This window comes from Peromyscus leucopus, chromosome 7, assembly GCF_004664715.2.
Source record: "Peromyscus leucopus breed LL Stock chromosome 7, UCI_PerLeu_2.1, whole genome shotgun sequence".
NCBI lineage: Eukaryota > Metazoa > Chordata > Mammalia > Rodentia > Cricetidae > Peromyscus > Peromyscus leucopus.
This window is the reverse complement of record NC_051069.1, coordinates 66,872,759-66,944,847: the sequence shown is the minus strand read 5'-3', so window position 1 is coordinate 66,944,847 and position 72,089 is coordinate 66,872,759. Positions and strand designations below refer to the sequence as shown.

General features: G+C 43.6%; 1 protein-coding gene and 1 long non-coding RNA gene across 2 annotated transcripts; one reads left to right on the top strand and one right to left on the bottom strand.

Moving 5' to 3' along the window:
- Positions 1-18,749: 18,749 nt before the first annotated feature.
- On the bottom strand, positions 18,750-61,640 carry Gclc (glutamate-cysteine ligase catalytic subunit). The gene is made up of 17 exons (XM_028859832.2): positions 61,219-61,640; positions 39,127-39,239; positions 38,259-38,441; positions 34,318-34,431; positions 32,715-32,773; positions 32,482-32,615; positions 28,716-28,773; positions 28,507-28,520; positions 28,219-28,335; positions 27,309-27,447; positions 26,770-26,882; positions 26,248-26,340; positions 25,880-25,984; positions 21,329-21,410; positions 21,144-21,247; positions 20,955-21,075; positions 18,750-20,074 (listed from the first exon to the last, which is right to left on the bottom strand). The coding sequence occupies exons 1-17, from the start codon at positions 61,366-61,368 to the stop codon at positions 19,863-19,865; spliced, it is 1,911 nt and encodes a 636-aa protein (XP_028715665.1). The 5' UTR covers positions 61,369-61,640; the 3' UTR covers positions 18,750-19,862.
- Positions 61,641-61,978: 338 nt separating this feature from the next.
- LOC119088347 lies at positions 61,979-64,837 on the top strand. The gene is made up of 3 exons (XR_005092004.1): positions 61,979-62,363; positions 62,526-62,610; positions 64,024-64,837. It is a non-coding gene; the product is annotated as an uncharacterized LOC119088347 (long non-coding RNA).
- The last annotated feature ends 7,252 nt before the right edge of the window (positions 64,838-72,089 follow it).

The following is a 72,089-nucleotide window of genomic DNA, read 5'->3' as shown; positions in this document are numbered from 1 at the left end:
GCCTGATGCAAGGGAAACTTCCACGACTCTACAAGGATGGCCCCAGCTAAGACTCCTGGCAGCTGTGAACTGAACTGGCCACCCCCTGTGATTGGATTGGTGACCACCCCACCGTCATCAGAGAGCTTTCATCCAGTGACTGAGGGAGGCAGATTCACAGACCCACGGCCAAACACTGGGCTGTGTTCAGGGAGTCCTGCTGAGGAGAGGGAGCGGGGATTGCGGGAAACAGGGCGGTCAGGAACATTGCAAGAAAACCCCCCAGAAACCACTAGCCTGGCTCATGGGAACTCAGAGTCTGAGCCAACAACCAGGGAGCCTGCACGGGACCAACCTAGGCCCTCTGCATATATGTGACAGTTGAGTAGCTTGGTCTGTTTGTGGGACTCCCGGCAGTGGGAGCAGGGTTTTCTTCAGCGCTTTGCCCAGCTCTTAGGAACCCATTCCTCATGCTGGACCGCCTTGCCCTGCCCGAATACAGGGGGAGGGGCTCGGTCCTATGACAGCTTGATATGCCACGCTTTGCTAAAGCCCATGGGGTGGTTACAGAGGGAGGGGTGGATTGAGTGGGGGACAGAGGGGAGGACGGGAGAGGGAATGAGAGGACAGAAAGGAGGGGAAGCTGTGTTTGGAATGTAAAATAAATAAATGAATAAAAATTATTAATTCTTTGAAAATTTCAAAAAAAGAGTTTCATTTTACTTTCAGTTACATGTATACATGTGTGCAGTATTGTTGGAAGCCAGGAAAGGGTATTAGATCCCACAGAGCTGGAGTTCCAGGTGGTTGTCAGCCATGGGTGCTGGGAACGGAACTCTGGTCCTCTGCGAGAGCAGTACACGCTCTTGTACAGCGCCACCTCTCCAGCCCATCATTTCTTTCTTTACCTTATCTTTTTTTTTTATCTCTCCATGCCATTCAGTTCTTACTACCTCCATTATAATTCATGCTTATGTATTAAAGAATTCCAAAGCCAAAGAGCTGTGTCTGAACGATGCTTCTGCTCCCAAGAGGAGGAGTCCGAAGGCTTGGGGGACCTTGGCCTTGGCCGTGAAGCCTAAATGATCTCTGGGCATGTTACTTCATTAATGAGGTAAGTTTTGTAGATGCCACAAGCGTATCCCCAAACCCTGACATTTCTAGTAGCTTCTATTGATGACTTGGCCTGTTCATAAGTCATTTGAGTTAAATCTATGTGAGGCATGCATGGGTGGAGTCTTCTCATCATTCAGAGTTGTCTGAGGGCAATGGAACATCACATTGAAACAACCCGTGTTCAGCTACTGTTTATCAGGCTGGGCAGCATCTGGCCAGATGTTCTTTTACATGCTTACATTGTGGTGGTGAGCAAAAATTCTCCTATAGGCACAGGACTTACATACTACTGGGAGGTGGACTGGGAACATACACATACATATGCAACTTAAAATCAGCTTCTGGAGGAGCCGGGGCTCGAGACAATGTGAGCATGTGAGCATGGGAGCACACACACACACACACTGCAGTAGGAGAAGAGCATTCTGGGCCGAGGGGCAGAAACACAATGGCCATGGTGGGACATACTTGGAAACTCCAGGGTCAGCAAGAGTCCAGTGTGACCCAAGCACAGAGGCAAGAGTTCGAGAAGGATCAAGAGATATTGCCAGGGCCAAGTCTCTGTATTTTCAGGCCAAAGAAAGGAATTCAGAAGAGACATTGACCTTAGTTTTGAAAACTGAGAAGAATATGCAGGCGATTAGGAGATAAAATTCTGGGCAAAGGCATCGTCGCATGGAGTACAAACAGCAGATGCTGGCCTCACGTCGCATCTTTGGGAAAATCCCCTAAGGGGTGGTGATGCCAGGCCAAGGGTAAGGAGAGGTTAGCCTGCCAGGGAGGTCAGAGCCCAACCAACACTGGGGGAGTGGTGAACTGAGTGTACCAGTGGAGGGTATCCAGATCCTTGAGTCTGAGACAAAACTGTTAGCAATCCAGGCCCAGGAGGCATTCTGCAGCTGTTAGGTTCTTTCCTGAGTCCAAAGGAGAAGGTACAGGAAACTGCTCCTGCCTGAGAAGGAATCAGTTTCAACTAGAGGGATGTCTTGGGCCCCTCGAAGCAGGGAGCTTGAAGGAAGAGGAGGCCCCTGAGCAAAGGAGCAGTTCTGTAAGAAATATGGGCAGAAGTGAGAAAACACAGTAATATTCTTGGTTAGGAAACCAGGAGTGAAGTTAGCGTGCTTGGGCCATGTCTAAGTTAGGGTTTTTTATTGCTGTGAAGGGACTCCACGACCAGGGCAACTCTCATAAAGGAAAATTATCTAATTGGGTGACTTAGAGTTCAGAGGTTCAGTCCATTATCATCATGGTGGGACATGGCGGTGTGCAGGCAGACATGGTACTGGAGAAGGAGCTGAGGATTCTACATCTTTCTTTGATTCATTCATTGGAAGTGAACTGTCTCACTGGGCATGGCTTGAGCATATATGATACCTCAAAGCCCGCCTCCGCAGTGACACACTTCCTCCAACAAGACTATACCCACTCCAACAAGGCCACACCTCCTAATAGTGCCATGCCCTTTAGGGGTCCATTTTCTTTCAACCACCACAGGCCAGAATCAGATAATTGCCTTGTGTGTCCTCTCTGAGGAAGTCCTGGCCTTATAAGCCTGAAGCAACCTTCTTCTTGTGATGGTATTTGATTCTGCTTCCTCCACCCCCTACACCACTCTATAAATAACACTTCCCAGCAGTTGCCCTCATATGGAGCTAGGAATTGTCTATGTTCCATACTCAGGTGGCCTTTGACAAAGTTAGAACAGTCGAGGCTAATCCTCACTGCCTCTGTGGTCTTATGGAGCCAGAACATGGCTGTGATCTCAGAAGGATGTTAGCTGATGTGGCCTAATGTGTTGTTGCTGTTCAGGATATCCACGGTGCCTTGTTTTGAGCACCTTGGTACCTGTTTCTGCAGTAGAGTGATGCAGGCTAGAACAGGCAGAGATCTACCTTACTTCTGAGATAGGAAGTGGGAAAATTCCTCTCTTCTTTCTGTCCACAAAAATAAGAAAGTGTCTTAGTTGGGGTTTTCTACTGCTGTGAAGAGACACCATGACCACAGCAGCTCTTATAAAGAAAACATTTAACTGGGGTGGCATACTTAAAATTTGGAGGTTCAGTCCATTATCATCATGATTTGGAACATGGCAGCATGCAGGCAGATGTGATGCTGGCTACATCTTGATATGCAGGTTACAGGAAGTCTCACTGGGTAGTATCCTGAGCATAGGAAACCTCAAAGCCCACCCCCACAGTGACACACTTCCACCAACAAAGCCATACCCACTCCAACAAAGCTACACTTCCTAATAGTGCCACTCCCTATGAGATTATGGGGGCCAATTAAACAACCACAGAAAGTGACTTCAGAAGATTGTTTTGACTAAAGATTCTGTGGTCATGAGAAAGAGAGGTGCATGTTTACCCTACACTATGGCATTCATTGGTACTCATTCACTTCTTTGAGCGAATCTTTATTGGATTTTCTATATGCCAGGTGTTATTCAAGATGTCATAGCTGCAGCTGTCATTTCCTCTTTTAAATGTTATATGGCGTAGATAAAAGGCATTATGAGAAGTACTTCCCTCCTGTGGTGTATCTTGGAAGCAAGTCACTACTGAACTTTTTCTAGAACAGTGGGGCATGGAACTGGCAAGATCGTTCAAGGCATTCCAGAACCTGTCAAGTATTTCTGACTATTAATCAAAAAGGAATAGATGAGCAGCTGGTATCTACCGGTGTGTAAGTTTCAAAACAGAAAAAGAGCTGTTTGAGCCAGGGACCACTACCTTCAGCTTTTCTTGACTATGCCAGTTTCCTAGGTTTGCTGTAGCAAAATAGAAGAAGCAAGGTGACTTCAAACATCAGAAAGTTATTCTCTCAGTTTGGAGACTAGCAGTAGAAAATCAAAATGCTGTCAGGGCATATTCCCTTTGGAGGCTCAGGGAAGAATTCTCTGGCCTCTTCTAGTTTCTGGTGGTTCCTAGAGATATATACTCAGCTTTTAATATACATGGACTCCGATCTTTTCCTCCATGGCCTTCTTTTTTGTATGTCTGTATGGCTCAATCTTAAAAAAAAAAAAAAAAAAGACAGTAGTCATTGGTGGACAGCAGTCATTTATGGACAACAGACAGTCAATGGTGGACACCAGTCAAAGTCAAAGATAGATAGCAGACATTGATGGACATTGGAATTAGAGCTCACCTTAACTTAGTTATACCCTCCAAAAAAAAACCTGTTTCCAAATAAGGTCACGTTCATGGGACTGGTGGTGGTGGTGTGTGTGTATGTGTATGTGTGTGTGTGTGTGTGTGTGTGTGTGTGTGTGTGTATGAATGTTAGTATTAAGATTTCAACATGCCTTTTTTGGAAGACACACCTCAGTGTGCAACACTGATTTAAAGACATATCTCACCAAGACAGGAAGGAAAAGACTGGCCATTGCTGCGTAGACAGTAAGACAATGAATGCATTGTCTGTAGCTAACTTAAAAGCAACAATTAAACTGACTGAAAGTCGAGAGGAAGCTTTTATCACCACAGTCATTGGCTTCTAACACTCCCTTAGGCCCTTGCTACCCTGCAGGTCCAGTGGGGTGCAGGCTGATATACCACTAATATTATTGGTACTATTACTGACCTCCTACGTATGTCTCAATGCTGTCGTATCAACAAGAGTAACCATCATCCCCAGGAAGCAGTTCCACGGGATGTTAAAAGTTCCTATTCGATGAAAGAAGTCTGTTATCACATCAAGTCAGGGAACAGAGAGAGTAACAGGACTTAACAGTTTTCATGTATGCCTTTCATGTTGCTTTCCTCATCTACACTTTCAGAAAGTTGCTCTGTAGAACAAAGTTAAAAAAAAAAAAAAGAACTCCTGATTTATGGCAAATTCTTAGAATGTAAATGATGTAGTGGTCATACTAACTGTATGTGTGATCGTGTGTGTGTGTGTGTGTGTGTGTGTGTGTGTGTGATTACCATATAACCGCATGAACCTTGTAATGACAGTGATGGGATTATGTTCTGTAACTAGAGTTTAAGACAGGAGGAGATGGACTTGAGGACTGAAGGGGATGGATGGCATTGCTGTTAGCCACAGTGTCCACTAACAAGGAACTGTTGCCTAGCAACCCTGCTGGGACTGCAGAGGCCCTGGAGCAGTCTTAGACGGAACGGCCTACATTCATCCTGCTCGGTTTCAGTGTGCATCTTACATACGCATTAATAGATACTATACAGTATATATCACGTTCATAACTCTGTTCTGTGTACTAACATTACACCAACCGTTTTCTCATGCCATTAAAAGTTGTTTGGAAATATAGTTCCTAACAGCTGCAGAATGGCCTACAGGAAGTACATTCTATCAGGTAGCACCTGCAGCCATTTGTTTATTACTAAGCTTTGGGTTTTCTAGTTTCCTTTATTATAAATAACAGTGGGAGCCGAACAGTGGTGGCACACACCTTCAATTCCAGCACTCGGGAGGCAGAGGCAGGCAGATCTCTGTGAATTCGAGGTCAGCCTGGCCTACAAAGTGAGTTCCAGGACAGCCAAAGCTGTAACACGGAGAAACCCTGTCTTGAAAAACAAAACCAACCAACCAACAAGCAAACAAACAAAACAGTGGGGAGATCTTTGAACAGATATGAATATTCATGTAGTAGAGCCTGAATTTCTAATCACCTTTTCCAGACAGATCCCACAGTAGACGGTAAGAGCAAAGATGTGGGTATTTTAAACAGATTTTATTTATTTATTAAGGGTTTTAAATTTTGTATGCATTGATGTCTTCCCTGCCTGTGTGAGGGTGTCAGATCCCTTGGAACTAGAGCTACAGACAGTTGTGAGCTGCCATGTGGGTGCTGGGAATGGAACCTGGGTCCCCTGGAAGAGTAGCAGGTGCTCTTAGCCACCAAGCCATCGTTCCAACCCCTAGGGGTATTTTTTTTTTCATTTTTTAAAGATTTATTTATTTATTACAATATACAGTGTTCTGCCTGCATATGTCTTTGCAGGCCAGAAGAAGTCACCAGATCTCATTACAGATGGTTGTGAACCACCATGTGGTTGCTGGGAATTGAACTCAGGACCTCTGGAAGAGCAGTCAGTGCTCCTAACCTCTGAGCCATCTCTCTAGCCCCCAACATGGGTATTTCTAAGCAATTGGTGTAGTGCTTTAAAGGGGGACTTCGCCTTCTGCTTTATTAATTCCAGCATTGGCTGTTTTACTGGCAAACAGATTTGCTGTGAAAATCAATGCCGTTTCAGCCTTTGCTTTGCGTTGTGTGAATTCGTATTGTTCCATATGTCCATCAGCGTTCCTTTCTTTAAAATATTTTAATTATGTATTTTTATCTTTAACTGGCTAAATACTTATGTAACATAAGTTTATCACTTCAACCATTTTACTTCTTCACTGACAATGCCTAAGTGCACAGTTTTGTAGTAGAGTACATTCATAATTTTTGTTCAACCAATTTCCATACTGTTTTCCATCTTGCAAAACTGAAACCCTAGATTCGTTAAACAACTCCTCATTCTTTCTTCCTACAGTTCCTGGCAACTGCCATTCACTTTCTGTCTCTACGAATTTGACTACTCTTGTTACTTTATATAAGTAGGACAATACAGTATTTGTTCTTTTGTAACTGCATTTGTAACAGTTTAATGTCTTCAAGATTCATTCAGGTTGTAGAACCTATGGGAATTTCCTTCTTCTTAAAAGTTACCGAATTTTCCACTGTATGTGATATTCCATCTTTTCTTTTCCCATTGGTCTGTTGCTGGATATTTGTATTACCCCTGCCTCTGGCTAGTGTGAATGATGTTGCTCTATATAACTACATCTTGAGATCACCCTTCCAATTCTTTGGGATGTGTATGTACAGAGTTAGAATTGTTGGGCCGTGCAATAATCTTCCTTTTAATTTTTTAACAATTTCAGTGCCCCACTGTTTGAGACAGCCCTTCTACATTCTCCATAGATCTTGAACATGACTTTAGGGCAGCTAGACCATGAGAAAGTCTGTTATGGGCTCTATATGGACAGCTCCAGGGAAGTAACATTTTCCCTCCCTTCCCAAACGACCCATCTAATAAATCCTGGATTAATAAATGCTGGCCAGAGCAGACCTTCTACATAGCCTCGTGGCATTTTATCGACTCCTCCAGCCAGCCTGCAAAGATGGTTCCCGGGACCCCTACCCGAGCACAAGGCCCAGGGCTGCTGCAGCCGAAACCACCCTCCTCCGGTAGACCTGCTCTTCTGCACTGCAGTGCTGCGCAGCAGGAGCTTCCTGGGATAGTCTCCCAGTCTGTGTGGTTAGCAGGGCCGCCGCCCTCAAGTCAGCATCCTGCCCAGGATTGCTATAGCATGAACTTTCCTTCCTTCCTTCCTCCCTTCCTCCCTCCCTCCCTCCCTCCCTTCCTTCTTTCTTTCTTCCCTTCCCAGTCTGTATCTATTGCTGGAGGTTCCGATGCCTCTTCATCTCTAGGCACACCGGCAGCATGGCAGTGTCTACCCCTCTGAATGATGAAACAGGGAGTTAGCAATGTCATGTGATCAGGAGATGATGATTCTCCTTGTAGACTCCGCAGAAACCCACAAAGGCCAAGAGGAAGAAGCACAAGATCCCCACAGGTAAGAGGAGTTTCCCCAGAGGTTTTCTGTTTGCCGTCCTCACTGACTTCATAGAAAATGCCTAGTGAGGGGTCCACACATCAGACTCCATGTCTTCGAGATAACGAGTTGATGGGGTGAGCATTTTCTTGGAGTAGCAGTAGCAGAGGGGCTGTGGCTTAGTCAGGAAGGTTATCCTTGCTTTGTACCTGTGCTCTCCGACAGTGGTCCCAAGTCCCCTGGGACTGTCTCATCTGCACCACTGCCTTCAAACACGTGAGGCACATCTCTTCTCTGCACTTCTTGTACCTCTTGCTCAGAAGTAGACCCCATTGCTTGCTGCCAACCCCAGACTCCAGGGAGATCCTTTGCCTGGCTGTTTCTTTTTTCTTTATAGGAATGACGAAGGCATGGCTCTGGGCTCATTTGAAGTGGGCATCTTGTGCTGGGCACCTGGCCAGATGAGTACTTACTTCCTGCTTGAATGACTTCATCAGGCAGATGTTATCATGTTTGTGTGTGTGTGTGTGTGTGTGTGTGTGTGTGTGTGTGTTTATGGAGAACAAGGAAAAAAAATAAAATTTGGTGTCACAAAGCAGGATTGAATTCCAGAGAATCTGTTCATTTTGATAGCAACGAAGATTCTGTGGGTCCAAATCATAATATTTTTTTATATCCATTGAACTTTGCACAGAAAGATGGTATATTTGGCAGGAGACACATGTAGCAGAAACTCACTTGAAATAAATTTACACTGTTACAAATTTATGGGGTAGGATATTTGTTAGCCCTTCAGAATAACAGGAAAGTTGAACAACCAAAGCCTCAGCATCAGGGGTCTTTGGACTTTCTCTCCAAAGTCTATCCACTGCTGAAAGCACTAGTTTGTGACTGCGTTTTAATTGATATTCTTGAATTGATATACTGTGGCTCTGAGGTACGTTCTCCTGTATCAGGCATTTGCCTCTAGTCCAATCAGCCGTGACCAAGAGTCATGAAGTGAAAGCAAGAGCTGTGGGGGTTATTTCTGTTATCCACAGATGGTTCAGGTCCCTAAAGGACCAAACCGAACAATGACTATACCCGCAGAGACCCGATCTCATTCTAGCTGTCTATCAAACTTGGCCATAAGTCAGTGCATGCTGCTGGCCTGGTGTGTTTGGGAGGGTGGGTATATTTATTACTGTCCACAAAGCACTTTGAGAACCTTGACTGAATCACTTTTTTCCGCTGTTAGTGTACTTCCCCGGCAGGGCTTCATACGGCTTCGTGCAGCCAAGAAAAATATGTGACATTTCTATAGGCCAGTTGTCCCTTGTTTACAACCAGGGAGCCAACCAGGAAAGGAGAACTGAACTGTTTATTCTCAGATGCTTGCTTTCAGGGGGACAGAGGAAATAGGAAAAACATTTGTAGACAGGCCATTGTGTTTGCTGCTGGCTGCTGTCCAAGACTTATGAAAAGGCTGTTCTCACAGAGGAGACGCTTTGTTTTCCCTGTAAGAAATTGTTTTCTCTGTCTGGGAAATGTGTCACATTTCTTCTGTTTCTAAGGTTAACAACCTGGATGTTTGAGGAACGTTGTCTCCTCCCTTCAGAGCAACCTGATTCACACAATTCTGGAGGTTAGACGTTGCCTGCCGGTGGGTGAGTTTACTGAGGCGGCAGGCATGCTGACTAGTCTTATACTGCCATCATGGGGGCGCTGCTGGAATTTCAAGGTACTTAGAAAACGGTTCTAGTCTCAAAAGTCAATTTTCGGAAGTGAAAGTGAGCGAGTGAATTTTACATTATATTATTTAAGTAATATGATTAGGTTTAAACTTATAATTGATCAAAAACCATAAGGGCTTTGAAGGGGTGGAGAGCTTTGGCATGTGTGCTTGAATTACTTTAAATATGAAAAGATTCTCCAAAGATCCCTATGGTGAAGGCTTGACTCCCAAGTGTAGCAATGTTCAAAAATGGGGCTTGGAAAGGTCATTGGGTCAGGAGTGTCCTAAACCCATCTACTAAGTGGATCAATGTATTGGTGAGTTCATAGTTGAGTGGGTTACTAGCAATGGGACCCAGCTAGAGGATGTAGGTTACAGGAAGAGAGCCTTTAAGCCTATCTCTTCCCCCATCCCTGCTCATGTCCTCTGCCTTCTGCCTGCCCCAAGGTGAGGCCAGGGAATCATAAAAATACATACTGCACCCCCCCATCCCTCATGGAGTAACCAAGTAAGTGTTTAAGTCAATTTTAAACTAAAATGTGAATCACTGGAAATGCGACTGGGGCCTAAGATTTTTCACAAATCATCTAGTGCTCTTTATGTGGCATCAAAATATCACTGAAGATCACCAAATCAAGATCTCCTCCGACTGGACAAGTCACTAAGTTACTCCACCCGACCGTGTGTTACTCCCTCTACCAGCAATGGCGGGGGTGATGTCCTGTTGCAGAAGGCTGTGGGGGAGATCAAGGAGATGCTGCGTGTCAAGCGTGTAGAATCACGCATCACTTGTCACCAGTGTGAATGCCAGCAGAGATAATTACAGACTAATACACAGTTACAGGAAGTAATACTAAAACAAAACAAACAACCCCCCCATGCACCCTTGGTGAACACACATGTCTCCAATGTACGTGGCTGTCCAGGCTGTCCAGTGTCATCAGTTGTAGACTTGTCTAGTTTTTCCTCTACTGTGCTTCGTGTGTTATCATCGTACACAGTTCTGTCACTTTTGTAGGCTTGTGTATTCACAATCCTAGTCAAGACACTGAGCAGTTCCGCCATCCACAGCATCTCTTGCACTGGCCTACCTCTTCTAACCACACCAGTTCATCTCCTGCATCCTCACTGCCTGTCCTGAAGCCTCAATGGCCTAACTAACATAGGGCTGTGTTTACTTAGCGTGATTCACCGGGGATCCATGCAAACGGCGGCTCACATCAATAGTTCATCCCGTTTATTACCACCTGATCTTAGATGGTAGAGATGTACCCCTGTTTGCTGAACAGCCCTTGAAGGGTAGCTGGGTTGCTTCTTGTGTCTGGCTACCAGGAATAAAGCTGTTATAAACAGGCCTTGGTGCAAACAGGACTTTCCATGTCTCTGGGACAAATGCCCTGGAGTACAGCATCTGGGCCAAATGATGATTACATACTTAATATCAGAAGCTCTCACACTGTTTCCCAGAGTGACTGTTACCATTGTCCCCACCAGCAATGTAGCTACACTATTTTGTGTTTCAGTGTTTCTGGTAAGTGTGTAGTAACGTTCACTGGGCCACATCCTTTTGCCTCCCTCTAGCAGCTAGTAATGTTGAGCAGCTTTTCCAGTGTTCATGTTTCAACTCTTTCCTAACTAGTCCTTCAGATCTTTCTCCTGTTTTATAACGGCATTGCATGTCATTAATGAGTTTTTGTGAGCTATCACTATTGGTGTGTGTGTGTGTGTGTGTGTGTGTGTGTGTGTGTTTATGTATGTTATGTTAGAGACAAAGACTTTGGATGTTTAATTTTTAGTATAAAGTATCAATCAATAATGGATTGTGGGCAACATGATCACTTCAGTAAAATATACAGCAACCACCACTGAAAGAATGGTGACCAAAGAGTATCCCTATGTATGATGCTTAGATTACACATGAACTGTGACAGTGTAGATCCATGCTTAGCTGTGTTAGGAATATGCGTTATGTTCATTGAGACAATGTTAGAAATATGCATCATGTTTACTGAGAAACATGCGAAGATGAACCTTTAAAAGAAACCACTGTGATATAACTGAGTTAATAGAGATGAGACAATTACAGACCTAAAACTAGGAAGAAATGTCGATTAAAAGACTAGGAAACAGCAGAAATGAAAAGAAATATGGAATATTTTTTATGAAAGGGCAAATGTTGAGCTATTAAAAAAAGTTTTTAAAAATGTAAAGTACTAGAGTTATTCAGAATATTTTATGAACAAAGAAATTATGCTAGATATAAAGATAATAAAAAGATACCTAGACAAATGTGTGTGCAGGCTAGTGCATGCAAAATGAAAACAAAACAAGACAAAACAAAAACAAAAAAAACCAGCGTAACAAAACAACAGGTTCATGTAGCAGTAGTGAAAGTGAGCCCACGACTTACGGGCTTATGTTAGACTGAAAGGTCATTTATATCTAACTACAAGAACAGAATTAAAGTACATCTCAATATGGAGTTTCCCAGTCCCAGGGGATCCAAGTGCCCTCTTCTAGCTTCTGGGGTCACCAGGCACGAATGTGATGTACAGACATACATGCAAACAAAATTCCCATCCACATAAAAATAAAAACTCAATATGGAGTTTTACTTCATAACAAGTTGTTCAGAATAGGCCAGGGAGGTATTTGTAAACTAAAACAGACAAGACCAAAACTCGGAAGGAGTCTGCATAAAAAGGTACCAACTGAGTAGATGGTAACCCCTGGCTTCAAAAGGAGTAAGGTTTTCATGAGAAAGCAAGTTGGCTCTGGAGTAAATCCGAGAGAGTGGTGAGATTTTACACATTTTGAAAAGAAGAAAATCGAGGTTTAGAGGGAGCAAATGACAACCCTAGTATCAGACATCCTGGGAGGACTCAGACCAAGGGCCGGCTTTGGGAGTCTTCGCTAGTCACTCAGACGGGATTGTGCTGTGGACTCAGAGCTCATGAGACGTTGCTGGAGCTGCTGTGGTAAGGTGGAACTGTAGTCTGAGAAAGCACAGGCCAGCTGTGGCAGTCTAGGACTTGAGGACATAGTGTCACTCCTTGGACGTTTTACTATTCAAGGAGACGGGTTGTTTTATTTTGAATTCCAAGCTATTAGGCACCAGGCTTTTCTGCCGTCTACACCCAACTGCTCTAACCTCGCCCAGCACCTCCACCTCCTGAGAAGTCTGAGAGCATTGGAAACACATAATTCTATTTTGTCACAAAGCAAATCCAAACCCAAACCCAAGCCCAAAAGGACTCTAGGAAACTCACTGGGCCCCTGTTTGAGAGCTGACGAAAAAGAGAAAACTCTTGCATCGCCCTCCCCTTCCCCAGGAATCTCAGCTTTAGCTTTCAGCATGGCAGGGTTTTTGTTTTGTTTTTTCTTATTCTAATTTCTCATTGCATCACTGGAAATGTCTCCAATTTCAAAGAAGCTCTTAAGAAGATGCATTAGGCTGTTTAGAGTCCTGTGTGTGTGTGTTGGGGGGCTGTCATCTATAACAGAGGCGCATTCTCTGAGAGGGTAACAATGGGGTAAGGCTCCACAGAAGAAAGCTATGTTTCGTTTTTATCTCCTACCCACCCGTGTGACTCTTAGAAACAAAGATGTTAGGTTTCTTATTTATTTTCTCATCAAGCTAGTATATGAAAATATTAGAGTTTTGTTAGGAACATAGTCAGAACCATTTTTGTGTAAATTAAAACATCATTTTGTGTGACTTGGCACAATGTGACGTCTGAGCATGTCACCAGGCAGTTCTGATAAGTCCTAGGCAGGCCAGGCACAGCTCAGATACAGCCCAGGCCAGGACTTGCCTTGATATGCTAATGAGCTAACTCCAAGGTGGTGTTGGTGTGCTAGTGAACCAGCAGCCCAAGGCTGTGAGCCTGGAGAGCGCAAAGCTACCACATGATAAAATAATACAAAACCTGGAACTTTAGAAACAGTCTCTAGGATTGCACTGTCATGCTTTTGGGACACAGCTTCTCCAGCCTCTGTGTTGATACCCATCTGCAAGAGAGCTTGAGACACTGTGTGTGGCCCTGGCTTTAGTGACCCTTGAACTTCCAGCACTGTCGCTGGGTCACCTGTCAGCAGTCTTGAGGACCTCCTGGGACATCCACCAGGCCATCCTCCCAGCCTGTCACAGCTGGACTTCAAGAAGAACGTGGGTGGAGCCTGTGTGTCTCCATGGGATGGGCCAGAATGCCAACACCCTGTACTTTTCAGCACACCAACTCGTCACCCAGATTAGGGTAGAAACCCAGCCTAGCATCGCCGTTGATGGCTGGGTTCCAGTCAGTGTTCACTGTGGAGTAACTCCTAGGAATCCTTTATGTATTGATTACAAGCGGAGCCCACACAGGGCACATCGTATCTGGCGTCTCTCCCTTGGGACAGCCTGTGCTATGACAGCGCAGTCCACATTACACTGGTCTTTCCCAGTGCCTCTTCCATACTTCCCCACAATTCCTTCCCATGATGTTTAGAGTGAAAAGGAGTTCAGACTGTTTGGGCTTCTCCTTATCAGGCAGTCCAAGAATGCCCCTTTCCCAGGGAGGCTGGATCAAGGTCTCACTCCCAGTGCTGGTTTCCCTACTTCCTTCCTGCTGTAGACTGAGTGTGTCTCCCCTCAAACGCCTACCTCCCAATTGGATTTACAGGTGGGACCTTAAGGAAGTTGGTTCGGCTGGTGGTGGCAGCTTACGTGAACGGGACCAATGCCCTTATCAGAGGAGATCCGCACCATCCATCAGAAGAGTACTAAGTTAATCTGCAAGTCAGGAAGAGCCCTCACCAGGAGCCCCGCCTGCCAATGCGTGAGCCTGGACTTCCAGTCTCCAAAACTAAGAATGATGTCAAGCCACGGAGTCTGTGATGTTGGCCTGGTGTCTGCACCAAGACACCTTTCAGCTTCTCTATCATTTGGTGTGAACCCCGAAGTGTTCGTGGAGAAGGTAGAATGCTTACACAGCGGGCACAGTGCAACGGGAGAGCAGATGGTAGAGCGCAGGCACTTGTCTTCGGGGAAAGATGATGACCCGAGCTGACCTCGAGGGGAGCTCATGATGAGGACCTCCGAGAGCCCAGTGACCAGGCAGCTTCCTGGAAGCTGAGAAGGCCCCTAAGCTAAACTTTGAAAGACTCAGCCATCAGAGGCTCACCACTTCTGCCCATTAACCCTGAGGGGATACTTCACCTGTCCTCTGTAGGTTCCTAATACACTTCCTAGCACCCCAAGACTTGGGCCTGACCTTGCCAAACCCCAGACGCCTGTGACAGCCAATTTTTCAATTAGGCATTTGTAGCCTGAGTTTTCCGCCTTGCCCACAGTCAGGACAAATCTTTATCACCCGCCAGTCCCACAGCCGCTCAGACCCAACCAAGTAAACACAGAGACTTATATAGCTTACAAACTGTATGGCCGTGGCAGGCTTCTTGCTAACTGTGCTTATAGCTTAAATTAATCCATTTCCATAAATCTATACCTTGCCACGTGGCTGGTGGCATACCGGCATCTTCACATGCTGCTGGTCATGGCGGCGGCTGTAGTGTCTCTGGTCATGGCGGCGGCTGCAGCGTCTCCTTCTGCCTTTCTGTCCTTTTATTTCTCCTCTGTTAGTCCCGCCTATCCTTCCTGCCTAGCCACAGCCGATCAGGTTTTATTTATTAACCAATCAGAACAATTTGACATACAGACCATCCCCCAGCACAGCCAAGTGCAGACCATCTCAATCACCTGCACTCAGGCCCATGGTCCTAATCATCCTCTATACGGACCTGCTGGGTAACGCCACAAAGAACCCAAGAAGGGCTCCCACAAGACATACAGAACATCCCACAGCAGGCATTGGTTTAAGAGGGCAAGACATGCTCCATCTCTTGAGACGAAAGAGGCATCTTAGAAATACGGAGGATCTGCTCACCACAAGGGATATGCCCCTGTGACCAGCAGGTAAAAAAGGCCATGTCTAAATAAGAGAACAGAGTCCAGGCTTGACCATGGTTTAGGGTATTTTTTTAATGTTAATTTGAAAATTATGTATAGAATGTCTTGATTATAACTACCCTTCCCTCCAGCTCTCCCCAGAACCCCTCATGACATCTCCCTCCCAACTTCATAATTTTATAATTATGCATTTATTTTTAACTCAATTAATGCTGTCCCTATGTGCATGGCTGTGGGGTCATCCACCAGGCATGGGGAACCTACCAGTGGCCACACACCCCCAGCAGTCAGCAACTACAAATAGGCCCTCTGCTAGCGGAGGGGCCCAGAAGACCCTCCCTTCCTCTTCCCGGAATTTTTAAGTGTCTTGACTTGGGCAGTTAATTGACCGCCGCTGGGAGTTTATGGGTGCAACAGCCATGTTATGTCCAGAGGAGAGCACTTCTACCCATCCTCCAGCTTTTCTACTCCTTCCGGTCCTCCTCTGCGAACTCCTGAGCCAGTGTGTCGACGTACCTGTCCCATGTGCAGCCCAGCACTCTGTGGCTTATTCCCAGTACTCCGAACAGCGATGCATCTCTGTACTAACCACGGCCCACTGCGGGCACAAATCTACAGGTATAAATATAACCTAGAAGGCATTCTGACGCGATAATTTAGAATAACAGCAATAGGTTCTCCCCTGGGCTCATTAACTCCTCTAGCCGTGGGTTTTGAGCATGTTTACAGCACAGGCATGATTTCCTCCTGTGGAGCAGACCTCCAATCCAAGCAGGTCTCCCCACTATTGCTGCAGGGGGTCCATCTTGCCTGGCAGGTGGGGTTCATAGCAGGCAGAGTCTAGTCTACCATTGGGCAAGATGATTACTATCTTTTCTCCTCTAGCAGCCTACATAGCCCCTTTTGGCACTAAAAGCAAGCAAGCAGGTAGAGAACCTCCTGGTCAGCTGGAGTTCTGTGTCCTGCAATTAAGGCATGTGGATCTTCAACAACAGGATCTTACCACCTTGCTGGGTAACCAAGAGCGATGGCAATTATCTGCATCATTTTGGGTACCACTGGGCCTCTCTAACCATACAGAGAATCCTATGCCTGGCACTGAGATTTTCACTTAATAACTTGTCTTCTCAGCATTGTTCACTAATGTGGGGTACTTCTATCCAAACTCCTTCTTTGTTTTTAATTAGTTTACAAACCAGTGGGGGTCCAGAAGTCTTCATGTATTTTTACCAAAGACAAAGCATCATTCATTCTTGTGTTTATAATTTGGCTCACAACCCTGAACTGTTTGAATGGTACAGCTCATAAGCTGTGGGTCATACTTGCTCTGTCAGGAGTAGAGAAGAAGAGCATATATGACAGACTGAAGTGTGCCTGGTTTCAAATTTAGCAAGAGAACAGTCTAGGCATATCCTGAAGTCGTGTTAATGCTTTAAGTTGATGTATCTGTAACTTGCGTGTGAAGTGGTAATAAATCTTGTTATTCATGCGATCAGCACAGACCAGCATTACATCTGAGCTTGTTAGCAATGTAGAAATGTGGACTCCACTCCGGGTGATGCAGATCACAGTGCTAAGTGCTGCCAAGGAAGTCACAGCCCTAAGAGTATTTACTGGCCAGAGGAAGGCGAGCAAGGGAAAGCCCTTCAGGGCACACACTCCTTCACTAACACATGTACCTTCCATACGTTTTCCCCTTTATTTGCAGCTGAAATTCTGATGGAAACCCAGCACATCACATCAATAGGTGTTCTCTCCCATTTCAGCCTTTCAAAGCTGTGAAGCATGATCTCGAACTAAGCATTCCCATTTTCCTTCTTAAATTATCACCTTAAGTTGAGCATGCTTGGGAATGTCCCCAAAGTACTTTGCAGAATGAAGTCCCTGAACAAAATAAAATCCCTTTTTGTGCATAATTGCCTGATGATTTGGAAATAGCCCTCCTGCTATACATAACGTCTCTCCTTTACGTCTGCACTGCATCATTCTAGTTTTGTTCTCAAGCTGCGGAGCAATAAAAACATATTACCTGAGCTTAGTCTATGTGGGGGATGTGATGTGGACTCAGACAAGCTAAAAACAGCTCTGGAGGGCTTGTTAATTCCTCAGTCTAAGTGTCTCCAGCATAGACTACATTTTCCAGGTCATCACTGGCCCAGCAGCATGAGGGTAGCTGAGAGTGAAAGGAAAATTCTCTTCCTGAGGCATATATATGAGGGTATAAGTGTGTATAAGCCACAATTCAAGGTCGATGTCACTCTGCAGGTAGGTGTAAGGTAGGTGTGGGTGAAAGGTGAGGGAGATCCACCTGTGCTGTGGGATGTTCTGTATGCTGTGAATGTGTTGCTCCAATTGATTGATAAATGAAAAGCTGATTGGCCAGTAGGCAGGCAGGAAGTATAGGTGGGATAAACAGACAAGGAGAATGCTGGGGAGAAGAAGGCTAAGTCAGGATGCCAGCCCACTGTCCAGGGAGCAGCATGTAATGGCACACAGGTAAAGCCACGGAACAGGTGGCAACATATAAATTAACAGAAATGGGCTGAGTTTAAGTGTAAGAGCTAGTCAGTAGTTAGCCTGAGCTAATGGCCAAGTAGTTATAATTAATATAAGCCTCTGTGTGTGTTTTTTGGGTCTGAGCTGCTGTGGGCCTGGGTGGGATCGGAGAAAACTCCAGCTATTGGTTCTCTTAAAGGATTGGAGAGCTGCAATGATGAAATGACACCACACAAGCAGGCCTAATTAAAAAAATCTTCCCATGCCGGGCGGTGGTGGCGCACGCCTTTAATCCCAGCACTAGGGAGGCAGAAACAGGTGCATCTCTATGAGTTCAAGTCCAGCCTGGTCTACATAGTGAGTTCTAGGACAGCCAAGGCTACACAGAAAAACCTTGTCTCAAAAAACAAAAATCTCCCCAATCAAGACTAGGCATATGGGCACATGCTTTAAACAGAACTAAGGAGGTAGAGGCAGGTGGGTATCTGTGAGTTCAAGGCCAGCCTGAACCACAAAGTGGGTACAAACCAGAAGCCAGGCAACATAGTTAAAAACAAAACCCAAAACAACAACAACAAAAGGCCCCAAACACAAAATTAAAACCCTTAAAACCACTCATACATGCACAAACTTTTGAATATGAATTCCATTTTTTTTTGTATGAATGCTGTCTGCATGTACACCTGCACACCAGAAGAGGGCATCAGATCCCATTATAGATGGCTGTGAGCCACCATGTGGTTGCTGGAAACTCAGGACCTCTGGAAGAGCAGCAATCAGTGCTCTTAACTGCTGAGACATCTCTCCAGACCATGAATTCAATTCTTATATTTTCTTATACCACAAACATTTTATCCTTTTGAAACCTGATTTACATAACAAAACTGATCAAAATAGATGAAATATAGTCAATCCTAGTCCTTAAAGTTTTAAGCTGAAGCAGCTTTATTGTAATCTTTCAAAATTAGCATTACAGTAAATATTTATATTCATAAAGCTTGGCTTAATCTACAGTACAGTTATTTCAGAAGTAGTTAAGTTTAGTTAACAATGAAGAAGATAACATAAAGCTAAAGCAATCTATGAAACAAATTATTTACAATTAAACATTTAGGGTCCTGATTCACACAAATTAGTGCATTTCATGATTGATCTGTGAGTTTTAGAGAGAAAGCAAGCAGAATGCAGAACACTCCCCAGGGGAAATCTGGAATGAACGGCTGTTAGCAGACAGCCTGCCAATGTGCTGACTGCAAACTAGAGAAAGAAACAAAGCCTTGGCAGCTGCACTGATGTGACCGCTCACTAGCACAGCGGCCACACAACTGGAGGAAATGTAAGAGCAGACATCTTTGACAGAGCTCTTGGTGAGTGTAGAAGGGAATGATTTCCCTTTTCAGATAAAACAAAATCACCCCCAATATTCTCTGGGCATGAACCATGAGTCTGTATATTTAGACAAATCCCGAAGGAGTTTCTTTTCTAAGAGCCAGCAGAGTCCAGTTCAGTGGTAAGAGCACGAGACTGCTCTGGAAAAGAAACATCACGGGTAAGGTGTCTCACCCTCGGGCGTCAGTGCAGTCCAGTGATTTTATGTACACAGCAAAGGAGGCAACTCAAAAAACAGTTATGAGAAAGCATTTTTCAGTAAATTTCAGTGAATCAGGTCCCAGGTAGTATTAAAGGAAGATTTACAGTAAACATTGAAAACTCTGGAATGCAGGTATTATTGTACAATTACATTTACAAAACTGCCTTGACACAGTTGCTCCAGAGTAAGAATTCAAAAATGTACAAGCCAGTTCACTATGACTTTAGATACAATGTTATTAAAATACGCTGTTAATCATAAAAATACTTTAGTATATACATGTACAAACTCAGGTTTGCCTTCTGAAGGAAGCTTCTGGTCACTTGCTGGCCACTGGCACAGGAACACTGCAGGCCCCGTAGGTGTCACAGCATCCGCGTGGGCCAGGAGTCAGTGCTGCGTCTGTTACTAACTCAACAGCGACGCACCTTTCTACTGGATGTCTAGTTTGAAGAGTCGCTTTTATCTCCACTATACTTTGCTTTTCTAAATCCTGATCCAAGTAACTCTGGACATTCACATAATTCATTTGCAATTTGGTTACACTTCAAAACGAGGCTATAATTTATCTCATCAGTTATTATACTGTCTTGCTTGTAGTCAGGGTGGTTTGCAATAAACTCTCTCATCCATCTGGCAACTGTCATTAGTTCTCCTGAAAAAAAATGAGGTGCTTTAAGAAGTGGGTATTTAATGACTAGCAAACACATGACTTGGGAGTGCCACACGGTAAGAGCTGAGAGGCTAGCTTTCATCACATTCAAAAGGCTTACTAACGGGGATGAATGGAAGGTTGCTGGACATCAACCAGCATATACATACCCAGTTAGATGCCACCCATAGGCTGACACTACCAGTTCCTAAGGGACGGAGGGTCAGTACTGTTTATAAGAGTTATGTTGTCCTCCTCCTCGGCCAGAGGACTACATCTATAGATGATGCTGTTATGTGGCTACTTCAGTGGACTATAAGGTCCCTACAGTGATGAGCACACAGATAAAATGGGAAGCTGTAGATACGACATTCTGGAGGTGATGTGCTCTTGCAGATGACCTTTGCCAAGATGCTGTTAGCATTCACACTGAGGCTGCATGAGCCGCTCCCCTGTAAGTACTGGCAAGGCCAATGAGGCGCGGTAAATGAGCTAGCTCTGAAGGCTGACGAAGACAGGTCCTCAGGAGCCGCTGTACAGGAGCCGAGGGCTGCACACGTGCAGCAGTGCAGACTTTTGGAGCTGTGGCGAGTTAGCCTGACAAAAGTTCACCATGACATACAGCACACCAGAATGACACTACAGTCACCATACCTCATTGAAATGCCACATCTAAAAACGCATCACTATTTCATAAGCTAGTAAGGGGGGGGGGAAGCTTTCTCAATTTAAAACTGATCCCAAGATTTTACGGTGCATGCAACTGTACAATTAGCAACGTGTGGAAAACAATGAGCATGGCTAGAGTGTGATATACTGTTAAGCACGTCACAGAACCAAATATTGTAAGGAGTCAAAGAAAAGGAAAAAAAATCTACTATACCAGATGCTCTCTTCTTAATTAGCTTTAGGTAGTTCAGAATACTGCATCTGGTGTCCACATCTACTTCCATGTTTTCAAGATAGGAGTTCAGAATGGGGATGAGTCCAGGAAACACCCCTTCCTACGAGAAGAACACATTATAAACTCTGCCGGCTGGTGCTTCTAGCGCAAGCCCCGCTCAGGCCGTACCTTCCCGTTGATGATGGTGTCTATGCTCATGAGAGCGTACTCCTCTGCTGCTGGCTCAGCGCTGCTCTGGGCCTTGCTACATCCATCCACCACAGCATTGCCACCTGCCAACCAAGCGGAGCACAGAGGAGCCTCAGCGGCTTGTTCCGCATAAACTGGCCCTAATAAACCCGAACACGTAATACCTTTGCAAATGTCTTTCCTGAAATAAAACATCCCCTGCAAGACAGCATCTCGCTTCTGTGCCATTTTCATGTTTTCATCAACCTAACGGAGAAAAAGAATCAGGACGAAGTCAGAACATCTTGGATCAAACCAAAGCCTTCATCACTCCCCTTAGAATTCTGTCCCTTTCAATCCTTCACACTGGAGAAACAGACTGTACTCATCACACACTAGTTTGTGCAAAATAATGGGAAATTAAGAGAAGCTCATTTCACAAAACAAAGTCAAGTTGAAAATGTTCCTTCCTAAGGCTTACCAAGGTCTCGAGACATAGAAGGGCTAAAGATCCTGGTCTCAAGTCAGTGTTCTCCTCAGCCTTGCCTCACTCAAGTGAGCAAAGGGGCAGCAGGCCTCGGGTTTGCAGTACTGGATGGCTCACCAAGGGCGGGGTCACCAATGTATTTGCCTTCCTGGTAACTCAAGCACGCATTATCCATTCCTCTAATACTTTAACCTTTTAAAGTATTTTAGTAGCTGCATTTTCTGCAATGTTTATCTTTTTCCCCACTTTTTGTGTACAGGGTTTGTCTGCATGTATGTCTGACCACCATGTACGTGCAGTGCTCTTGGAGGGTAGAGGGCATCAGCTCTCACAGGGGCTGGAACTGAACCTGGGTTCTCTACAACTGAATGATCTCTCCAGTTCTCTATCATGTTACCTATGTGCAGCCTCAATATATAACACAGACTGAGGGTGGGGGGAGGCCAGAGCTGATGCTGGGGTGTCTTTCTCAATCACAGCCTCTCTCTGCACTTAGAACTCTCAGGTTCTTCTAGACTGGCTGACCACTGAACCTGGGATCCACTCGTCTCCACACACAGAACTGGGGTGGGTTACATTAGTAAGTTGCTTCACCCTGCTTGTAAGTGGATGGTGAGGATCTGTGCTTCGCCCAGCGAGCCATCTCTCCGGCCTGGTTACAAAGTCTTTTGTGATATTTAGCCTCCTTCCACATTCATTATGGAAAGAGAGCTATGGTTACTCCTGTGACGCTTAAAATGATACAGCAGGACCTTCTGGATATCTAGACACATCTACGAACACACTCAAATAATAGGCTAAGACTGTGGGCATCTCTAAGGTTTTCTGGTCTTGTAATATTTGGTTTTTATTAGTTTTGCTCCACCAACATTCACACCATCAATTTTCCTGCCTGTCAGTCATTCAAGTTTTAGCTTACTTCAAGATCTACTAGGAAAGACACTTTAAACTTCCAATAGTCAATTTTTTCTTGAGTATTATTTTGTTGAATTTTAGTGAGAATGCACTTCTGATAATGTATTTTTGAGAAGTGAAGATTTTTCTTGATTGACTTTTATAAATTTCAAGGCATGTAAACAAAAGATGCTCTTTGACATGACATATGTGATCTAGCCTATACATCTAAACTTGTTAATATATCATTTAATTGCTTATGGCTCCTCAGCCTGTGATTATATATAACAGGCTAAGTGGTTTGCCTCTTGGGAAGCTAGACAACCCTATCCTCTATGTGGAAGGAAGCACAGAGGCCATGAGCAGCCTGCCCAGGTTAAAAAACTGGTAAACAGGATAAACAGCTTACGCACTGAGTTTCAGATCTTATGCATCTCCTGCCCACCACACTAAATGCCTCTACGAATGTCCTCCACTTCGCTGTACAGACAGCCAGGGGCTGGTGCTCATCCTGGACAAGTAGTCAGCACTGATGTCACCAGCCCACGTGACCCTGTCTACCTCACCCTTTATTTTATGTGACACTTTGTCATTCCTCTCAACTTCTGAAAAGGTCAGTGTGTTTCTGATTTCCAGCATTTGTCCTTGTTTTGGGAATGTCTTACAAAAGCAAATCATACTGGAATGTTCAATTTGATGTTACCTGTTTCTTCTCAGAAACACTTTCCCATTTGTCTATCTCTGTGTGTGCCAGAAGACGGCTTGTGTGGAGTCCAATGCCCTTACTGTATGGCCATCTCCCCTCCAGTCCTTTTTTTGCCGTCATTTATCCCACTGCTTTCCCTCTGTGAGTTCCGGCTTCACACTCCCTTCCTAATGCTAAGACGTTTTCTTTCTTCTTTTTCTTGCTCCAGCCAGTCATTTGGAATTAACTTTAGTTTTAAACAAACGCTCTTTTCATATTGTTTATTTATGTTTGACACAGGTTCTTGCTTATGGAGCCTAGGTGGCCTTGAACTTGTAATCCTCCTGCCTCAGCTTCCCAAGTACTTGAGATCTTAGGTGCATTACCATATCCTGCCACTGAGGGTTAATAAATAGCTTTGTATGTTTTTCTTATTCTTTGTGGTGATAAGAATCACTCACATGTTAGGCAAGGGCTCTGTTGGTGAGCTACACTCCTAGATGCTTTATTTTTAATTAAAATTGTTTAGTTATTTAGTGTATGTGAGGGGGTGGGAGCAAAACGTGTGCCCCATGATATACATGTGGTAGTTAGAGGAGAACTTGCAGGGGTCAGTTTTAGTTTTCCACCATGTGGATTCTGGGGATTTGAACTCAGGTCACTGGGCCCAGTGGCATGCACCTTTACTCACGGAACCATCTTGGAGTCCTGGTTCCTATTTTTAAACGAGTCATTATTTTTGTGTTTGGCTGCATGTGTTTATGTGTACCATGTGTATATAGAGCCTACAGAGGTCATAAGAGGGTTCTGGATCCCCTACCCCAAATTAGAGTTACAGCTGGTTGTGACCATGTGGGTGCTGGGAACCAAACCTTGGTCCTCTGCAAGAGCAGTCAGTGCTAGTAACTGCTTAGTCCTCTTCCCAGGCCATTTTCTTTGTTTTTAAATAGCAGTTTTGAAAGTCTTATCCTCTCCATGTCCAGCATCAGAATGCACGAGTGTCTGTGTCACTCCAAAATCCACGCAATGACCCTGATCCCCAGTGCGACAGGATCAGGATCTGGGAGCCTTTGCCCTTCTGAATGGGAACAGAGCCTTTATTCAAGACCTCAGACTGCAATGGCGTGTAGCTGAGTTGATAAAGTACCTGCTTCCCATGCCTGAAGTCTTAGGTTCCTCTCTACCACTAAAGAAAACCAACACTGAATGGGAAAACACCATAAACAAAGGGGAGATCTCCCCAAAGCTAGCAAGGCCCCTCTGTCATCTGTGGACACAGGAAAAACTTATCATCTAAGAATGAGAAAGTGGCCCTTGCCACACAGCATCTGCTGGTTGGTTTTTAGGTCAAGTTGATACAAAGTAGGGTCATCTTGGAAGAGGCAACCTCAGCTGATCAACTGCCTCTGTTAGACTGGTCTGCAGCCAAGACTGGTATTTCCTTGATGCTGATTGATACAGAAGGGACAATCCCACCATAGTGGTGCCACCCCTGGACAGGTGATCCTGGGTTAGATAAGAAAACAGGCTGCTAAGCAAGAAACCCTTGAGCACCCACCCTGACTTCCCCCATGATCAATTAGGACCTCGAATCCTAAGACAAAATAAACCTGCTCTAAGTTGCTTTGGTCATGGTGTTCATCACAGTCACATAAACAAACTAGAACACACACACACTAAGTTATACAGAAGAGAGAAGAAACCATTTAGATGGGAAGCAACCTCAGACAGTGCTCTTTCCAACTCTCTGGCATTAAATTCAGTAAATAAGTACTATCACTTCCTTTTCTCCCCTCCTCACTGTCTCACCTGTCCAGGACGGTTCTGCTGAGATATAAAATTCCTAGATTTGGGTGCTGGAGTTCACTGCTTCACTGAGGACTGTCCAAGTGAGGAAGCTGGAACCCTCTCTTCGGGATTTTTTTTAGCCTTCTGTCAGCTTTGGGACATCTACTCATGTTCACAGAGGCCTGGATGAGTAGCCCACATGGCCTCTTCTTTGGGTGGATCTGACTTAACCAGCCCACACACCCATGGGCAATAAGCCTCTTAATCCCCCCAGGTTTGCTATGACAAGGAGGCTCTGACGCTTCGGTGGCCTGACTCCTTAGCAGCAGAGTCCTCACTCCATTTATCAGTCTTTCCCATCCACTAGGATGTCGAGAAGATACTGGCCCAAGAACACTGGCCTTGACCACCTTAAGGACTGCTCCAGATCATTAGCTTTGTGGCCTCTGAGCAAGGACATGCTCAAAAGCTCTGCTGGCCAACTTCCTCCAGGAAACCTCTTCTCTGGTCTTCCTGCGCTGGGATTTGTAACTCTTAATTTGGTAATCTAATGCCATCACATCCTCCACAAATATCCCAAGTTTGGTTGCACGGACACCTTTTCCTGAATTCTACAGGTAAGCCTCCAGTCATCCTAATTTTGACATTGTAGACCAAATGGACTATTAGGGAGATGGTACTAGCTTGTGGGACCACCTCCAGCCATCATCTTTAAACATCTTTAGGCTTATGGGGAAAACCAGAGTCAAAGTAGAGATGGTTTATCCTGACGGGTAAGAAAACTCTATGTAAAGATAGGTTGGAACTGGCCAGTGAATACAGTAAGTAATTAAACACATCTGCACTGTCTGTGTTCATGGCTGTAATCACACCCATCATTACCTTGGATAGTGGAATGAGGAAATCCAGTTTGTAGGAGAGGATCACCCTGGTGAGCAGAACCACAAACACCACATAGGCGGAGTTCTCAAAGTCTGTCAGCTGCACCTAGTGATGATGACCAGAAGGTTAGGGACCGACTGCCTGCCCCAGCTCCTCTCCCTAGCCCTTTAGGCTGCATTATCCTGAGCACCTTCATCTCCCATTTGAGACTGAGGCCCTATATCCAGGTCCACGCTCTGGTATCAGCTCCCAGTGGCTTTGGAGTTGCTATTCAGAGGCACATTTGGATAAACTCAGAGCCCTCTGAGAAGAACATCAGGAGGGTGGGGTGATCAAAGGGAGCTTCCAAGCCAAAGCATGTGTCTCACCTCCATGGGTCTGAACTCTACTCTCCATCCAATATCTGAGTTTGGAGGAGGAGGCTTAAATCTCATTGTCTGCCAGTTTGTGGACTGAATATTCTGTAACAACAACAACAAAAATAGGATAAAACCAACTTTCTATACATTTACAACAGTTAGATGACATGTATTTAGTGAGGGACAAAGACTATTTACTGTCCATCCATACCTAATACTCCCCAGTTTACAAATACATTAACATTACAACTTTAAGACTGTTGAGTGTGACTTGTTAGAACAAAGTGTAAGTGTTCCCTGAAGTCAGGACACGTCTTCAACACTTATTTTGTGCAGCTTGTACTTTAGTATCATAGAACTGAGAAATAACTAGAAAGAATCATACAGAGTACTTTAAATTAGCTTTTAGTTTTTCTTGGCTCTCTATTGCACTAGGCAATGAAGACAGATTTCTCCTGTCACTGACCCTCACAGGCACATAAACAATCCTGCCTCAGTTTGGGAAGTGAAATGCACTTGAACGGGAGATACCTCAAAATGGTCAGACTCGTTGGCATCATCCAGGTGTATTTTCTCTTCAAATAGGGTGAGTGGGTCTCTAATAAAGAGATGAGCAACGTGCTGTGCCAAAAGGTGATCAATGCCTGCAAAGACAGACCGCAGGGGACTAACTGCAAAGGGCAAGACACCGCGTACAATTTCTAAGTCCACAGACTGAAGAAAGGGTGTCTAGACGTAGGAAATGGCTGGGTGGTTCAGTGTTCTCACCTTGCCCAGGATTTTATCCTATGGACACTGGGGAAGAGTCGGAGTTTACTCACTCCTCACACAATGCCTGCTGGGCACTGGTGTGGACCTAGATACAGAGCTCCAAAAAGTTCCTTTTGCTAAAAGTCAAGAAGATCTCACAAGTATTTGGAACTTGAAACTTTAGGAACAAGCAGCCTCATAAGAAAAGTTAGAGACTTCACACTAAAAACAGAAACCAGACCAGGAGTCAGCAAAGTTGAAAGCGCTTTGAAGAACAAAAGGTGCACATATGATCAGCTTAGGAGTCGGGGGCTGCTCACCTTCCCGCAAGAGCTGCTCATAGATTTCGTTATCAATGGTCAGGTCGATGTCATTGTATTTCTCACCACACTTAGATAGGTAGCTATCTATTGAGTCATACCGAGATTTACTAATCCTAAATCGGTTGTTCTTCAGAGGCTAAAACAAAAGAAATGATCTGAAATTAACACCCAGGTAATTATATAGAAGCACATTTGCCTGGTGACCTGTGTTCCATCCTTAGAACTCATGGTGGAGAAAACTGACGTACAATGTTGTTCTCTTACTTCTATACATATGCTGAGGAACATCTGCCCCTTTCAACCTCTCTTTCACATGCAGTAATAAAATTGCACGTTTATTTCTATTTATAGAATAGGTTCAACAATTTGTGGATAATTATGAAAAGACCTGTCCTGGAGTCTCATCTAGGATGAAGCTGGGTGCCTGGCTCTCTGGAGTGCAGAGTTCAAAGCACTCACTGCTACAGCTCTACACCGACAAATGCTAACAGTGCTAACCAGACCTTACAGGGCAGAGCCTAAGCCTTCCAGTGAGACAACCATCTGACCACCAATTACACTTCCTAACAGAAACCACTGGACATACAGCACTCACACAGTGCCCAGTCTTTTGGTAAATCAGTTGTCAGTGTGACTTCTACAAGAGAAAATGGGCACTTTTTTTAAAAGCAGCTACAACTAATGGAAATTTCAAGCAAGGATAAAAAGCTGACTCCTCACCTAAACTAACCACCCTTCTCCTCACATATCCACTTAAAACAAAGCTAGTCTCACCACCTGTATTCTCTTCCCTTGTGTGAACACCCAGAGGGTAAACATCTAAGAGAGACTTCAAAATACAAGTGGGTACAATATGCATACATCATTGCTGGACGTAAAAGATCTGTTAAGGAGAAAGCATTCCTACCTCCAGTCCTCTCTCCTCCCGTGTTCTATCATCTACAGACGCGGAAATCACTCCCCAGCGACAGTCAATGTCTGACACGTAGCCTCGGTAAAACGGAGCTGCAGCACTCAAAGCCATCTGCAACCAACGTGAGCAAACGCAGTCAGTGCTGCAGACACAGGGAGGCCCCGACGTTCATCGGCCCACGCAGCCCGAGGCTCTGCTGAGCTGCGCCCAGCTGCTGTTTTATACACAGAGCGTGCAAGAAAGAACCCAGGTCTTTATTTATTATTGAATCACCCCTTCTACAACATGAGGACATACTTAGCAGAGGAGAAAGGATGGTCATATTCAAACTTAGTAATAGCAAAAGGAACTATAGCTTGGCTCCTCAGTTCTCCACCTATGTGTTATTAGTTCAATAAATAGCCACGTGGTCTTATTTTCTTCACAGATATATTTAAAGGAAGACATACTTTCTACTTTAACAAACAAATTGCGGCACGATATGAGTAGGCCAGTTGGCTGATCATAAAGGTATCTGGCCTCAGATATGCTGCAGGCTTGGAATGTCACCTGTTTAAGAATAAAAATGATTAAAATAATTATAAAAAGTCATTATCAGGCCCCATAAGAAGTAAGTCTGAGAAGAAAGATGGTGGGAATAGAAGGGGTCACCTTACAGATGAGAAGGCTTTAGGTGTTGAGCTTTGTTTACAAGTTGTCGTGGGACAGGTAGTAGTGGCGCACGCCTTTAATCCCAGTACTCAGGAGGCAGAGGTAGGCAGATCTCTGTGAGTTTGAGACCAGCCTAGTCTACAAAGTGAGTTTCAGGACAGCTGGGGCTGTTACATAGAGAAACCCTGTCTCGAAAAACAAAAATAAACAAAAAAAGTTTTTGTCTCAGGTGACCTTAACCATGTCCCACTGCATAGGAAATAGTTCTAAACATCAATGTAAATGGAAAAAAACTATCAAGTCTGGAAAATTACAAGAAAAAAAGAAATCACCCAAATTCTCTAAAGTAATTGCCCCAAAGTCTTGTGCTCCTTCGTGGGGAAGAGTGTTGGTGATGGTAAAATGGTCAAGGAATACACTTTGTATAACAGCCAAGTGTTATAACCACAAATGGGGAGTAATTCTAACTTCCTCCATTACGGCCATTCAATAATGATAGTTTTGATTTATGTGCTTAAACCTTGACATAACAGTGGCCGACAAGTGCACTGTTATGAATCTCAGTTCCAATGGTTTAACTGTCTACCTCAACTATCCCTTATGACATCCAAACAAGTTCCACGGGGACACACCAACTGAATTACATGGTTAACTGGCTACTGAAACAATTATTTAAACAGCTCAGTGTCCTGATATTCCTGTAGTTTCCATGCAAATGCTGAGTAGCACATTTCAATTCTAAATACTGACAATTCACTGGCCACCACAGATTAAGACAATGGGAAGCAATGCTGAAGCCATTAAGGAAAACGAGTCTCAAAGGCCACAGTAAAAACTGAGGAGGGCTGAAGATGAGGTCACTGATGAGCAAGGCAAGGTAGCTTCTCCAGCGACTTGGGACTTAGAAACCAACTTGTAAGGCCAGGGGCATAGGTCAGGAGGTGAAGTGTTTGCCTCATTAGCACTGGGACCTGAGTTTGATCCCTAGAACTCCCAAAAGTTGGGTGTGTGGTATGTGTCTAGTCTTGGAGTTGGGGAGACAAAGGCTGGCAGATTCTTAGGGCTTGCTGGCTCCAGGCCAATGAGTGACCCTTGTGGACAGTACTTGAGGAATGACCCCTGAGGCTGGTCTCTGGTCTATGCACACAGGACACAAGCAAACAAGCAAGCTCGAACATACTTTATGTGTAGTAAGGATTCAGTGTAGAATGGGAGACTGGTTAAGCAAAGCACTCATGTTGGCTGTGGTCCTTCCTTCCTATCACTTGGGGTGAGCTGTAGTACTCAGCCTGGCCATTCTGAATCCCAAGCCTGTGGGGCAGTTGTCTGCCACCCACTTACTACATTTACAGAGAGTCATGCAAGAAAGACAACGATAAAGACAGGAACATGGGGAAAAGGTATGTTGAGCTACTTTAAAAACCACTGGGATTTAAAAGATCCAGGTATTTCCGGGCCCTGTGATAGACAGAGTCTGTTGGGCTTGTGTTTCTTAGTTGGTCTAGCTCCTTCCTATGACTTCTGGGTTTGTTCCTGTGTGTTACTATCTTTGGCTTTGCAGATACGGTAATGAACATTTTTCCTGAATGGCTTTCACTGATTTCTCAGGTTGCCTGGGACACAGCAGAGGATTTGTAGGTACATCCTGGAAAACCAGCTTTAGAAAAATCTAAGAAAAGTAGCAACTAAAATTTGAAAGTTCATTTCTAACGACTTAGTTATTTTAAGTAAATTTCCTGACTACCTTCCTGGCTCTAGAACTGAACCAGTACGTCCATCAAGTCAAACAGGACATCACTGTGGACGGTGCCTCCTTTAGTGGAGAAAGCAAAACCAAGGAGTCTGGTACCTTAACAGAGGTGTAAACAGGAAGCCCTAGCTCTAGCTGTCCTCTTAAAGGATCATTAAGAGGAAGTGACACCAACAAGAGGCAAAGGAGGAACATACATATGATGTCAGAAACCAAATCTCAAGTTTACCAGTTTTGAGGCCACATAATTTTCCTAAGTGGAAAATAAACAAACAAACAAACAAACCCCTAGCAGGCCATGACCTTTTTGTTTATTAAATGATTCTCAAAAAGTCTAAAGATGAAGATTTCTTTTTCTTTGAGATGGTCTTGTTATGGAGCCCAGGAGGCCCCGAACTCACAACCCTTTTGCAGCACTGAGGTCACAGCAGCACTAGCACCTGGCAAGCTCACAAATTTGAAGGTGTTTTGTTAAATCTTCCATTGACTAAAACATTACTTTCCATCTTTTTTCAGGTAATTTTCTATAATGAACAGTTCCTTCTGTTCCAGTTAGGAACTTTTGTGGCTATTTGTGAATTCGTCTCATTTATCACACATTTTAAATATCTGTGGCTGTAACTTTTTAAAGTGGAATATTGTAACAGGGTATGTCAGGAGGAGCAAGCACTACACTCGTGCCTTAGAGAACTGTGTTTACCCTTATTTACATAAAGCAAGTGTCACAAGGGAGAGACTGTCCCTCTGGTATGGTGCTACATAACTGTGCTTCCCCGGTTCAGTATTAAACCAAGGGAAGGCTGGGTTCCAAGAGCACCCACAGAATACCGAAGCCAGGTATTTTAAATGCTAGAGCTTAATGGTCCATTTTAGCAATGTTTGTGTTTAAGATAGGACAGCAGATAATGCAGTTCAGTCAGCCTCTTTTTAAATGACTGTGACCATTTCTAAGGGAACAGACTGGCCTGTGTGTTTGGAGGCCACATATCTGATCCTACCCAAATATGTGGAAGAAACAAAATACCTTGTCCTTTATCATGTTATAGAAACAGACAGTATGGGAAAGTCTGACTTGGGTACTCAATTTGGATTATATCTGTAGTTTTAAAAACAACAGTTTGGAGACTTATGTGACACCTCCAGCCTCGAGAGAAGAATGCTGAGTTTTGTGGCCTCTTGTGCAGTGGCTACACCCCAGTTTAATAAAATGAGCCCTAAAAAGTATGGAGGAAGCCGAATGACTAAGCAGGGGGAGAATGTGGGAGAAGGAGCTCTGAGCTCTGCACCCCATTCTGGCCCTGGGCACAGTCACCGCCAGGGGCCATCAGTTATTTGATTAGACCCAACAAAAATGTCAATTAAGTCAACAGAGAAGTGCTATTGAATTTGCTGTGTAACTTAGCTTAGTCAAAAAGCTGTTAAATATTTATTCCTTTTAAACAATGAGGGAACTTTCCACAGACATAAAAATGTAAAAGCCAAAGAAATGTAAATGCTTTCCCTTGGATCACAAACTCATTGGATTCTCCCATCAGAGGTCATTTTCAGAAATAAATCAATCTAAGCCCTGTCTAACATCCTCAAAGGCTGTCACTAGATGGCAGTAAAAATCGGGCTTCTAGAAAGAATTCACAAACACTTTGCATTTAAGCTTAGTAACAACAATATATCTTTGTGGTGAACTCTAAATTCTTAGTCAAAAGATTACAAATGATGTTACTAAAACAATCTGGTTTCAGAAAAGCATTCTATCTTTGAATCTGATTAGAAGGTGGATTTTAAACAAGAAACATGCATGGAGTTAGTAAGAAGAAAGGAAGAGGACATTTAGCCTCTTCATGTAACAGAAGCAATACCTGAAGACAGCAGTTTCCCATCCCAAATCCCATGGCATCCATGTAAATATGGTCTGGCTTAGAAGCCTTTGCTGCCTCCTCATCTTCAGGAAATGTTTCTACAAATGGAGATGGTGTGTTCTTGTCCTTAAATACTGTATTGTTAATTAAAAGAAGAAGAAGAAGAAGAACAGTTGAGAATCAAGGAGAATCAACAGTTTACAGGCTCATCACCCCATGGCCCACTGACTTACTTGGAACATTGATAACGACCTTTTCCCCTCTCCTGTGCCGGATGTTTCTTGTTAGAGTTCTAAAACAAGCAAACAAAAGAAAAGGTCACCCAAGAACTGCCACGTTAGAGTTGGAGTACATCAAGAGGAACGGAACTGAATCCTACCTCAGACTAAAACACCAAGACAGCCTTGTGGCACATGTAACACGCTACTCTAAGGGTTTTCTAGAAGAAGCTTGGCATCCAGCAGTTCCTCAGCTCAGGGTGGCGCCATCTCTCCTCCTAGTGCTCACCGAGGTCCAGCTCGGTGTTCAAGGCCAGCCACAGTCATTTTAGTCAAATTTAAGAACTTGGGTTTTGCCAGCACTACCCTGACTCCCGGGACTAACCTGACTAACCTGACTATGGCCAATGAGCACATGACTAGTCCTAATTCAAACACAATTTTAACAGCACAAAGAAAGGAAAACATTTCCTCAGATTTCTGAAACTGATTACAAACTGCAGTAACACTTTACACGAATGAGGTACAGTAAGTTATGAAACTAGGCTTATTTCATTTCTCTGTTACTATGACTACTACAAGATTGGCACAGTGCTGTCACTGACTCAGCGTGAATGCTCCATCTGCTCTGAGGCTGCTTTCCTTCAGTTAGTCAGGACACGCTGCTATCTTCTCCATGGTGACCTCCCGTGCTTTCCTTGTCCACGAGGAATTCTGGTGCCAGCATTTGATAACTGTCATGGTCTGTCTTTTCTTGAAGCTCAATATTTTTCTCTTTAAACACATGAAAATGCTTCAGAGAAACTGTATTTATAAACTTTTTGTCTAGCTGGGCATGGTGGAGCATGCCTTTTATCCCAGCACTAGAGAAGCAGAGGCAGGAGGATCTCTATGAATTTGAGGCCAGCTTAGTTTATATAATGAGTTCCAGGATAGCCAAGGCTATGTAGACAGAATCCTCTCAAAACAAAACAAAATAAAACCCAGCAGAACAAATAAATAAATCTGTCTACCCTTACAAAGATTTAATGTGAAATACGTGGAGGCCTGTGAAAGCAAAGCCTTTGAATGTGACAGGTGTGAGGCCCTGTGAAAGGAATAAACTCAGAGTTCCCCTGCCACTGGGCCAGGAGGATAGGTGAGCCCACAGGTAAAGTCAAGATCCAGCTGATGCGGGACTTAAAGCCACTTCAAAGCTAAGAATTAAACTACCGGCTACAGACCTAGAAGACACAGGAGAATGCCTCTGCTCTAACAGGTGATGTACATATCTGACCTTGTCACTGCATACAGAGTAATACAGGGCGATCACAGATCCTGGTGGTAACTTAGACGGGAAAGGACCAGATAAAGGAAACCTCCCAATACACGTGCTTGCAGAATTAGAACTGAAAACTACCTGTAAATTAAAGCGGAGAAAAGGAGCCAAGAACTTGAAGGATGACTTGGAAATGGACAAAGCAAACCTGGATGCAGGAAGTAACAAGGGAATAGCTTTGGGCTCCTGTGGACATGAGCAGATGTGTGTCTGCTGTCTCCTCTGAACCCAGTACATGCACGAGAGGAATTCCCACACCAAATATTGTATCCCAGCAGGCAGAGTCTGAGCTATACTCACCCAAAGCGGGGGTGTTTGTTTATGGCTTCATCTGGAAAGAAGAGGGACTTGGATGCACCTCCTTCCTCTGGATTGGGTTTGTGCTCGGGCAATGTGAATCCAGGGCAGCCTAGTCTACAACCAATTGAGAAAGGAATAGGTGAGAAGTGGTTTTAGAACAAATTGACTATAGTATCACCAGAATTCACGATGGTTAAAAACATCTTACTTCCAGGGCTGGGGAGATGGCTCAGTGGTTAAGGCACTGGTTGCTATTCCAGAGGTCCCAAGTCAACTCCAAGCACCCACATGGCAGCTCACAACTCTCTGTAACTCTAGTTCCAGGGAACCTGACACTCTCTCACAGACACAGGTGCAGGCAAAACACCAATACACATAAAAATAAAACATCTAACTTCCATTACTCCTTACTCTGGAGGGTCTAGCAGTGTTTCCAAACCAATGTAAACACTGTGAATACCAGCTCCTTTATGGCCCCTTTCTGTACTCCAATTGCCTTGCATTAGGGTCTTATTTGTTTACTCCAGCTGACTTTGACTTTATCAGTCTCTACCAGCATCTAGAAACATTTACTCAGCTTCCTGAAGAAGAGAACGAATCCCTTGGTCACATGCTATTAGGAGGTATGTGTAATGGAAGTGCCTACATTGTTTTGGAAGTGTTCTTCACTAGCTACAAATGCTCAAATTACCTTTCGATCTTGTTTACTCCACTGTTCCAACCTTATGATGAATCTGGACCAGGTGTCCTGATTTTTGCCTCTGCACATCTCCTCAGGAATCCCTCGAGGTTAAAGAGTCTCTCATGTCCCCAGTTTATAGCAGAGTGCCCTCTGATAGCCAAGATCCAACCTTATTGTCTAGTTTAACCTCAAGAGCCCTCACTTGCACTAAGGCAGTCCTTCCAAATTAGTCAAAGCAAAACAAAGCAGGCTCTTGACAGGGTTTAGATCAGCAACGGGAACCACTACCCGGACTTTCTGTAAGTCAGTCCAGGCTGTGCAGCTGCCCACCACCTACAAACAACTGAAGCTGTCGCTCATCTGGAAAACAGTTCCTAGCCCCAAGGCCTCCTGGGCATCCATGTAGCAATTATGCATCTTTTCTGAGTCTTTTTAAAAAGTCCTTTAGGAGATGACAGACATTAACCTGTGGAAATCCTAGCTTCCTAGAACCAGGTGGGATGAACAGACACTAAACTCAGAATGTATATTCTGACATCACAGCACCACTTTTACCATTCACCTGTACTGTCCACCAGAACATTCCACAAATAATGGAAAAATGATCAACCATGCTGTCCAAACCAACTATGAGCACCTGAAGTGAGGCAAGTCTGACCAAGAAGCGTGATTTTTCACTGCATACAAAGTTAACTGAAATTCAGTTTTGCACTGTTCCAGACTACAGAGCTGTGCCTCTTTTTAGAGAAAAATCAGACTGTTTATACTTCAGCACAGCATTTCCTGCTCAATCCCAAGATACAGCAAAACTTCATCATTCAGAATAGCTGCACAGGGATTGGTTTTAAGATTTGTTTTTATTATTTTTAATTATGTGTGTGTATGTGGGTATGTGCATGTCTGTGCAGCTGCTCTTGGAGGCAGGAGGCATAGGATCTCTGGGAGCTGGAGTTACAGGCAGGTATGAGCACCCAATATGGGTGCTGGGAATTGAACTCAGGTCCTCTGCAAGAGCAGTCTGCACTTTCAACTACTGAGTCATTTTTCCAGCCCCTACAGGAAGGTTTTAAAGAACTAAATCAGTAGTAATTATTACTGTGTCATTTACAAGTCCCCAAATACCTCCCATTCTAGTACTAGGCTTTTTCTTAAAAACATAATTTTAAAGAATTACAGACTTTTTGATGGAACCTATTCCCATTTCAATTCTCTTTATTTACAGTGGAAGAAGCCACTATAAACCTTTTCTCCAGAGAACACCTATCCCATACAGAGCCATTAACTGAGGCAAGAGACACAGTAGAATTTAACCAAACACCTTTACTCTGTGGCCCAGAGAGAACACTCACTCCGTGCAATGCTGTACATTTCTCAACTGTCTGAAATGGTTCTGGTTTGTGCTGCCTCCCCCCCCACACACACACTTTAGTTTGCTAAAGCTAGATGTATAATTCTCTCGATGTTAAGGAGAAAAAATGTGGCATTTGCTAAAAGTTGTCAAGTAACACCCACAGCCTGATTCTTGGGTTGCTCCTCCGTTATCCTCAGGTTCCCCGGGATACCTATAGCACTACCCTTGGTATCTCTAGTCTCCTCCAGCAGGTTGGCCGATTCTGTCATTTTATGGTCCATCCACTTTCCATTGCCACCAAGACAGTGCCCTAGGGAGTTCCCTTTCCCCTCTCCTGGCATGCCCTGGCATTTGCTATACGTTCGCTCTCATGCCAACAGCCCAGATGAGGCTACAAAGCAAACTGATAATATCTACCCGGCCTAGATTCCCAAGGTCTCTACTGCTTTTAGAATAACAAAGTTCCCAACACCCACCCAGCCTCACCAATCATCTGCACCTCAGGTTCCTGGTCACAACAGCTAGCTAACTTGCTTTCTTCCACTTCCCACCAGGCTTGACTGTGGGACTCCTCTTCCCTAGAATATCCCTCTGCTCCCTCTCCTGTGGAGCTCCTCCTAGATGATGCTCCATCATCTTCCCTTGGAGAGACCTTCCTCCACCCCACAATCCATCACAGAGCCATAGCCACACCCCACGGCACTCCCTGATTTTATTACTAGACATTTCATATTTATATAATGGGTATTTGATTAATCTCTGCTGTGCCCTCAGCTCTGCAGATCAAAGCCTGCCTGGGTCTAGAACAGAACAGGCACTCAGTGTCTCTAAGATAATTGACTTTAAGGTTTTAACTCCTATATGTAGACATTACAATAGAGAGCTTAAAAACTACAATTCTTATTTAAAATAATGTCCTTCTAAGATCAATGGCATGATTCTGAATGTCTGTGCTCTCAGAAGAGAAAGCAACATCAGAACAGTGTAGTGTTTTAAGGTTATGGATACTCACCCCCATAGCTCTTCTGATGGAGAAGGCAGATGTCTAGCTTAGGTAAATGAGGTTTGTGAGCAGAACTCCGATCTCACATAGGGCACTATACTTACTATAGGACATCTGTGTGCCCCGTTCTAACCTTCTCTCTGTTTACTTACTGGTATTTATTGTCCTAACGAGACTGACGACAGACGCTAAGTTTCCAGTACATCACAAATGGGACTCGGCGTGTTCAGATGGTATCTGGCAAGAGTACACCAGGCCCAAGAGTGCCCAAGGTGCTCCGGCGCTGCCCACACCGAGCTCACCTTATCTGTGCTAGATGTCTGCCAGATTGTGAAAGTATGCTCCCTCCTCGGTGTTCAAAAGCACTCTGGGGGTTGGGAACCATGGCTCAGAACACCCCAGTGAGAGTGCCAGAGGGCAGATGCAGATGTGGGCAACTGCTAGAGCCCAGTGAGAGGAGCCCCAGGGGTGGGCCAGAGCCACACTCTCTGCACACTGCCAACCGATCACCAGTCCCAGGGTCTTTCCAACCCAGTCCACACGTGTGCTCTCTCACCAGTGTCCAGGCACCAGCCACCAGCTGAGGATGCTGTGCGACTGCTGTAGCAGCCTTCATGTAAGAGTCTATCAAATGTCAGAAGTAAGTCCAACCTCCAGCGCATGGGCCACACATGCCGCAGGTCAGCTGGGAAGGTGGCCGATATAAGACTGTAGATTGATTTAAAACATGAGACTTGTGTGTGTGCGTGTCTCACTTTAAGTCTCACAGTGAACTTTGAAGATGACGGGGCTGCACAGTCCAACGTACAAACCTCTGTAAGTGGGAGGACTGTAAAGGGAAATGCCAGGACTTCATCACCTCCAGTCTGACACTCCTGATCTAAGATGCTGATGCAGGAACTAACCTGGGAAAAGAAGTTATCGTGCAGAGAGCCCGGTTTTCCCCTAACACAGAAGTAGCCTCCTTCCGGCGTTTCCTCATGTTGTCCTCCACTGTGTTGAACTCGGACATCGTTCCTCCGTAGGGCTGGCCAGGTGTCCCTTCAATCATGTAACTTCCGTACTCTGGTCTCCAGAGGGTTGGGTGGCTACAGAGAAGCCATTTTAGTTTCAGTGTCCTTTTACTGGGGTCCACTCACTTTTTCAGAATGTTTTCAAGTTGCATTAAAAAATTTAAAGCTATTAGGTACAAATGAATAAAAGCCTCATTAAGAGATATAAATTTTTAGCCAGGCGGTGGGGTGGCACAGGCCTTTAATCCCAGCACTCGGGAGGCAGAGCCAGGCGGACCTCTGAGAGTTCGAGGCCAGCCTGGTCTACAGAGCGAGCTCTGGGACAGCTAGGGCTACACAGGGAGACCCTATCTCAAAAAACTTGAAGTTAAAAAAAAAAGAAGAAGAAATATTTAAACATCTTGCTGCCAAAACAAAACTGCCTCCAGCTGTCCGAACTTTGCTGTGGGTCTCAATTCTATTTCAGAACTGGGTCTTTAAGAACAAACACGCCCTTCCTTCCACATTGCTGCAGCTGACTGTGCTCACGTTCTGAGGCGCCCCGAGGCGACTATCATTATCTGCACTCTATAGAGATGAGGAGACTGAGGCACTGTGAGCAGAGGAACCAGAGTTGGAAACTGTAACTTGGGACCCAAGCCTACACTCTTAACCCCTGCCATCCTGCCTTCTACAAGTCTGAGGAAAAGATCCTAGCTATATCTTAGTTACTCTGAAGGTTCCAGAACCACTAGGTCGAGTCTCGGGTGCACCAGCTTACTTGGGGTTTGTCCTCTCCCCCTTCTCCTGCAGAGTTTCAAGAACATCTTCTCCAGACAGCACCAACTGGACTTTTTTATTTTCATGATCAAAGGACACCAACATGTATTCCACCTGTGGAAAGTAACAAAGACAAGACTAATGTTTTTCCAGACTTGAACTCAACATGACCTTCAGAAACAAATCAGGGGAAGCTGGGCAGTGGTGGCACAAGCCTTTAATCCCAGCACTCAGGAGGCAGAGGTAGGAGGATCTCTGAGTTCGAGGCCAGCCTGGTCTACAAGGTGAGTTCCAGGATAGCCATGGTGGTTACACAGAGAAACCCTGTCTCAGAAAAACAAACAAACAAACAAAAAACAAAAACAAATAAACCCAAGAAACAGAGCAGGGAACAGGGAAATATGAAGGTTGGAAAGAGTCACAGAAACTGGGGACGGTCATATCTCTTTCACTACAACTCCTGTGCATAACATAAAAACCTGCAGAGCATGGTCTGTAGTTCACTGTGGGAGGACAAGAACTCATTCTTCAATCTCTTTCCTCTGTTCTAATTCTTATCCCATAGAAAGGTCAAGATGTCCATTTTGACAAGTGCTACTTAAAGGAGATGCCTTCAGAGCTGAGATGCTGAGGCGCATTTGAAAAAAGAAGCATTCTAGTGCTCATTGCCTGAACTGTTTAACAAAAAGGCTCTCCAGAATCAGAGTCAAGATAGATTACAGTTCCAGGTAGATTCTTCTACAATCCTGTAATTTCCCATTCTTCTTCAAGGATTAAAATCAAAAACACACCAATGTAAAGACATTATTTTAGAGGCTCCAACAATTTAGTTTTGGTATGATACAAGTAATTGAAGACAACTTTCTGATCTGAAACACAATACCATTTATAATGCAGGACACACTAGTGCATTTATTATACCTGATAGAATTCTAACCAAAAAAACAAAAACAAAAACAAAAAACAAAACAACCCACAGGTCAAACACCAAAGACAGGCAGAAGCAATACATTTTAAGAGGCTCTTTTGTTTTTCAGTTAAAACATACAGAGAGATGAACATTTATCCACAGGAAATGTCATGGCAGTTTAAAATACAAAAGAAAACTAGCCAACGAACCAAGTAAAACATGTGCGATTAATATTACTAGTCATCTCATTGATGAATTTAGGTTCCTATCAAGAATTTTCCGTTTAAGAAATGAGTGATATATTTGGTTTAGGTATGTGAAACACAAATATGAGATGCGTCAATGTAGTGAAAATGAAAGACTGGAGAATGGGGAAGGGCTGCCCACCTGCCAGACTGCCAGACAGCATCCACAGTCCCAGGAATTCCTGACTAGCTCAACACTGTTGGACCATGGCGCTTTGTAAGACTCTGGAGGGGTACATGAAACTCACTACCTGAATCAGCACTGTGTCTGTACAGGTATGTTTAGTCTGCGAAGGAGCACAAGAGAAAGGGTGCCCGTGACATTTTCATACTGAGATCTTAACCTTAAAGCCTATTCTTACAGGTGAAATGTGAAACGCTCCCCACAACCTCATGTGCTTGAACACTCAGTCCCGAGCTGACAGCACTGTTTTGAGAGATTGTGGAGCCTTTGAGATTAGCGTTACAGCTGGCAAAGGTGGTCACTGCTGGGGGGAGGGGGAGACACACCTTGAGAGTTGTGTCTGCTTCTGGTTCTGTCTTGAGATCTCTGCTTCCCACCACCATGCTCCCTATACCAAAAGTTCGCACTCCCATGAACAGACCTCTCTTGTCACCATAGGTTCCCACTCCCAGACAGACCAGGACCGCTCTCCTCCCAAAGTTGCTTCTGAGAGCTACAGGGAATCTTCCTCCTTTACTCACTGGCCTGGCATCATCAGCTACACATGGATCTTAAGCAGATAATAAGTTTTCTAAAAGATAAAGTAAAAGATAACTCTTAGTTTACTGGGTCTGCATCATTTATCTGTGTCCAAAATAATCAAGAATATCTGTGGTCATTATACAGCTAAACTGAAATGACTTTGGTTAGTTTCCTAGTTTAAAATTGAAATCCTAAATTTCAGAAACCCTAGCCTCAAATTTAAAGCACCAAGAAGGGCAAAGGGGCAAAAATCTCAAACTCATTCTGTTTTAAATCAGCTAAGTGAATGACATTGAAGATGCTAATAAATCAGCTCTTAACTGGAAAATCATCCCGTGGTCTCATGAAGCAAACAGAATAGAAAATATCAGAATAATTATTACATGAGAAAAAAAAAACAAACCTGATTTTTTTTCTTTCTTCTTTTTTTTTTTTTTTTTTTTTTCGAGACAGGGTTTCTCTGGAACTCACTTGGTAGCCCAGGCTGGCCTCGAACTCACAGAGATCCGCCTGGCTCTGCCTCCCGAGTGCTGGGATTAAAGGCGTGCGCCACCACCGCCCGGCTAAACCTGACTTTTTTATAAGGCCTAAGTTTGAATGAACTCTTATAAAAGTTCCTGAGAACTTTTCAATTTTAACTAAATAAATATAAAACAAAACGAGCTTTTTTTCCTCTTGCCTTTCCATAGCAGTCTTCAGAATTGCTCATTTCGTGAGGCCGGCACAGCCCGTCACCTCAAGTGCTAATGGAATCTCTAACGACCAAAGCAGGGCTAAAGTGGGGCTTGGCTCAGTCACCTAAATTATGAAGGATAACAATGATACAGCGCGCCAAAGCTCCCCATACTTGATGCCTAAAGCTACAACCAATGGTTTGCATGACGAGCCTGGATGTCACCCCTTTCCTAACTGCTTCCTTGATAAAAGAGAGGAAGAAAGCTAAAGAGAGAATAAGTCAACAGTGTGGAAGCCTTCTACACCAAGGAATAACACAGTGTTTTCAGTCACTGCCCCCAAACTAGGTCCTTCTTACCCCTCAGAAATGTGGGACCTACAAGACTCAGTGCCACTGGAGAAGGGAAGATGTCCAGGAAGTGAAGTGTTAAATTATCAGGAAGATAAAGTTTGAAAAGGCTTAAGCCAGAAGTGCGGAACAATCCCACAAATCACCTTCTCAACACCTGGGGGTCAGGTTACAGAGAACAGGAGGGAGGGATGGGCTAAGAAGGGGACGAGGCCATGCCTTTCCTAGAAACAGGCAGAGATTATCTGGGAATTCACTTTTTACTTCTGTCATGGCAACTCTCTGGTATTGGGGCACTGAGGATGGATTACTGTGAGCTAGTCCACCCGAAAAGGGACTTCTGACCCACAGGTACCTGACCCTCCAAGAACACGTTAGAGCAGGGAAAATTCAGCGAGGCCACCTAGGCAGCACATGGGATAACTAGCCACAGGAGTCGCCCTTCCGTGAGGTTTTTCTTTCTCTGATTTCAGCTACACGCAGTGTAGCTTGCTATATCTTTACTTCTGACAAAGATCAGTCCCGTAACTCTTATTACAGTGTATTATAATTATTTGTTACTCTCTCACGTGAGCAGCAATTAAACTTGATTTAACTAACCCTAATGCTTAAGGAGTGAATATGCCAATTCTCTAACTCTGACTGGGCTGTACAGCCAGATTCCCCAGCAACATCTCATAAGCACCATTCTGAAAACATTATAAATGGGCTGCAGGGTGACCAATTCAATTTCATGTAATCAAAGCATATCCCAGAAGTAGCAGAGGAAGAAACAAAACACTCAGCACACACCAGCACCAAACGTCTATTATTCTCCATAATACACAGACAACTCCCTACACAGAATTTAAAACATGGCTGCCCAGGACCCATTAGTTATCCTTCCAAATGGAGAAAGGGAGCAGTAAAAACGCCTGCTCACTGTGCTGTTTAAATCTATACATTAACACTTATATCCCTGACATTTCTGTTGTTGACAGTAATTTTTATCCCATTAGATAAGTCACTACTATCTTTGTACATCTGAATCAAGACCAGACATACAAATCTAGTCTCAAATGTCTCTGAGTTGTTGAATCAGGACAAAGGCACACATAAAAGGCTATTGTGAGCTCTGCTTTATGGTTGCCAGAAACCAAACATGTAATTCTAAGTTATAATGCAGGTTTGAGCAAAGGTGAGCATCTTTATGTTCATGTAAAATTATACTAATAAAAATAAAGAACCTTAATTGAGAGTGACCTAAGTACTCTGTAATATACTGAATACAGAACAGACATACAGCAAATATTTGTAGTATTAAAGGTTAAAATAACCTTTGAGTAATACTACTCAAAATCTTAGGACTTACATAAAGCCTGTAAGTGGTACTTGCCAGTAGTATAAATTAAAATTTCAACCACTTCTTAGTTTTATAAGTTTTGAAGCCCTTAGAAAGGGAGCTAGATATTGAGGCATGCTGGGCATTTTACAAAGCACTGCCTTCTTGGTTTCTACTAGAGCAAAGAGGTAGTGATTCATTAGCCTAGGACTAACAGGAGGTTTCCCAGAGAAAGAGTATACTTTGAGAAAGCTCTTTTGTCAGCTTCCATACGAATGATAACTAAGCCATTTCCACACTCAAAGGTGTTTAACCCACCCAACATGCACGTGACCCCCGGAGAGAAGGAACCCAGTACCTGATGTGTAAGGAGTCACAGAGTACTCTATTTCCCCTACAGTGTGTATGGTGGGTACTCTCTATATCCTAGAAGGTATAGAGGGTCAGTGTAGGGCAGAAGCCAGGTTCAGGGTCAGTCCTCCTGCACCCCACTGTTAGTTCTCTTGACTCTACTGCTAGAAGCACCAGCACTCCCCAGAGACCCAGACCTCTCCTTACATCAACTCCTGGACAATCCACAGCCATTCTGTGAGAAAAGATGACTAATTAGCGGTGGCTGGAGTTCTTGCCCAAAATGCTCATTAATGTTTTGTTATGTGGGGAAACTGTCTTCTAGATCTAAGGCATGGTCCAGCTGCCCATTCTGCCTAACATTATCTCTTTTGTTCTTTCATTCTTCAACAAAATCCTGAGATGAGCAGGTATTGGGAACACTGAAGAGTCTGGGAGATGCAGCTTTTGCTCTTATCACACTATAGCTAGAAAGACAATCAAAACCACTAGAAAACTAAATTAACTGAATGGTGTAGAGTATGTATATATGTAGAGTAACAGGATCTAATTAAATCTCGGGATCCAGAGGGCTTTCCAGAGGATGCATCATTTAAACTTTAGCTAATACTTCGAAGAGACACTGGCCACACAAAGGTAAGTGTCTACAGAACATTCCTGCTACATAAGTACAAGTCCCTTCAGGATGCTCTATGTCCCTACCCACTCCTGGGGAGCTGCTGTCTTCCCAGTAGATGTGGCAGGAGCTCACACATTGGACATCATCTCACAATAGTTCTCTAAATCACAAACTCTTAACCCTGGGTTCATGCCTGGGGTCTCGGGAAAGATTCCTTACACAGAAAGTATTAGTAACTTATTTTGGGGGTACACTCTCAGCCATCAAGTTAGACAGCACCATTTCCACATCCAGCCTGACACCCAAACTTGAAGCCCCTGTAGGTGAGAGCCACAGTGATATTACTCAATTTGTAATCACCCCATAGTAGGGAGAATCTAAATGTCAAAACCAAGAACATTTATGCTGAGCATAGTGTAAGACTGAATGGGAAATTTGTACTGGTTAGAATAAGAACGGCCCCCAAAGACTCATGCATTTGAATGCTTAGTCACCAAGGAGTGGAGCTCTTTGAAAGGAATAGAAGGATTAAGAAAGAGGTGGCCTTGTTGGAGTAGATGTGGCTTTGTTGGAGGAAGTCTGTCACTGGGGGTGGGCTCTGAGATTTTGAAAGTCTAAGATTCTCTCTTCTTGTGGGTGGTGGATGAGGATGTAGCTCTCAGCTACTGCTCCAGGGCCATGCTGCCCACCATGATCGACAATGGACCTACCCGCAAACCCCCAGTTAAAGAGCTGCCATGGTCACAGTGTTCTTCAGGAAGCAACACAACAGTGACTAGGACAAAACCCTGACAGAAATTTTCACACCAAACTTTGAGATGGGTCAGATTTTGATTTAAGGTGGACTCTAGTGTTATCATAAATATCAAAACTACTATATTCTGGTCATGTTCAGCAGTTTTGGAGTACAAAGTGTACACTTCTATGGTTTTCTGCCTGTGATAATATGGTAGTACTGTAAACTGGTGAAATGAAACAAATTGTTCATGCCTCAAAAAGGTTTTTAATGGAATCTGAAAACATCTCATGTATCGTAAGACAATTGCTCCCCTTGCCCCTCACATACACTTCAATGTCAATTTATGCCACAGAATTATATAATACACTCTAGGGCAAATTTAGATATTTAGAAATCAAAATAAATTTGGCCTCACCCTGCTCTGATCTTTGGTCAGCATCTGGTATGCTTGATCAGGACAGTAGCTTCAGAGTTGTCTTTTTATTAATTATTAATCTCATATTAATTATTAACCTCAATTTTAACACTGCATAAGTGAACTTCTCTTGTAGGCAGACTTACCTCTCCGAGTCACTTTGGCCCACAGGAAATTTTTCCCATGCCTAGTTTAGTGAGAAGAGGCCCATGTGAAAAATCAAGACTTTAAGAAGAAAATATGATTGTGACACAAATAGATCACATTCTCCATATGGTTATTTAGACTTTCATTAACATAAAGTAAAATTTCAGTTATCTGGTGTCAACTAAATAGTACAGACTAGAACATTTCTATTACTGTACAAAGGACAGAAACTCAAGAGATACCAGAATTTTGACCTGGACACACTCACAGTGGCACAAAAGAGCCATGAGTGTGGATCTCCCTCATGTTCACAATCTCCCACATTTACTAATCTATGATTTGGGGCATGTCATGATGCTTATGTATATAGAGGTTAGGAGTTGACTTCCTCTGCCGACGATGTGGGTTCCAGGAGTCACACTTAGGCCGTCAGGGCTGCAGGACAAGCCTCCTTTATCCACTAAGCCCTATCTTGCCGCCCCTGCTCTTTCATGCTTTAAGGATGACATAAAACATCCATTTTCTGGGCCTCTTAATTTATGTTAGCTATTTTTTTTAAGTCATGCAATAATTCTTGGCATGTCATTTTAAATTTTCTGACATGTATGAAGCCCTACCTTGTCTATGAACCTAACTAGTCTTCTTGCTCAAACCTAGGAAGGAAATGTATCAGGTTACCAATGTGAAGAATGCTTTGGCCACCAATAACTTGCAGTACTGTAAATATAAGTAGGTATTTACCTCAAAACAATTCTGTCTCTAGACTTTGGCTTCTAGATTTCAAGGACAAATGAACTCCTATATTCCTGTCAGAGTTCTAGTCACATGTATGTGGAGGACAGGACACAGAGAACTCTGGTTCCCACTCCGAGGCTGTTTTCAATCAACAGCCTGGAAGCAGGCAGAGCTGGAGAGGGGGTGAGGTCGCCATCTCCAGAGTGAGAGGGCTGTGCCCTCTGCAGTGACTCTCCTAGGTGCAAGGGCCTTTAAGGCTTTAGCATGGAAGCATGCCTGTTACTGCAGAGAGAACTCAGAGGTGTTCTCACTTACTCAGAGAGGTGAGTAAACATATCCCCTTGTACTGTTTTTACCTAGTCCTAAATGCTGTGAGAAACAGGAGAAACTTGGGGGTTTAGTTCCTAGGAACCAAATCATGCATAAGCGACAGGGACTCGAAACAGGTTAACTCCAAAGCACCTGCTGTACTCAGAGACAGGATGACAGGAACACCCCCCACCCCTGCCCTCCCAAACACTGAATTGCCATTCCAAAATGTTAAGAATCTGAACACAGATACTCTTTGTTAATCACAGCTCACAAAGCAGTGTCAGGGTCCATTCCAAAGCTGTACCTGATGTCAGCAGACTGACCATCAGAGTCATCCCAGCCTGCTTTAGACATGACTTGGGACATTTAGACAAGCTGAATCACGCCTACAGATCAAGAGTCTCTGGTTCAGCACAGGCTGCCTACCTATAAAGCTAGCTCAGCCTCAGTTTCTTAGGAAGGGCTCGTCCTGTCTTTGCCTTTTCATAGGGCCAGCTTGTCAGCAGATTGGCTGGGAAGGTTGCAGTCATGCACTCAACTTGCAGCCTTTGTGCTCTGATTGAGGAATTTACTATGTACACAATGAACGGAGTCATTCTCTGAGGACAGGCATCTCACTGAGAATTACTGGCCATCTGACAATGAAATATGCTATGTTTAAGTTTGCCTCTGTTATGGTTCTGCCATGCATTCCCATCCTCACAAGGAGTGGTACTACTTGTCACTTGTCCCTTGCCCTACCCCTCTTCTCCTGATCTATAGTGAAGTCTGTACACACCATCATTGCTCCTGCATACTTGGACAATAACCTAGGGGGAGCAGTGATGAGTACAGACCGTCCTGCGAAACCTGGGAACCACATGCCTCGCTGTTCTGGTGTTTTGTTTTATTTTTTTTTTAAGTAATATGAAGATAATACCAACTCCACAGGCAGGCCCCAGAGAGAATGGCACCAAACACACTACCGCTGCAGGCCAGTGCTCATTGTTTCCTAGCTCTACAGCAGGGGCATAAAGCTTTTCAAATGTTGATTACAACATCTTGGTGGGATATCATTCTGTATGCTGTGAATATATGTTGCTTTGATTGGTTGATAAATAAAACGGTGATTGGCCAGTAGCCAGGCAGGAAGTATAGGCAGGCAAGCAGACAAGGAGAATTCTGGGAAGAGGAAGGCTGTTGCCAGCCACACACAGAGAAAGCAAGATGACAAGGCAGAACTAAGAAAAGGTACCAAGCCACATGGCTAAACATAGATAAGAATTATGGATTAATTTAAGTGTAAGAGCTAGTCAGTAATAAGCCTGAGCTAATGGCCATACAGTTTGTAATTAATATTAAGCCTTTGTGTGATTATTTTATAAAAGGCTACGGGACTGTGGGTGAGAGATTTGTGCTGACCGCAGGCCAGGTAGGACACAGGAAACCTTCCAACTACATTTGGTGTACCAACATGGGGCTCTCAAATTTCCATAAGACCTAAAAGAGTTTTAAAAGGACTTTCTTTTTTTTAAAGGCAATATCTGACTTTTTTTTAATTAATTAATTTATTATGTATACAGCATGTATGACTGCAGGCCAGAAGAGGGCACCAGATCTCATTACAGATGATTGTGAGCCACCATATGGTTGCTGGGAATTGAACTCAGGACCTCTGGAAGAGCAGTCAGTGCTCTTAACCTCTGAGCCATCTCTCCAGCCCTAAAAAGGACTTCTAAACACACAATAATGGAGCCAAAAACAGCTTTCTACTTCATGTCTCACGTGAGTCAAGATACAGAGATGCCAAGGTACACAGATGCTGTGGAGTGTGGATTTGAGCTACAGTATGGAGGGGTCATGGCATATAGGCTTGAGTGCAGCATGGTGGATTCCTGCCACTGTATACAGTGGTGTCTGCAAGCTACACAGCATAGTGCATGGTGGATACAGTTTTTGCTAGTACAGACCAAAAAAAAAAAAAAAAAGAAAAGAAAGAAAGAAAGAAAAGGCTTTTGGACTACACACTGCTGGATGGAAGTCATAGGCCCACTGCTTCACAGAGTCAGTGATGAGCATGGTTCCCACAGAGCTGGTGGTAAATGTAGTTCCGCCATGTTGGAAAGCTGAGGTGGGTGGAGCCAGCAGCCAAAGCTGCCATTTCAGTACTAGCTGCTGTAATTTAAAGCAACAGATTCACAATAAGACAGATTCAGATGAGATAAACTCTAAACAGTTTATAGTGTGTGTAAAAATGTACATAGGCTTGAAAGAAGAGACAGGAAAAGGAATATAGACAGTTACATAAAGAAATAGAAAGTTTTAAAAAAATAAAGTCTTTAAAGAGGTAGTAAAAGTAATATAAAAATAAGCCACAGAGAATCTGGATTGTGTTGTCTTTGGGATTTTTAACTGCAGAAAGACATTTGATTGTAAAGGCTACTGAGATAAATCAATATATATATTAAAGGTATTTTGACTTCAAAACTCGGATCTAAGAATATGTTGCTTTGGAAATGAGGCTCTGCTTTTGTTTCCACAGGAAGCAAAAGGCTATAGATTTGTTCCAGGTTAAGATGGGTCAGATTTGATCAAGCCAGACCTCCTGAACCTTAACAGATGGTATCTATCAACAAAGGATATAGCCAGTCTTCCCTGGATTTGAACATTGTCTGGAATTTTCTCAGGATCCCCCCCAAGATTGCCAGTGCCCTCAAACAGGAGGAAGTAGAGTAAAAAACTACGCCCACATTTCCAAAAAATGGATTATGGATATTTGTCTTTGTTAAAGATTGGTTACAAATTGTTATTGGTCATAGTTAATATCTTTCTAAAAGAAAAAAGAATAGGATATAGATATGATAGGATGAAAGGGTAGATTATTGAATCTACTTTTAAAGAGCAACTTGTTTAAAATGTTTTACATTGCTATAGATTTTAGTTTACTACAAATTCAAAGTTAATTTTGTTATACTGTATATATATATATATATATTTCTACTCTCATTTAAGATATTATGTTTATGTAACTCATTTAGATTGTAATAATTAAGAAATACAGATTATTAGTCTTCTACGATAGTCAAACTTATAGTCATGTTAGTTAAGTTTTCTAGGTATACATAGATATATTTCAGCTAGTTAGGTAATCTCCAAACACTTCAAAGACCTACAGAATATGGCATTTAAAACGTTTTAAAAACTTAGACTTTCTGTATAGTGAGACACATCTGCTCCTGGTAGCACTGATTTACTTCAAAGAGGAAGATGGGTGTTGAAGACACTCCACATGGAGTTTATCTTCTTGGCAAAAATAGCCATTTGGGCAAGAAACTGTTCTTGCCTGGACTGCTTGACAAAATATTATATTGACTGGACATGTAGGTCACATAGGAAGGTGACTACTGAACTTTGCAAGGCGAGATGGTCCTTCAGGTTCCTGCTTCACAGAAGAAACTGACAGATATTCTACAGGACACAGAGAGAAGCAACTGAGAGATCTAAGACTCTAGGCCTATAGGCTGAAAATGGATGCCCCAAAGTTACAGAAGAACTTTGGATGACTGTCCAGGCAGGCAGCTATCTATTATTTCCAAAATTTTAGAAGTTGCTTACAATGCATTTCCTGTTCACTTAGTAATATTATATCCTTCTGGGGTCTTTGATGTAGTTGTTGGTTATGATAAAAGATAAATTAGATATAAAACTTTAGACTCACAAATGTAGGATAGATAGAATGTTTTCTTTAATTTTGCCAAATACAAATAGACTAGATATTATAACTGTAATTCTTGCTTGATAACTGTTTTGTTATAAGTAATTTTACTATGTTAAAGTTAAAACCTTCCATTTTGATTAGACAGAAATGCTGTGGGATGTTGTTCTTTACTGCTGTGAATATGGTGTTGCTTTAATTGGCTGATAAATAAAATGTTGATTGGCCAGTAGTCTGGCAGGAAGTAGACAAAGAGAATTCTGGGAAGAGGAAGGGCTGAGTCAGGAGTCACCAGCCAGAAACAAAGGAAGCAGGATGGCAAGGCAGAACTGAGAAAAGGTACCAAGCCATGTGGCTAAACACAGATAAGAATTATGGGTTAATTTAAGTGTAAGAGCTAGTCAGTAATAAGCCTAAGCTAGTGGCCAAGCAGTTATAATTAATATAAGCCTCTGTGTGTTTACTTGGGGGATGTAAGTGGGAGAGATTTGTCCTGACGCTGGCAGGCCAGGACACAGGAAAACTTCCTACTATATATAGTAGATAGGATTAATACTAGATAATATGTATTTATTGCAACAGAGAAAAGAAATACAGGAATATCTCATTCAGATGACAAAAATACTGTTTTACTTGGAATTTTCTTTTAGGTCTGGTCTTATTTAACTGAAAGTTACAAAATGTGCAACTAGGCTGACCCAGCGCCCTTCACTGCACAGATCGATCATTCCCCTGTTCCAAACTATTCAAGGGCTCACAGCAAATTCCCCAACACCCTCCCAGGAGCATTAGGCCAACTGACATCCTCCATCCAACCCCTCCCACCACGTTGCAGGCACACTTGCCTTTCTGCTTCTCCAGTGACCACACCAGGTCTGCCAGAGCACTCCTGTGTCACTTCTTCAGGGGACCTTGGCAGGCCCCATACACTGACCCCTCCTAAAGTGGCCACCCACTGCAACAGATACACTGCCTTACCCACTCTGTTTTCCCAGAAGCACCCTTTACCTAAATGCAGTCTTGGTGCTCAAGGTTGCCTCTTTAGAATACAGGCTTACAAACTTCTCCATGCGTAAGTGGGACTCTGAAACCGACTTTGCTTTCTTCTGTTAGCAGGAAGACACTTTTTATTTGTTCTACAGACTTCTTTAGGCAATTTCATTTTTTAGTTATAATGAACCAAGTCACTTGAAGTTACAGGGGTGGCCAATTGACTTCTGCTCTTTGTTACCTCAATCCATTTTCCATAGTTTATTCTAAGCCAAGCAATTAGACAACCAAGCTCTTCAGAACAGAGTACAGAATAAGTCATCTCTTGGTAGGAGCTGGGAGTGAAGTGCATGAACTTAAGTATTTTCAGGACTATTTACTTCCTGGTTCTTATTCTACTTGACTAGAAGGGTTAACGGATCCTAAGCCCTAGATAGACATAGCAAACTTTTGGTCCACCAGCAATAAAGTAGCTTTTAATTCCCCTTTAGATGTCTGAGGCTTGCAGCTCTCAGAGAATAACCTCCATGAGGATTTATTTTTTAACTTTCTAAGCTCTACAGTCACTGCTATTTTAAGTATCTTCAACACTTAGAGAAGTGTGGCTGATTTCACAGATACATGGACCCTTGCCAGCTCCGTGATACTTTAACTCCTGTCATTAATTTCAACGAGATAAAAATCATATCCCAGTTTTGTTGTGTGCAACATGTGCATGTACAGGTGCACATTCATGTGTTGGTCCTTGTCTTCCAGTGTGTTTGAGACAGTCTGCCCTTTTTCTACTGTGTATATCAGGCTAACTGGCCCACGACGTTCCAGGGATTGTCCTGTCTTCACCTCCCACGTCTTTGTAAGAGCGCTGAGATTACAGATGCTTGAATTTCTACAGCTGGCTTTTACATGGGTCCTGGGATTCAAACTCAGGTCTTCACACTCTGTGGCAAGCACTTTATTAATGGAGCCATTTCCCCAATCTACACCTCAGATTTTTAATGGTTTCTAAGAGTTTCACAGAAAATATTCAGGGGTCCCTTATTTTATAGTTTCTGCTCAATCAGCATGCCTTTTAGAAACAAAGGACTTAACAATCCTAAAAGGATATTGCAGGACTACAAAGATGATGGTGGATGTGAATGGACATCTGTGTCTTCTGGAACATGTGTCTTCGGGGTACTTCTGTTAGGTTTTGTTGTTGTTGTTGTTGTTGTTATTATTATTGTTTGTTTTTTCAAGACAGGGTTTCTCTGTGTAGCTTTGGTGCCTGTCCTGGATCTCGCTCTGTAGACCAGGCTGGCCTCAAACTCACAGAGATCTGCCTCCCGAGTGCTGGAATTAAAGCCATGTGTACCACCGCTCAGCCTCAGGGTACTTTTTATAACCTTATTGTGGAAATTAGTTAAATTATAAAACCCTGACCACAACAGACATGCAATCTGAATACAGAGCACTATAAGGCAGTCCAACAGAGTAGGACCACAAACTCTCCTAGGACAGACCAGGACCACAGCCAGGTCTTCTGGTTACTTACTATGATGTATCAAAAAAAAAAAAAAACTCTTAGGGAAGAAGAGCTCTTGCTCACATGTGTGAGAACTCTGAGTTTGATACTCAGGTGCTACAAAACAAATGTTTAACAAAACCTAAAAGCATACAAACAGAAACCTCTGCTAACAAATACGACATGCTTGAGTGTGAGCCTGTCTTCTCTATGAACCCTTACTAACTCAGTTTTCAGGTTATTATCAGACAACCTAGAAGAATTAAATTTTGTTGTGTGCATTCCATGATTTTCAAAATTTATATGGCATTTAGAACATTCTAAAACAGTTAAAAGGTATTAAAAGCACTTGCCCAGAATGCACAAAGCCCTGACTGGAATCTCTGGCACCACAAAATAAACAAGAAAAACTCAGCTGAATCTTGGTTATTGAGTTCTTAGAACCAGGAAGCCAGCTGGCTTGGACAGAGTATAGACAAAGGAGAATGGAGCTGTAAGAATAACAAAGTGGGGAGGCTTCCATTTCCTACTCTTACTCAAACAAAAAGTAACATAAAACCCTAACAAACAAGAAAAGCCCTCAGAGGTCTGCAGAGCCTCCTCAAGAATTCACTAAGTCATGTTTTGTAGAAGTACCCAAAGTGACACAGGTATTTGGACTCTAACCAAATCCTAATTCAGAGGTACTAGGTTGAGGATGCATAAGTATGCAGATTTTTCTGGAGCTACTCATTAGCTATTAAAAACAACTCCTTTTAAAGATCCTCAGTTTAAATAATTATATTCCAGAAGTATAATGGATGCATATAGGAATATGTAAACACTAAGCACCTAACTAGGTAAAATTCACAAGCATGGAAGGCATTCAAAACATGGAAGCATATGCAAAATGAGGATTGGGGCTAACCTATGGCAGGTGACCTGAAACATCAAAAGCAATTGTCAGAACCACACTAATTATTATAATTCAATGTGTTCAAAAAGGTGAATTTAGTAAGGGTGCAGGATAAAAGACAAATTCAGAAACCAGTAAGTGTATCTGTTCTTTTTTGTGCAAAACCAATACATCAAAAACTATAAAACACCACTGAGAGAAACTGAAGATGTAGAGAAGAGGAGAGAAGTACGTCTTTGTGAGAAAGAAGATTCAATATTGCTTAGGTACCAACTCTCAAACTGGTATGTGTACTCAATAGAGTCCTAATGAGATCAAAATCTCATGAGGGTTTATTTATTTTTTATACAAACTGTCTACCTGGCTGTAAAACTCATAGAAAGTCAATGTATGTAGAACAATTTAAACTAAGAAACAAACAGATGGTATTTCTTGACTTCATTCTCTACAGAAATTAAAGGAAAATGTTATCAGCACAAACACAGATCAAGGGACATGTAACAAATACAAAACTAAAACGACATCTAACAGTGAGAAAGTACACCTCTGGAAGTGAAGGAAGGCTAGTCCTTCAACAAACACTGGAGCAACATTCAGCATAAACAAACACATAGGTATGCACACACACAATACACAAGCTGCCTTCCTTTTCTATGGAATCCCTCATTCCATATATATATGGAGTGAGGAAATGGAGTGAGAGAGAAAACCAGAATTTTTGTAATGCCTATTAAGAAATGAATTGGGGCTGGAGAGATGGCTCAGTGGTTAAGAGCACAGACTGTTCTTCCAAAGGTCCTGAGTTCAATTCCCAGCAACCACATGGTGGCTCACAAACAGCTGTAATGAGATCTGGTGCCCTCTTATGGCCTGCAGGGACACATGCAGACAGAACACTGTATAAATAATAAATAAATATTAAAAATAAAAAAAAAAAAGAAATGAGCTGTTTTCACTTCAGACAAGAACTTAATATTCAGAGTTTACAAAAATTGCAAAAATTAAATACCAAGGAAATAAAACTGTCATTCAGTAAATGGACAAATGAACTAAACAGACGGTGTTCAAAAATAAAACACAAATAGTCAATAACTATTTTAAAACTGTTCAATACCCCCAGCAATCAGGAAAATGCAAATTAAACCTACTCTGAGATACACCTCACCCCATTCAGAATAGCTATCATTAATAAATCACAACAAATGTTGGAGAGGATATGGAGAGAAAGGAAACCTTATTCACTGTTGGCAGGGGCTGAAAATTAATACAGCCATTATGGAAATCAGTTTGAAGATTTCTCAAAAAATTAAAAATTGAAATACCATGACCCAGGTATATCACTTGTGGGCGTTTACCCGTAGAACTCATACTCTACCCTAGAGATATTTGCACCCCCTGTTTATCATTGCCTTATCCATTACAGAAAGGAATTGGAATCAACCTAGTTGTCCATCAGCAGGTAAATGGATAATGAAAATTTGGCATCCATATAGTGTATGTGTACACACACACACACACACACACACACACACACGCACACACACAATTTAGCTCTAAAGAAAAATGTGATCACATAACTTGCAGGAAAACGGATGGACTCAGAATGTATAATATTAAGCGAGGTCACACAATCCCAGAAAGAAAAAAACCTCTCACAGTCTCTCTTATATTTGGAATCTAGCCAATATATGTAAACAAATGTACATGTGTGTACAGTATAATATATAGGAAAGAGAAGAAAAAAAGCTAAATAAACATTAAGAGATAAGGAGGGACAGAATGAAGGTAATGCACACAAATTATGAAAGGATATAAAACTAATCTCTTTTCTACTTCTATTCATTTTTGGTAGTGGATACATACACACACACACACACACACACACACACACACACTCATTCATTCATTCAAATGTCAAAGCACAAAATCCAACATGAAATTTCAGTTTGTTCTAGAAAGCTATTCTGTCAGAACATAGCCCAAGAATGGAGTTATGTGAGAGACTTCTGATTGCTTGTGAGAAAACTCTAAGGAAACAAGAGTCTTGTGACCTCAGTTTCTTCAAAACATGGAACTGTTCTTGGAATGTGTTTGCGTGCTCCTCCTATGTACATTGGACAGGAGTGAGTTGACTTCAGAGCGCTCGTTATTGCTTGCTAATGTTATTCAATTAACTGTTTAAACTATCCTTTCTATGTCTCTATGGAAAACATGTTTTGTTCTGGGTTTTGCCATGTGTGGCTTCTTCTTGTGATTGGACACTTTACTCTTGTGATTTCTTAACCCTCAGAGTATAAACTGTCTGAGGCTCTGAATAAAGTTGGCTATTGCATGAGACTTTTGTCCACCTCATTTATCAGCTCCATTATCCCAGGTCCTACCTTCTCTAGAGTGGTGACACTATTCTAACAGAAGCTTGTTGGGTCTTTGGGTCTGGTCTAATTTTGGTCTATGATTTTTCTTTTATATGCAACATTTTTTTAATGATAAAGTTTAAGATAAATAAAATTCAAAAACAGAAAAAAAATGAGTTGTGTTCAACAGTATATTTTAGTAAATCAATAAACATTGTTCTAAAATACTATTGAGTTCTGAAATAAATTGAGATTCTGAAAGCTATTTTATTATTATCATCCTATTTTGTGAATGTGTATGTATGTGTACCACATGAGTGTAGTACCCTCAGTGTTCTGAAGAGGATGCTGTATTCTCTGGGACTGGGGTTACAGATGGCTGTGAGAGGCCATGTGGGTACTGGTAATAGAATCTGGGTTCTCTGGTAAAGTAACAAGTGCTCTTAACTGTTAAGCCATTTTAAAATTTCAGCATAATACACTAAGCTAATGGAACAGATCTGGTTGCAAAAACAAAACAAAACAAAAAAAAAAAACATATGGAATGTCTCACTCACAATGACTATGGTTACTTAAATGAGATATAAAGTGAGGCTTGGTGGTACAAGCCTATAACCCTAGCTACCTGGAAGACTGAAACAAGAAGATCACAAGTTCAAGGCCTGCCTGTTTCAAAATTTTTAAAAGGGCTGGGGATATAAAGTTCAGGTAGTGTCCTTGAGATAAAGAAGAAAACTTGGAACAACCAGGTTTGGGGAAGACATATCTTTAAGAACTACTGTATTTGGTTAAAAATATGAAAATGATTGCTTTCTTTTTGCGCATTAAAACTTTTTACTGTTTAACATTTTTATTAATGCATATTATTTAAGAAAGGTCTCATCATTTGGGGCAGAGATGAAGAAAGGACAGACACACAGATACAAGTACAGAAAAGTTGAGGTCAGGTAGGCTGTGCTTGCTCTGATGGTGCAGCACCAACTAGAGCAACAACCAGGAACCTCCATGTGTTTCTTATGTACAGCGTGGGGGTGGGGATTAGCTACACTCATAGGAGGTTTCTGTAGGTGAGCATGGGTGTGTGCGTGTGTGTAGATTAGTTAGTCTTGTAGGAGGTCTCTGCAGGTGAGCACAAGTGTGAGTGTGTGTGTGAGTGTGTGTGTGTGTGTATGTGTGTGTGTGTGTAGATTAGCTAGTCTTGTAAGAGGTCTCTACAGGTGGGGGGATTAGCTAGTCTTGTAGGAGTTCTCTGTAGGTGAGCGGTCTCAGGATGTAAAAACACTCTACTTGCACACACCATCAGTGTTCACACTCAGACCAGAGGAAGGCTTTGCCAATTTCCCACTGAGTCTGAGGTCTTGGTCCTTGACATGACTCAAGTCAAACAATACGTGTTCACTCAGAACTTCACTTGCTCTCTGCACATCATGACATCTTTTATAGATCCTGATAGACAGCTCCATAACCTGCCTAGTTTGAGTGCTGTAAAAGGAGATTTGGTAACATGCCAAACTTTAGAATCAGGTTTCAATTCTGCTACTAAGTAACAGACAAGGCTGTACACACAGCTGACAGTAACATTAAAAAGAAGTTATTGCTTTATGCATTTTAGATTTCCCAGATCAATAAATTCCCATTATTTTCTGGGAATGGTGGAGATTGGAAACAAGGGCCCTGTGCATGCTAGGAAAGAACTTCCTGACTGAATTGTGTCCCTAGCCCTGCATTGGTATTTGTTACTTTCTATGAGACAGGGTCTCTCTATGCAGCCCTAGCTGTCTTGAAACTCACTACATAGACCAGGCTGACCTCACAGAGACCTGACTACCTAGGCCTCCTGAATGCTGGAGGTTGAAGGCATGTGCCACCACGCCCAGCTTCCTCCATCAACATACACGCACTGAGCTATAAACAAAACCTGTACCTGTTCTTCAAGTTTAAACTTCCATTTCCCAAAGAAACAGCATAACAAATGCTGGCGAGAACTAAGACTGGTCATATTAAAGGTGAAATAGTCATATGCAGGAAGAAAAACAAAATAGCAAAGCCAGCCATGCTTCCAAGGGCAACAGACTAAAAACAAACAACAAACCACCAAATATAAATATAAATATACACATATATATGTATATATATACATATATATGTATATATATATATATATATATTTATATATCTCCAAACTGTACGTACTTGAACTGTAAAAGCTTGAAGAAATGAGAGAAAGTAAAGCAAGCAGGTTCAAGATCCAACTCAGTTTGGCAAACACTAAATACAAGGTTCTTTCTCATGTGGAGATATAAACACTGTCCTCATACACAGAGCCACATATTTCTGAAGTGGCAGGCTCTCTTCCAAACACAACCATGACCAGTTCTAAGGTTTGGCTGCAGTTCTTTCTGGTTTTTTCCAACTAAGTCCAAGGCTGGACAGATGCAACATCAAACCTTGTAAAGCAGTGGTTCTCAACCCTCCTAATGCTGCAACCCTCCTCATTTTGTGGTGGCCCCCAACCATAAAATTATTTTGTTGCTACTTCATAACTGTAATTTTGCTACTGTTATGAAGCATAAATCTGATATGTATATCTGACATGTGATCACCAAAGGGGTCATGACCCACAGGTTGAAGACTGCGGTTGTAAAGTAGTATTTGGTATCACGCCTATCCAGTGCAACGTATCACATCTAAAACACTTCTATCCAGCAGGACTATCTCATCTCCAGGGCCCATAGCACTCAGCACCTTTCTCCACTTGTATCTGTAAGAAACTGACCAGCCTTCAGACAATTCTTCAGGGTGTGCAACAGGAAGTCCCCACTGTGCACAAGGACTTGTACAGACTTCTAGCTCTTGTACATAGGCTGAAATCAACAAAAACTTCAGCATGAGACTGCCAGAAGCAATGTGGAAGGGGAGGTTCAGTATCTGTACTCCAAAGGCAAAGGCAGGAGAGTGAACCTCCTGGAGGAGGAGACCAATGCTCCACTGAAGTGCCCTTTCAGGAGTGACAGCAGGGTAGGGACTTTTCCTGTTTATCATCTAGGAACTTTTCGCAGTTCTAATTCTTCCGGTGTCAGGCTATTTCCTAGTAAATTCTCAACACTGGAAGGCTGGAGAAAATTCGGCTTATCAGCTTATGTCACTTATGACAGGATATTTGCAAAAAGAAATTTGGGAATGTAGTTTCAGCAGCCACAACGTTTTCACAGAACATCCTTGACATCATTTAAAGTAGGAGCCATTTTAGCCAGGCAACTTATTAGAGGATTACACCTCTGAAGTCTAACGTCTCAACAGACCTGCCTAATATCCTCTTTTCAAGAAGTGTTCACTGGCTGGGTGGTGGCAGACCATGCCTTTAACCCCAGTACTCAGGAGGCAGAGCATGCCTTTAATCCCAGTACTCTGGAGGCAGAGGCAGGCAGATCTCCGAGTTCAAGGCCAGCTTGGTCTACAGAGTGAATTCCAGGACAGCCAGAGCTACACAGAAGAAATCTCTTTAAAAAGCCAAGTGTTAACTGGCTGGAATGCTGGGCCTAAACAGACAGAAGACAAGTGCACAGGATTGCCAGGCGTCTCTGCTCCTCTCTGTTGTTTGTGGGGAGGAAGGCAAACCTATGCCAACACAGAGCCACCAGAGCCTGTCACTTGAGGTCCTACTCTACAGCTCTTGACCCAGCAAGGGCAAGTCACTTGAAACACATAGTTGTACATGCGCTTCTTGCCAACAGGGGGAGCATTTTATTTATTTATTTATTTTTTAAAGAGAAAAGGATCCAGGTGGTTTCCTGGTTAGAGAAAAGGCAAGGAGGAGACTCTGGAGTGAACAGCTGTGCTTCAACCGCAGGGAACATGTCCTGTGGATGCAGTTCTCCCTGCAATAGTTACAAAGACATTAACGGCCTTCCTTTTCTTTTTATGGAGTATAGAGTCCCAGTTAAACGTCAAAGGATGCAAAAGTAAATTTTTGATTGCTCAAACACGGTTAAGTTCCAAGAAAACTTTAAAGGATGCCACAATGACCTGCTGCCAACCATACCAGGCACCATGGTTAAGCCCTAGGAAAAACAAGTGATTGAGAAGCATGTCCCTGCCCTGTAAATGACCCACAAAACACAAACGCATAACTAACTGTCAGACGTTGTAAATAGACAACAAACTTCAGACTAAAACTGGAGAACTGCCCAACATGTTGTGTGTCCCTTTCCTGGAAAGAATGATACACAATTTTTGTAGAAATGTGAATTATTAGTCCTTATATTTTCCTAGTCCCAGAACAATTCTTCACTTTACCACTGCCTCTCAAAAATAGCAGTCATCTACCAACGTTAGATACAGAAAAACTAACTTTTTGCAGGAAGATATTCCATGCTGGTGCAGTAACACTTTGAAACTTAGCCCAAAGGTGATAATACTATTATTATAGGAGTGGCACTCTATCTATGCCAAACCCACACAACAAAGGGACAGACTCCTCAAGGAGTCAGTTAGCTTTATTATCTTATATCAAGGTGTTTTTTAAAAGCAGGGAGTACATAAAACTAAGTAAACAACAGCTTTAGCGTTGCCAATTTCAGATGATTTCAACAAACAGGTCCCAGAGATCATGCCGATTTCATCCAGCACTGACTGGTAATGCTTAGCGGCAGGATCTAACCGGTCTCACCTAACCTTTGAGTTGTAAGCCTTCACTGTTAAACGGGAGGGATAGTTGGGTCTTCCGTGTAGGGAGGCAGCCCCAAGCCCTTAGATGTAGTAATGTATTTGTTTAAATTTCTAACTAAAGTTTGTGGACAGGGGTGAGATGTGACGGCCGCTTAAAAGAACCTAGATGATGGAGGGCCGAAGCAAACACCCTGGAGAATTGAAACGTGATAGCATGCCAACCAGGGCGAGTCAGTCCCGTTCACACTTATCTCCAAGGCGAATTGTGTGACGGGACGGCGGGAGGCAGGCAGGCACGCAGACAGACAGACAGACAGAGACACAGACACACACACTTCGCCGTGAGCCCTCCCAGCACCCGAGCCGCTTTCGTCCGGACGTGAATGAATGAGCCCGAGGCGCAGCGCCGAGCCCGGCCAGCGACGGGGCCGCGGGCGGCCTGGCCGAACAAAGGCGCGCGGGCTCACCTCGTCACCCCATTTGAGCACGTCCTTGTGCCGGTCCTTGACGGCGTGGTAGATGTGCAGGAACTGGAGGATGCCGTGCCGCCGCACGTGGTCGGCGTGCCGCTGGGTCTCTTCCCAGCTCAGCGGCGAGCCCTGGGACAGCAGCCCCATGGCCGAGTCCGAGTCCTCCTCCCGGCCGCAGCTCCGCCCTGGGGGCGCCCTCGGGCCGCGCGGCGGGCGTCCCGTCCGTTCCCGCTCCGGCTCGGACCCCGCCGCGCGGGTGACAGCCCGGGACGCGGTCTCTCGCCGCCGCCCGGCCTCGCGCTCCCACGCCGGCCCTGCGGCCCAGGCCGCCGCGGCAGCGCTCCACTCGGCGCCGCCGGTGTCGTGCACGGGCTTCCTACTTGCGACCCGAAGCTGCGCCAGCACCGAGCATGCCCAGTGACTCGCCTGCCGCTCCGCGCGCCGGGCTCCGGATTTTATAGGCTGCGACCGGGGAGGGGCGGGGACCGAAGCGGCGGGGCGGGGGCGGGGCCTGGACGCGGGGGCGGGGCTGAGGCCGTGGGCGTCCGCGGGTGGCCTGGCTAGCGGCGAATAAGGACAGGGAAGTCTTAGTCCCAAGAGATAAAATCCGGGTCAAGAAAAAAAAAAAAAAAAAAAAAGCACGATTGTTTGAATTAATGAAAAGCCGACCAGATTAGTTTTTAGGTGGGAAGGGCCTCATGCTTACAAAACGGTGAGAGACGGGGGAAAAAAAAATTAACTCGGGAGTCAACTGAAATGCCTGCTCAACTCTATGTATAAAGTTAGAGTAATACTTTTTAATGGGTGTTGTACGACTCCACATGGCATGGATGTACATGGAGTTGACTGCTGGTTATTTACATGAATTCATGTGTCTACAAAGGGGTTTGGCATATGTATGCAATCATTGCAAATCCTCTAAGTTAACTATTTGCCAACGGATCTGGTTGGCACAAACATCATTTATTATGCAGAAGAGTCTTGTGACTATGTCCAAGTGGGCAGTGTGGGGAGTTGTCTTCAGAAGTTCCCCCACCATCAGAACCTAAGATGCATCCAGCACCGGTCAGAATACTGCTCAGGAGAGCTCTACCATGCCTTCTATAGATAGGCACTAGGAACTGGATTTGGTGGGAATGAAGGTAAGGTGACACCTTGCACTGGAATAATTGTTCGATTAATGTTTTGCAACTGGATGAAAATATGCAGTAACTAGATGATCCATTCATGGATAGAGGGCAGAAAACATTTATTACACCCTTTCTCCTTGACTGTAGTTACATTTTTATTATGCACTTATTTAGAGACAAGATCTCACTATGTAACCTGACCTGGCTTTGACTGCCTGGAGTTCATCTTGGCTCAGCCTCCTGAGTTCTGGAATTATAGGTATGAATTTCTACACTTGTCTTAGAGTTAATATTTAATAAACACTAATCACATTAATAAACACTGATCAATGAAAGCATGATAAGAATATTTCTCACTGCCTTTATATTGAATGTGCCCATCAAAGAGCTTGAGGCCATGGATATTGGAAGTATGGCTGTGATTTCCACAGTGGGATGTATGTGAGTGGGCGTATGCATAGGTTAGATGAGATCTAAAACTGAGGAGACAGACAACGGTGTCTATCTCTAGCACATAGCTGAAATAATAATAATAAAAAAACCTCAGTCAAACTTTCCCCCACTCACTCAACCTCCGCTACTCACTAACCCCAACCATATTGTGCCCGCCCCACACCCTTCATGTGTATGGATAGTCCTTAACTACTATGCTCTGGTCCTCCGTTCATTCTTCCTTTTTGTCTGCATGACTGAGATTCTCCAACTGACACACTCCTTTGCGTCCGGGTTACTCTGTATTGTGCCTGAATTTGTAGACACCTCTGCTTATACACTATATATGTTAGGTAGCGGCTTTCTTTGGAGTAGACATGAAGTGTGTGTGTGTGTGTTGTACTTCTAGAAAAGTACTCGATATACGCCGGGCGGTGGTGGCGCACGCCTTTAATCCCAGCACTTGGGAGGCAGAGCCAGGCGAATCTCTGTGAGTTCGAGGCCAGCCTGGGCTACCAAGTGAGTTCCAGGGGAAAAAAAAGAAAAGAAAAAGAAAAAAAGAAAAGTACTCAATATAGACTGGTGCTTAATAAGTGTTAGTTTCTCTGGAATGAGCGGGTATGGGAGTGGGGGAGGGCTGTTTCACCTGCATGTAAACTATCCCAATGATCATTTGGTTATTCTCAAAGTCTCGCCCCACATTTTCATACACCTGCATGATTCAGCACAATAGCCACCAGCCTCGAGTGGCTATTAAGCATTGGGAGTGCCACTGACAGGACTCTAAAAAGTGGATTTTTAATTGTATTAAACTTAATTGTTCTCAATATGTTTCAAATGGGTTTCGGCTGGCAGTTGTGTCTCATGTCTGTAAACCTCCCCGTAGGAGGTTTTGATTGAACTACCACAGACTTGAGGCCAGCCTGGGATAGAGGAAGACAACTAACCCGCCAACATTTCATCTTTCACTTGGTAACAGGGACACTTACACATAAATCAGGAACAAGTTTGGAATGTGAACTTACTGAATTTTCAACTGTACATTTTTATGGAATCGAAATGCAAATTAAATCCTCCGATGAAAATTTAGTGACCCCCCCCAGGAGACTAGATTCGAAGACTTACTACAAAAATAAAAATATCTCGCTAAATATTAATTACATGTTGACCTAATAGATTTCAGATGTTTGGTTAAAACAAATAGCACATTATTTACGTTGCTCCCCCAGTTTCTTTTCAGATCTTTAAGGTGGCTTCTGAAAAGTTTGACATGCGGCCCGCACTCCACTTCGTTGAAAGAGCTGGTGTAGACTTGTTTACACATTAGAAAGTGCTTTCTCCACACACCTGCTGTTTTCTCACAGAGAGACCATGAAGTGGTCTCCTGGGAGAATGTCAACTCAAGTGTCAGGAGGAAGCAGATCTGCGCGGTTCAGTAACCGACAAGTTCTAGCATAGTCAAATTCCGACGCGATCCTGACCGTACTGGGGATTTACTCGGTGATCTGAGTTGGCCTGCACTGGAATGGGGTTCACCATCGCTTAGGGAAGCTCTCTAGCCCTATGTCTGAATTTTGATCATTCACCCCGCAAACGAGGGTCTCAGAGCTCCGGACCATAACTTAGGCACAGACACTGTGGCGCCACTGGAGAGACGTGCCAAATTTTAAGTCATTCTCCCCGGCAGCGCCTTTAGCTATGCTCAAAAAGAAAAAGAGGCACCACCGCGACATCAACGTTCGGCCAGCGGCTCCCTTCGGCCCGTGTGCATTTCTTTGCACCTGCACGTCTGCAGGCTTGCACCCTGCAGACGGCCGGCCCGCAGGGTTTCAGCTGGGGAGCGTCGTTTTCAGCCGGCCGCGAGTCCCGGGAGGAGAAGGAGGGTGGAGGGGGGATGCGAAAGGGAGAGAAAGCTCCCAGCTTGCAGAACCAGCTCTCCCCTCCCTCCGCCACGATCCCAGGCGCACCCGAACCTCTCTGGGTCTTGGGGACACCCAGCAGGCAGGGCGCGCAAATTCCGCGCGCCCACCGAGCCAGCGCGCGCGCGCCCAGGCCCCGCCCACCGGCCGCGGGAAAACCCGGCCGCGGAGCTGGCGCTGGGGGGGGGCGGTCCCGGCAGTGCCGGGGTGTCGTCGCTCGCCCGGTTCGCCGGCTCGCTCGCACGCCCGCCGTTGTTGTGGGAGCGCTGGCCACGTGACCGCCGGACCGCCCCCTCGGGCGCGCCGTGCCGCCTCACCGTGACTCAGCACTCTGCGCGGGCGGCTCGCCCGGTGGGGGTCTGGTCCCCGGCAAAGGCTGCGCCGCCGCCGTCGCTGGTCCCGCAGGAAGGTCGTTGTCGTGGCAGCCGTTTCAGACGACGCAGGTCCCGGCTGCGCGTCGTTCCTCGGGCGTCACGCGATTACGTCTCCCCGTTGGCGGCTTGGCTGAGAGCCTGGGAGGGAAGCGGAGGCGCGGTGTGCCCTGGGGACGCCACCTCCCTAGGCCTGAGATAGTGCCTGGTGGCCTCCAGTGGGTTTTAATAAGTTACCCTGGGCCGCATCGGCCACACACTTCAGTTTCCTGGGGAAGCCGGAGAACGGACCTAGTTACCGGTTTTTGTTTTTCCAAGGAGGTCACTGAGACCCAATAAAATGCCAACTACCCCTGTGGAGATCCGAACTGTGACTTCAGTCTGCTTGCTTTCTGCTACAGCACATAAGCACAGCCTAGGTGAGGTCCGTTGGCAGCCCTCTGTGGGATTCCAGGTGTGATACCGCCTGCTGTGCACACCTCCTTTGACACACCCTTTCTCCAAAGTCTTCAGGTTTACTAGGGAAGAACTTCAAGCTGTGTCTTAAATTTCGCAATTGGTGCAAAACAGCCATTCCTACAGTGTATATGGTAGCCAAGAACAAATGATGTGGAAGGGATTTGGTTTTTACCCTCCATTTGAATTGTACTTGGCATTTGTTCAGACACAAGGACGTGTCCAGGTTCCTGGGATGGAAGAGGCCCAAGGGACAGGATTTCATAGGTTTGCACGATGTGTGATGTCAAGGGACATCTCCCTTCTCACTTGGTATGAGTGAGTCTGGAGGTTAGGTTTCCCTTTCATCCTAAGCATTGTCTGATGCCAGTGCTGCTAAAAGAGTTGAGGACATGTAAATGTGTTTGCACTGTGTAGTGTTTGAACTCATGCTGTTGGGGTGTGCTCTTATTTTAATGAAAATGCAAAGCTCAGCTGTTTTGTTGTCTGAGACAGGGTTTCAAGTGGCTTGGGCTGGCCACAGATTTACTGATTAGCCAAAGATAGCCTTGAACTCCTGAGCCTCCTGCTCTCATGTGCTGACGTCACACACTGACTTCCTTTTTTTAGTTTATTTAGATTTTCGAAAAATAGAAATCTGCTTGTTTTCATGTAGTTAGGAAGACCAGCAAGTGATGAAGACCGGTAGGAAATTGTAGAAGATGTGGGAGCAAGACATAATGGCTTTAGAAGCAAGTTCTCCCAGAACATGAAGGCTGGGATGCTGAACACATCGGTAAACTCCCTATCCCCTGCAATATTTTCTTCCTAATGAGATGCTGGGGAAGAAGATACGGGTACCAAGGTGATGGGCTGGGACAGGAAGGGCTAAATCTGCACCTCGCAGACTTAACTCTTACAAACATGGTTAAAAAGTAGCCTTTTACTGTGAAAATTCCCAGCGCTGTGAAAGCAGATACAATGGAGTCCACATCCATTCTCTATTATTGGTGTCACTATGTGGCTAATCTTGTAGCTCTTAGTGTTGACATCTATCTGCTAGAGGGATGTAAAGGATGGTTTCCCTGTGAAGGATATAGATTTGCCGCCCAGGGAGTAGGAAAGAGTAAGAGTAGGTCAATTCCAGACAGAAATGGTTTCCTTTGTTCTGAAAGTGGGGCTTAGTCTACACATTTGTAATCCATGTGCTTTTCATTCCAAGTTACTAGACATTTTAAATCATGGAACTTTCCATTTAAAACCTAAAACTAGGAGGGGTTGGAGAGATGGCTCAGTGGTTAAGAGCATTGGCTGCTCTTCCAGAGGACTGGTTCAATTCCCAGTACCTACATGGCAGCTCACAACTGTCTGTAACTCCAGTTCCAGGGGATCTGGCACCCTCACACAGACATACATATAAGCAAAGCACCAATGCATGTGAAATAAATTTAAAAAACTAAAACTTAAAACGAAACTGTACTTATTTCGTGTTATGCAAACAGTTTCACAATGACTTGAATGGATAATGACAGTGTCAAGTAGGCCAGGTGCCAGATTTTAGCTTCTACTCTGTACCTCCCATCTCATGCCCTTGAGTTCATATAAATATATGTACATTTCATTCTAGATTAGATATCTTCAGATAACTGGGCCTGGAATACAACAACCTATTTTATATAGATGATGGTTTTAAAAGGTCAAATCATAATTACGTGTGTGTGTGTGTGTGTGTGTGTGTGTGTGTGTGTGTGTGTGTAGAGGCAAATGCAATAAACATTGAGCAACTGTGTTTAGATAAGACCAATTCCTAAAAGCCAGAAATAATAACATAACCATACATAAGTTATTTTCCCACATACTACGCCTTTGGCCACTTATTCTAAGCAGCGCTTAGACTTAAATGTCATAGATTCTTACAGAAAAAACTGAAGTCATCTAAAAGCAGTTTGTCCTACAAGACAGCCCCACAACAATAATCTCGTTTACAATAAGAGTAGTTCTGAGTGTCAGATTGAGAAATGTAGGTCAATATTACACACTTACACACTTACACACACACACACACACTTAAATGTCAATGGTACTTTTCCTTAAATATGCAAGACTTTCTAAGGTCATCAAAGTGATTAGTTGAGAAGAATATAAAATGATTGTATGCTGTGGATATTGCTCTATATAAATAAAACACTGATGGCCAGTGACCAGCCAGGAAGTAGGTTGCCAGGCAGGAAGTAGGTGGGACAAGGAGAGAGGAGAATTCTGGGAAGCGGGAGGCTGAGGAGGGAGACACTGCAGCCACCGCCAGGATAAGCAGCATGTAAAGACTCTGGTAAGCCACCAGCCACGTGGCAAGGTATAGATTTATAGAAATGGGTTAATTTAAGATAAAAGAACAGTTAGCAAGAAGCCTGCCACGGCCATACAGTTTATAAGTGATATAAGCATCTGAGTGATTATTTTATACGTGGATTGTGGGACTGTGGGGCTTGGGGAACCTGGAGAGAAGCCCTCCAGCAACAATTGTAGTTTTCTCTCTCTCTCTCTCTCTCTCTCTCTCTCTCTCTCTCTCTCTCTCTCTCTCTCTCACACACACACACACACACACACACACACACACACATACACACACACACACACACACCACTCTTTTAAGAAGTATTTGAACATGAAGATGGGCGCCAGGTGAGCAGCTTGTCTGTTTACCTTTGATCTGGACAAGGATGGGGAACTAAGACATTATTTGATAATTATGATTTGGATAGTTTTATATTCCCCCCTCCAAAACCAAATAAGTAAAATGCCAAAAGAGTGTGGCCTAAGTATCTCAGGGTACTCCTGTGCTGACTCCTCCATCCCAGGGATGGCAAAGCACACTGTCTTCCTGATCTGGTCACAGCTTGCTGTGGGCAGCAACAGCCTTTGAGGTGAATATACTCTGTGGCCTTACTGGAGCGCTACCTGTACCTGGAGCACTACCTGTACCTGGAGCACTACCTGTACCTGGAGCACTACAAAGGCTGAGTAAGGAGGATTCCAAGTTTAAAGTTAGGCTGGACTACACAGCAAGAACCTGCCTCAAAAGGATCAGGTGGGGTGTGGGGAAGGAAGGGAGAGGAGAGTTTCCAGGTGTATACAGTTAGGGAGGAGGTTAAGAAAGACTGTTTACTATAAGGTGTTACTCCATTCTGTGGAGCAGGGGGATGCTCAGTTGGGGAGCCTAACAACGCTCACTAGTAAACAGAATCAGGATTTGATCCAGTCTGTTTGCCTTCAAAGTCCAAGTCAAATCCACTCACCTCACACTGCTAAAAACAAAACAACACTTACAAAAAGTAGAGTTGACATTTGAATAGGACCTATAGCTTACAGAGTGCTTAGCTGGAAAAGGTAAATGAGAGGTAAAGGAATGAATATTTCTTATATACTTACAATATTTAAATTCCTTATCCATAAACTTATAGTAGAAAGCATTGGTTTTTATTATGGATTTAGGGTTTGTTTTTTTGTTTGTTTGCTTGATTTTCTATATTACATTCCACTGTAGCATGAATCTTAAAAGTTCTTATTAATAAAAACAAACCTGGAGCCAAGTATTGGGGTGAAGTGGAAGATCAGAGAGACAGAACAAGCCACAGCTAACCTCACCTGGCCAACTTCTCAGCCGATCTTGTTTCCTCAGACTGGAAGCCTCTGTGTTCTCATATCCGAATGGCTCTCAGCTGAACTGTGCTGCTAGAAGCCTGAAAGCTTAACCAGCCAAATGCTTCTAGTTTCTGGTCCTCACGCCTTATATACCTTTCTGCTTTCTATCACCACTCCCTGGGATTAAAGACTCGCTTTTTGGGATTAAAGGCATGAGTCACCATGCTTGACTGTATCCTTGAACACATGGATTTCTGCCTCTGGAATGCTAGGATTAAAGGCGTGAGTGCCACCATTTTCTAGCCTTTGTATCTAGTGGCTGTTCTGTCTCTGACCCCAGGTAAGTTTATTAGGGTGCACAATATTTTGGGGAACACAATACCACCACATTCCACTACTTCTAAGAACTGAATCAATTCATAGGATTTAGTTCTTACAGAAACATGGAATCATAGAAATTGCATATTTTCTATGCAAATTAATCCCATGTATCTTGACTGAGTGATGGTATAAATCTGTGGAATAATCCTTCTGTATAATGTGAAAATGTGTTTCTCTCATTGTTAATAAAAAGCTGAATAGACAATAGCTAGGCAGGATTTTCAGGACAGAGAGAATGCTGGGGAGAAGAGTGGAGTCTGAGGAGTGTTGAGCTAGACAAAGAGGAAGCAGGACATGTAGAAAATGAGGTAACAAGCCCTGAGCCACATGGTAGAACTTAGATAAGAAATATGGGTTAATTTAAGTTGTAAGAGCTGGCTGTAGACAAGCCTGAGCTATTGACCGAGCCTTTATAATTGATATTAAGTCTCTCTGTGATTATTTGGGAGCAGCTGCCAAGACACAGAGAAACTCCACTTACATAAATCATTCAATACAGATTTTCCAAATAATATAGTTAGGTTTACTGGGTCAAAACTGTATAAAACCCTCTTGATCTTGGTATTTTGGGGTTTTACATGTTTTTACATTTCTTTGTCTATAATTTTTGATTTTAGAATAATGTCTACATTGGGCCAGGGATGTGGCTTCATTGACAGAGTTAGTACATGCATGAGCCCTGAGTTCAATCTCCAGGAAACCCTCCTATGTGTACTGGTTGCTGCAGTAGAACATTGTGAACTTCCTAGTGTGCTGATGAAGGAGGTACAGGGGAGGCCTAAAGGTGTGCCAGAAGCTGTGGTCATAAAATGCAGACTTCAATACCATCTATTTTATTTGATCTTTTTTATTTTCAAAACTCATAGCATTTTAAGGCTCTTTACACCTTTACCCTAGCCCGCAGCTAAGTTTATTCTCACCTTTTCAAACTGTCAGGTATTCACCACATGAAATGTTAATGTATATATAGATTTAAAATTCAAACATAAAAACTCATAGCCACGCTGTGTAGGGTATATATCTAATCTCAGGAAATCCCTCCTGCTTTCCTGTTTCAATACTATCAACTATGTTTATCAGTAGTCTTCCAGCCTCTCAGGTACCAAATAGTTTATGTATTAGGAAAACAGGTAACATGGGAGTCAGAATAGGAGAATACGTAATAGGCTTTGTATCTAAAAGGCCAAGAATTACGTCATGCCTCCCCACTACTTCTAATGTGATGTTTGTATGATATTGCAGCCTGTACTCATATGTCATGTAAATAATACAAAACTTTATATTTTTCAGAGTCTTTTTTTTTTAAAGCTTTGGAGAGTCTTCTATTGTTAACTCAATAAAAAAATAAAAGAGCTTGGAAAAAAAAAATGCAGACTTCAGAGAGAAGAGTAACACAAGAGTTAGACCAGCCAGAAACTCTGCAAGCAATGGTTTGTTTTAAAAGGAAAATCCTTTTTTAAAAAATGACCCTTAATAAAGCACAGGCCTGCCGGGTGGTGGTGGCACACGCCTTTAATCCCAGCACTCGGGAGGCAGAGCCAGGCGGATCTCTGTGAGTTCGAGGCCAGCCTGGGCTACCAAGTGAGTTCCAGGAAAGGCGCAAAGCTACACAGAGAAACCCTGTCTCGAAAAAACCAAAAAAAAAAAAAAAAAAAAAAAAAAGCACAGGCCTTTTCTTTTTTTTTTTTTTTGGTTTTTCGAGACAGGGTTTCTCTGTGTAGCTTTGCGCCTTTCCTGGAACTCACTTGGTAGCCCAGGCTGGCCTCGAACTCACAGAGATCCACCTGCCTCTGCCTCCCGAGTGCTGGGATTAAAGGCGTGCGCCACCACCGCCCGGCTCAGGCCTTTTCTTATTAGCATCATTTCATTATGCCATATATGAAAATTCATATCCAAAGTGAAACTCCTCTGTCTAGAGATGTCTTTCAAGGTCACAGTAAAGTGATCTTCTTCCCCCTCTACAAGTAAACAAATAGAAATTTCTTGAGAGAGCATGAACTGTTTCCACATACTGGGAGCTAACCAGAGTTTACATTGACCCCAGTAGGGTCAGGAACAGGCCAGAGTGATGAGGAATCCTCATCCTGAGTCATAATTGGGTGCAGTGGTGACAGAAGTAGATCCAGCCCGAATGTGAGGACGCATCTTAGAAAGCCGATTGCAACTGAGGTTACAGCTGGCGGTCTTTGTCTTTATTATGTAAACAATAGTTAGCAGATCTTTTACTGAGCTGGGAAGGACATTCAGTGGAGGAGTGCTGGCCAACACATGCTAAGGGTCTCCCTTCAGCCCAGGTGGGGCCATGGAGATCCGTCTGCAAATGGCCATTCTTCTTTTCTAATTTGGACTGAATATCTTCACAGACTAGCTGTGAAATTAGTAGTAGTGTTGATCTGGGCCACAAAGAGCTTCCTTGGAAAATCTGGCATGAAAAGTAGCATGATTATATAACTCCACAAGTGTTGCTCTCATGGAGATCTCTTTCTAGAATAAGAAGGCTAGATAAATTAAATGAGATCCCCTTTAAATATCTTTTTGAAGGATATTGTAGAGTGCCT

Coding starts and splice junctions, on each gene's coding strand:
- Gclc (XM_028859832.2), bottom strand. CDS start 61,368: ATGGGGCTGCTGTCCCAGGGCTCGCCGCTGAGCTGGGAAGAGACCCAG. Junction 38,442..39,126: donor GGGGAGAGGACAAACCCCAA/GTAAGCTGGTGC, acceptor GCTTCTCTGTAG/CCACCCAACCCTCTGGAGAC. Junction 32,774..34,317: donor AACAAACACCCCCGCTTTGG/GTGAGTATAGCT, acceptor TGCTTGTTTTAG/AACTCTAACAAGAAACATCC.